Below are 72,089 nucleotides of genomic sequence, written 5' to 3' on the forward strand. Positions count from 1 at the left end.
CATCATGTGGTACCGGAGGAGTACCGTCACATGCGGGTCACCCAGGACTGGCACAGTGTGGAGGGGTACGTCACATAGTTCTATCGGGTGTCACATCCTCTGCTGACACCCGGCGCTCCCGGCGCTCCTAGGCCAGCAAGCGAGGAGATCCTGGAGAACCAGCAGGCCGAGGATGACCACGCCATTGATCTCATGCCGATCTGCCAGCGGATAGAGATGCTTGGGCGGGATGCGTTGGATCGAGGTGTAGTTTATCAGGGTGGTCCAGAGGAAGTCGCCGTGATGGAGATGATCGTCACTGATGCGGGCCGTGCAGCGGCATACAGGCGGCAGAGGAGGGCCTAGGGTGAGAGGGTTAGGCATACCCAGTAGTGGTCAGGTTTATTTTTTTTTTTGTTTTCGGATTGTATCTTTCGTACACTATTATTATTTGGATTTGGATCGGATCGGTTTGTATATATCACTTTTCTTATCATATTAGTATATTAGTATTTTCTGTTTATATATCGATTATTTTATTTGCCGTCTATCTTTAATTCCAAAATCATAAAAAAAAAACACAGTTTCTGCATAATTTGGAAGTTCATTTCCGAAACCCCCCAAAATCTGAAAAAAGGTGTTTTCGGAAGTTCATCTCCGAAAACACCCTCCATTTGGTGTTTTCGGAGATGAACTTCCGAAGTCTGAGAAATTTTTTTTAAAAAATTACTTCGAAAGTTCATTTCCGAAGCAGGGGGTAAACTGAGTTTTTCGCAGGGGGTGACCCCCATCGAGAGGTGGGTAAAGAAAAATTCTTAATTTATATCATCGTATAAAATTGATGTCTAATTATTTAAAAAAAATACACCACAATTAAACCATTAAACATATTAGTTTCATTCATAATTCAATAATAGTAAAATCTTTGATTTTTTTTTTAATTTTGTTGAAAATTTAAAATATATGATATTTATCAATTGATGTATTTATTTTTATTAAAATTAAAGATAACAAGAACATGTCAAATTACGGATATGAGGACGTATACTATAATATTTCACAAAAATCCTCTATAAAAATATAATAATAAAAGAAAAATACATAGTCAATAAACATACTTTTTAAAAGAAAGCTTAAAGCATTCAAAATATCCCGTTTAAAAAAATGGACAAATTAAGGTTATAAAAAATTAAAAAATATTAAATTATTAATTATTTCAAAATTATTAATAAATTTTTTATACTATCTAAAATAATATAATTACTCTTATGCATTATTACTTTTATATATAAATAAAAAATATATTTCTCTATAACCGATTTGAATAGAGTTAAGCCCCGGTATAATCTTAAGATCTTAACCAGCTTCTAGGTACCCGGTATGAAGTCCAATTCAATTTTGATTAGTTTATTGAAAAGTATTAAGATTATACTTATTAAATTTGACAGTTTATTGAAATTCTGATGCATTTTTTTAGTATATAATACTTCTTCGATTTATTTTTAGAGTTAAAAGTTAGTGCACTGGCAGTGTAAAATAATTTTACACTGTCATCCAATAGAAAATCATAAATGTGTCATGTCATTAAGATTTTTTAAAATAAAAAAATGGTTTAATTGGATACATGGGTGGTGATTGGTTGACAGTGTAAAAATATTTTACACTGTCAGTGCATCACCCCTTTTCTCTTATTTTTAAGTGTCATTTTTTTTCTAAAAAATAAATAAATGTGGTTACATTTTAAATGTAGTATTTTAACTTTTTATTAATGATTTGATTTTTACTTAATAATTAAGAATAATTTAAAAATAAATTACATTCAATGCTACTTTTTGAACTTTGAATTCATATTAAAAAGAAATCATCTTTTTAAAAAGTAACATTTAAAAAAGGAATAAATTTGACAACAATACCGAATGAAATCAACGTGTGTTTAGTTTTGTTAGAAATGCAAATATTTTCTCACTATAAAAACAAAACATAAGACCAATTTATGGCTGAACTATAACTATATCCACCTATATTCTTTTTCTTAGTTTGAATAATGACGCAGTTTGAAGAATTGCCAGAAGAATGCTTATCCACTATACTCTCTCGTACTACTCCGGTTGACGTTGGCCGACTCTCCCTTGTTTCCAATACTTTCCGTTCTGCTGCCGATTCCGACGCTGTCTGGAATCAATTTCTCCCTTCCGATTCTCAATTTATGGACTCTATCATCTCAAATTCTCCTTCACTTGCCAACTTTCATTCCAAAAAGGCTCTCTACTTAGCACTATCGGATCATCCTATCATCATCGACAATGGTCTAAAGGTATTGTTCTCCACCAAATTTATGTATGTTAGGGTTTATGAAGTTGAGTGTGTAGTAAGTAAGCTGAATTGATATGCAGAGCTTTCAATTGGATAGAAAGAGTGGGAAAATATGTTACATGCTCGCGGCCAGATCTTTATCAATTTCTTGGGGTGATGAAGAGCGCTATTGGAAGTGGATTACTATGCCTAACTCCAGGTTAGCTTAATTCTTAAGTTTTGTATTTTTTTTTTTTCATTTTTCTTGTGTTAATACCAAATGTATTTCTTTTGTTACTTGGTGCTATTCATTAGACATGTATTATTGTGGTTATATTGGTTTAATATTATTGGAATTAACGTGAACTATATAATTTATTAGCTATTCTATGTTAATTAATCTTTTATCTTTGGTCAATTTTTCGTGATTTGCTATAAAAAATACCCAATATATATATATATATATATATATATATATATATATATATATATATATATATATATATATATATATATATATATATAACATAGAAAGAGAAACCAATCAAGTCCATTAAAATCAACAAAATCAAAATTTAATGGTCGTGATTCATTGTTCTCATTTCTCATAATAACCAAGTGTTCTCACTTGAGTCGTCCCTATATATATATATATATATATATATATATATATATATATAAAGATTCCTTGGCATTTGTCTATGTGGACAGAATCTTCTTGGTGATGTGGCATGAGTGACACGCTGGCTTGGCTGGCTTAGAAAATCTTGAAAAATAAATTGCCAAAACTAGGATTCAAACCCCTTCACTATGAGTTACTGAGCACACATGTAACCACTCCATCCATTATGCTTGTTTGTTTAAATAACAAAGAATACTTAATATATATTACATACTGTGTGTTTGTTTAAATTATAAAGGATACACATGCAACCACTACATACTGTTTGTTTATTTATTTTGCTTTTACTATTACATTATTTATTACATTATTTATTTATTTATTTTAATTTACATTATAAATTTATTTATTTATTTTAAAATAAATTACTTACACTAATTAATTTTATTTATTTATTTTAATTTATGTTATAAATTTATTTATTTATTTCAAAATACATTATTTACACTATTTAATTTAATTTATTTATTTATTTTATTTTAATTTACATTATTTAACTTATTTAATTTTTATTTACATTATTTAATTTATTTAATTTATTTAATTTTTATTTACATTATTTAATTTAATTTATTTATTAATATGTATGTATGTAATTTAAGTTATTTATTTACATTATAAATAACTGATATCAATAATAAATAATAAATAAATAACTAATATTAATAATAAATAAATAAATAAATAAATAAATAAATAAAATAATATTAATAATAAATAAATAAAGTAAATAAATAAATAAATAAACATATATATAAACGTTAATAATAAATAAATAAATAAACATATATATAATTACGTATTTAGTTACGTATTTTAAATAAATAATATGAATAATAAATAAATAAAATAATATATAAACATTAATAATAAATAAATAAATAAATAAGTAAATAAAAATATAAATTAAATAATATATAAATATTAATAAATATATTAATAATATTAATAACAAATAAATAAAGTAAATAAATAAAATAATATATAAACATTATTAATTACATTTGTAATAAATTTATTTATATATAATATTTAAATAATAATGTAAATATTAATAATAATTATTATATATTAATAACGTAAATAATTATTATTATTATTAATTTTTTTTAATATTATAATAATAATATTAATAATAAATAAATACTAATAATAAATAAATATTAATAGAAACGTACCATTAAATAAATATATTTAATTTAGTTATTAATAAATAAAACTATATAATAAATAGATAAATAAAACAAATAAATAAAGTAATATAATAATATAAAAAACTATATAATATATACAATCATTGATAAAATAAAGTATATAATCAATAAATTAAATGATAAATAAGTAAAACAATATATTAAGAATATAAACTATAACATATACAAGGAAACGCAATGATTGTACAATAAAATGTGAATGGTTCAATGGTTGGAGGTTCCCCCACATATGCATTAAGACCTGGGTTTGAATCCCAGGTTTTATCTCGCTAATTTGGCAGGGGGTGAACACTATTTAACCCATATATATATATATATATATATATATATATATATATATATATATATATATATATATATATATATATATATATATATATATATATATATATATATATATATATATATATATATATATATATATATATATATAAATAAAATAAATTATAAAATAATTTTGTTACTAGTATATTTATTATAAAATACCTATATAACACATATTCAAAAATCTACAAAAATAATTAACATGTTATTATTATTCCTAAAAAGAAGTCAATATTTTTTTGATGATTAATATAATTATATGTTGTTATGTCCAAAAACAATTAGTAATATATTTCTTCCTTCTAATTATAAAATTATATTAATAGTATTGATTAATAAAAAGTTATATTAATTTTTAATTTTATAATACGTCAATATAATATACATAAGTAAATATTTTTTGGATTAATATTTAATTATATTAAAAGTTTTAAGTAATATATTAATTTCTATTTTTTTGGATAAATATATAATTATATCAACTAACATGCTAATTTCTATTTTTTTGGTTAAATGTTATTTTATGTTCAAAAATATATATAACACTTTTTAATTGGGTAGTGTTATCCTTAAAAGGCAATAAATATTATTTTTTCTTAAAATATTACTTAAAATAAGTTTCGGTATAAATTATATATGTTACAATAAAATAGGTCTATGGAAACAAAAATCAATCTAGTTTATTAATTTGAATAAATTGATATTTAATGAATGTGATGGTATGAATCACTTTCATCTTTTTTATCAGCTGTATTATTATCTTTACTATCTGTTCAAATTTTGGACAGGTTCCCTGAAATTGCTAAGCTTTGTTTTGTCTGGTGGTTTGAAATTCGTGGAATAATAAACACTCTTGCCTTGTCCCCAAATACTCAGTATGCAGCTTATCTTGTGTTCAAGATGATTGATGCCTATGGATTTGAGAACGAAACTGTGGACTTAACTGTTGGCGTCAAAGGGGCCGATAGCAACACTAAAATAGTCTGTTTGGATCCAAACATAGAACCTGGACCACTCATAGATAGGTGGTATAATGAGAGGAGGCCGAGGCCACACAACATAGTAGGATTGCAATGTCCTAGTGTGAGAAGCGATGGATGGCTGGAGATTAAGATGGGAGAATTCTTCAATTCAAACCTCGAAGATGAAATCGAGATGAGTGTTATGGAAATAAAGGGTAATGGATACAAGGGGAATTTCTTTCTCGAAGGAATAGAAGTTAGGCATAAAGAAGATAATTAAGCAACATCGCTGAACTATGCAGTTTTTTGTGTCTTGTTTCATTTTGTCTCTTGATTTTCAGTCTCTTAATAACATTGATTAAATTTGAACCAATAACTTGATAGACTATAATTTAAGTGATCACAATTGTCAAGGTAAGTTAACAATAAACTACTCCTTCTGTTTCATAAAAAAATTGTCTCATTTGCTTTTTTTTTTTTTTTATTTCAAAATTATTGTCCGATACAAATGCAAAATTTATTATTTTTTCTATTATAACCAAAATAATTTTTCAATTTTTTAATTTTTCTCATGGTGGAATTTGAAAGAACCGAGGTTAATAGAATTCTGCTAGTGTGTGTGCTATCGAGTTTTTATTCACTCTATTTTTTTTACGAATTTATTTATCGTTTCTTTTGCTCTAAAAGGAAACCTCAAGAATTCTAACATATGTAGGGATGGAAGTTGTAACCATACCCAATAGGTACCCGCAAAAAGTACCTGCTACGTGTAGGATAAAAACTAGTAAAATGAGCATAGACGCGAGCACAAATGATTACCCATTAAAATAAGCATCTAAGAGGGCGGGTACGAGTATTTGTACTCACTTTACCCCATAAGATCCATACAATGTATATTTATATATTTTAATTTATATCATCATTTAAAATTTTATGTCTATTTCTTTTAAAAAAATACATCACAATTAAACTATTAAACATGTTAGTTTCATTCATAATTCAATAATAGTAAAATCTTTGGTTTTTTTTAATTTTGTTGAAAATTTAAAATATATATTATTTATCGATTGATATATATATTTATTTTTATTAAAATTAAAGATAACAAGTACATGTCAAATTACAGATATGAGGACGTATACTATAGTATTCTACAAAAACCACATATAAAATATAATAAGAAAAGAAAAATTCATAGTTACTAAATTGACTTCCTCGGCTTTATTCCCCAATGCATCGTATCTAACGGCAAAAGTGTAGTTTACAAAGCAAGGAGTCATAATTTTCACTTTGGATATTCCCCTTTGAATTCCTCACCATTCCAAAAGCAATGTGCCACTACTTTGCCGAGGTTGACATTTCTTCATTTCCAAGGATTTACTGATACTCCTAAAGATATAACTCGCATCAAGTTAACCCAAGATATACTCCATCTATTTTAACACTATTCACCAATGTTAAAGAATGGCCACACAAAGCGTTGGTCAAGATATGGTGATTACAACACATCCCATCTCGGACATTATGCATAAAAGGTTCAATAACTCCAACGGAACAAGAAGCGTCTACGATGTAGAATCTAAAATTCTTAAGCAGTTCTGACCACCCATGGTCACCTCATAAGCGTAGCATTAGAATATAATCCACCTCATTATCGCCCACTCACATAATCCTCAATCATTGAGTGCAACATGTGGATTCTTATCCCACCCACCTTATGAGAATTTGGATTTACGTCTCACGAGTACCAATCTCAACCTATCTTGAGTTTCAGATCAACATTATCCCACATCTGTCAGAAAGGACGACTCACGTGTCTCGTACATGATAGCGATATTGCAGTGTTATACATGTCTGGTAGTACTAACATAGCGGTCCAACTCCGAGGCCATGCACCCAAGTAACCTTTCCCTCTCCGCCTTCTCCTCCTTCCACTTCTCCCTTTCTTTGCCCAATTCAACATAAATAATCTCTTCAACCTTTCTCTTACTAATTTTCTCTCTAGATGATTGAGAGCGTCGAGAATGTACCTTGAAGCCAACATATCTACCAAGGCCACATACACGCCCAGTATGCTCATCTATTCTAATCGCTTCTACCAAGATTTTATGAAGACCTTGTGAAGTAAAGAGGTCGGCCTTGGTTTGTTCAACAAGACCATCCTACAATACATGAAATTTTATCTTTACCAAATTGATATAACTAAAATAAATATTGTTGAAAAAAGTATTTACTTACAATCCTTTGAATCACTTCGCGCATAACATCTGATGAGTACTTTCCATCTTTTCTTTGGCGTGCCCTCTTCCATTTCTCATTTCGTGATGGTGGAGATGGAGTGCAATCAAGACTTATAGAACCTCCCATATCTTCCTCCAATTATTTTCTTTTTTCTTTAATAATTTTTTTCCAAGTCTTTGATATCCTCCACGAGACAACCTATGTGGATAGATATTTCTAGCTTGATTTTCCTTTCCTTTTTGGCTCTTTTTCAAGAACTTGGGAGTGTTTCGAGACGCTAAAAATATCTCCCAAGTAGCTTTATCAATAAATGAATATACCTCGTATGAAGGTTGTTCTTTATTTTCTCCATTTGTAATATAATCATGGGTGAGTTTTGTATTAAACCCCCTCCAACGGTCCCCACAATAAGCAAGCATTTTCTTTTTCACGTACTTATCATTTTTTGTAACAATGAACACATCCTATGTTTACACAATATAGATGTTATTAGTATTGCACAAAAAATATACTTGTAAAACAAATGATAGAATACAAAAATAAATACTGTGACATCGGTGCATAAGTCGTCTTTCAATTCTTCATCAACAACATGCCAACTATCTATCAAAATACCCACTTTACTTCTATCTTGTAAGACAATGTAACCCAAAAAATCATCAGCATGTTCACCAAAAGCCTTGCCGGTTTGGACATAAACTCTAATAGGGTATTGACTACCAGTTTCGTTAGCTTTGTTCACCTTTCTATACATCATGGCACCTCTAGTTTTTATTTTACGTGTAATAACAAAGTTTGCGACAGATGTTGTATGGGAGGTGCTAGTCGAATCGACAATGACTATCAAAATGATCAATAGACAAACTAACAAAGAAACCCTAAACAAAATGATCAAGAGACTATTTCATCGAAAAACTAACGTTGATGAATATACAAAATAACGATTTAGTGAAGAATAAACCTACTTGCAAAAATGACATTTGATGAATATCTTTTGGAAGAGTTTTAATGAATATCAGCATGAAAATCGCCTAGGGTTTTTTTGTGAAATGACGAACTGACGTTTGAGTGTTTATAGGTAAATGAAAAGTCAGAAACTAGATAGTACTTTGAAGTATTTCATGCAAAAGAGTATCATGTCGATTTTACATAAAAACTGATTATTAAAAATATGAAATATAAAAAAACTTCCTAGCGCCATATAGTGGGAATTCATTTAAAAGATTTACCATGTCGGTTATTTAACAAAACTGAGGGATTAAAGTATATCAAATAAAGTATTAAAATAAGATTTTGAAATTAGTATTATGAAATTGTTAATGCAAATTATTTTACCTCTGAGTTGGAACGAATAAAAAAGATTAAAAACTTCATTGGAAAGGCGCCAAGTGAGAAATACCTATTAAACAATTGAAAAAAACATAAAATGTAGCAACTGGGCGTCGAAGCGAGAGGCTAAAGTTTTTTATTAAAAAACATAAAATTTAGCAACTTCAGTTTTATTAAATTTCCGAGGGCTAAAGTTTTTTATTAAAAAAATAGTAAAACATGGCGCTCCTATGACCTATATCCTCGTTTTTTTCATTGTTTAAGGTGTAAGTTTTTTCATAAAAGCTTTATTTATTATAGTGTATCGTTGCTAGCAATCAAAGAGACACCATTAATAAAACACTTCCACACTTGAAACCTCTCAAAGAAGCAGAAATTCCCCCCACTTGTTTCATTCCCACTTGCGGCCTTTTGCTGGAACTTCTATTTTCACTTAGCAATTAGAGTCATATTCGAGTCACTACGATTCTAATTCCCAAAGCATAAAGTTATCGTTTAGTATCGTTTATGCGCTTTAAGTATCATTTTTGTGTTTTGATGTTTTTGTCAATTTGATTATTGATTGAGTGTGTAATTGTATTTTGTATATCATTTTGTTTGTGTGCTTGTAAGCTTTTATCATTTCAATATGATTGTAATCGCTTCGGCTACTATTAGTTTGTACCACTAAGAACCCTCTACATTTCATGAATTGTATTCCCTCGATCCTTATTGGTATTTTAATTTTTTGAGCCCATGAAATTGCTAGTTTGTCATTTCCACAGGCGTAACTTGAATCACAAGTTAGAACATTTAAATTTGGATATTTTGGTATTTGATTCAAATCATGTGTTATATCTAATTCAAATCACGCACTTGTGAAAATTGGAATTTACCTCTGGACAAAATTATTTAATCATAAACTCATTTGCTTCGAATCATAAGCTCATTTGATTTGATCATAACCTCATTTGATTCGAATCAAGTGCTTATCATGATTTGAATCATGCAATTTGCAAATTACCCCTTTTGGGCCTATCTAGATTGATTGGAATCAGAAATCCTTCTTGATTCGAATTACGTATTTTAAATTCTAATTTTCCATCTTTCATTTAAATTTTTGTTTCTTTTGGTGAAAGTAACAAGAGTGTGAAACCTATGTGAAACGCATAGAGACAAAAATATGATATGAAATTCGTGGAACAATCAACACCCTTGCCTTGTCCCCAAATACTAAGTATGCAACATATCTTGTGTTTAAGATGATTGGTGCATATGGATTTGAGAACGAAATTGTGGACTTAACCATTGGCATCAAAGGTGGCCATAACAACACTAAAATAGTTTCTTTGGATTCAAACATAGAACCTGGGCCACCCATAGGTAGGTGGTATAATGGAGGAGGCTGAGGCCTTACAACATAACAGGATTGCAATGTCTTAGTGTGAGAAGCATGGATGGCTGGAGATTAAGATGGGAGAATTATTCAATTCAAGCCTCGAAGATGAAGTCGATAAAAGTGTTATGGAGATAAAGGGTAATGGGGTGAAGGGGAATTTCTTTATGGAAGGAATAGAAGTTAGGCCTAAAATGCTTTTCTGGTTAAATGTTGTTTTATGTTCAAAAATATATAAAATACTTTTTAACTGGGTAATGTTATTCTTTAAAGGCAATAAATATTATTTTTTCTTAAAATATAACTTGAATTAAATTTCAATATAAATTAGTAATGTCATAATAAAAGAGGTCTAGGAAAACAAAAATCAATCTAGTTTATTAATTTGAATGAATTGATATTATGGGACATGATCAATTGACACCAAGGTGTCAAATTTAGTAACATGACACCCCCGATAACTCTTTACCACATATTCGTATAACAAAATTCACCATTAGATTGATAGCTAACATCATATAGATCATGTCCATAAAATTTAACATAAATCATAAATCATTTGTAATGTCAACGAGATGCATACAAATCAACGACTTACAAAACTTTAACAAAAACATTAATTTTGATCATTCTCTTTAACATATCAAATGATTTTCGATTGATGTTAAATTTTATGGACATGATCTATATGATGTTAGCTTTCAATCCAACGATAAATTTTATTATACAGATATGCAGTATATAGTTATCTGAGGTATCATATTAGTAAATTTGACACCTTGGTGTCATTTGATCCCCTCTCTCTCTCTCTCATATATATATATATATATATATATATATATATATATATTGAGAATGAGTAAGTTATATGATAATGTGAGAATGAATCAAACTATTACTAATGGCTTTATAAAATCTGAGCATGTCACCTAAGTTATGAGCTTGAACGATTATATTTCTTATATAAGTGGTCAACTACTGTTAATTGATCCTATTTATCTAATCATTGAAACTGATGAAAAACAATGAGGTTGAATCTTCTCTTACCTCTTGTACCAAGAACCAACAGGCTTTGCTGTCATTTTTTCAACATTTGTCGGTGAAACTTCCAAGTCATAGATAATGCATATGTGTTGTTCTACTTCTATAACATGCCATTAGATAAATGTTTCAAAATCCATAGCTTCTCTCAAAATGAGTAAGTTATATTAAATTTTTTTTCTTTTCAAAGTGTTGTGAAAATGATGCCAAGAACAAAGTATAATAGGGAACACAATGGGAAGCAAGAAGAACAAGAAGGACTGGTTATAACGGCTATTGTTTACTTTCTCTTTGAAACAAGATTACAAGTATTACACGAATAAAAAATAATTCTCTCCCTAAATTAGGATTTGCAGCATGCAATGATGAGAGACTAGTATGCTATTTATAATAAACCTAACATAAAAAATTAATGGTTTTTTTTTCACAAATACCCATTTACTAGCTAACTTAGGGTACAAGCTAACTTAAACAATTAGACATAACAAACATGCCCAGTTCAAAATACTAATAACCCTAGCATTTCGTCACCCAAATACTAGAACATACTTAGACTACAGTATATAGGTCTTTAACATCAGCATGTGAACATACTTTGACGACATGCATATATCCTGTCAAACCAGAAGCTACTCTTCGACCCAATAGAGTTTGATCCAATATCTCACACAAAGGATATAAAATTTTATGAAAATATTTTCCATATTCAACTTTTCTCACTTTCTCTTCGTTTTTTCTTCCAAATGAATACTTATTCTTAGACCTATTCATTCAGAAACGATCTGAACCTAATTATTAGTGATGGTGATCCACTGTTAGATAATTCTCTTGATAGATAACAAACTATATCAAAAGTCTGTCATAGTCAGTTATGCTTTGTTTACGGCTACTAAATTTTAATTGAAGAACATGCATTGTTAATGTATCTACATCCCTGTATAATTGTGACTGCGATGGTATGAATCACTTTCATATTTTTTTATCAGTTGTACTCTTATCTTTACTATCTGCTCAAAATTTGGACAGGTTCCCTGAAATTGCTAAGCTTTGTTATGTGCGATGGTTTGAAATTCGTCTAATAATCAACACTCTTGCCTTGTCCCCAAATACTCAGTATGCAGCTTATCTTGTGTTCAAGATGATTGATGCCTATGGATTTGAGAACGAAACCGTGGACTTAACCATTGGCGCTAAATGTAACGACCGTTTTTCTTTAATTATTTATTTATGTGAATTAATTGTGAAATATGTGTTAATTATATGCTTAATTGATTTTATGTTGTTTTATTTGGGAATTATTAGTAAATAATATAAGATAGTAAGTGTTGTTGATTATTGGGCCTAAGTTGGTATTAGTAAGTGAGGGGTGTTAGTTAGAGCCCATTAGTAATTTATGATAGTAAGGGTTTAACTAAAAACAAGGGTTTTAGAGGAAATAGAAATTAGAAGTTCATTTGGGGTTTTTGGTGAAAGAAGAGAAAAGAGGAGAGAAGAGGAGAATCTCAAGGTTGAAGATAGAGTTGGCTTCAATCCAAAACCTAAGGTAAGGGTGGGATTCTTTCATGCTAAAGGGATGTATGATGATGTTTTGGGTGGGGTTTTGATTGTATGTTGCTATCCATGATTGTGTGAGAAATTGAATAGAAATTGTTAGGGTTCATGCTATATTTCTATGAAATTGTGAATTTAAGTATGATTGATGATGTTTGTATGAAAACCCATGAGTAGAAATAAGTTTAGGAACCTTACATGTGTAGTGAATTGCTTTCATTGATGTATAAATGATGTGTGGGTTAATGGGTGTTGTATGAGGGGATTAGGGAAGAAAAATGGTGATTTCCTGAGTTTTGCGCAGCATAGGTCGACCTACACAGAGGTATGAGTCGACCTGAGCAGCCTAAAATAGCAGAAAATCCACTTTTTTTCAGCATGCGTCGACCTATAGATTCTATGAGTCGACCTAAAGCATCCCTTGCGTCGACTCATGGGTCGGCGAGCGCATACCCGAGGGGGACAACAACATATTTGCGTCGACCTGAAGATCCTTTTGCGTCGACCTGCTGATTTCTATTTTTGGCAGATTTTTGTAAAGGCCGTATCTTTTGATCCGTAACTCGTTTTTGAGTGTCGTTCGAACCTATGTGAAGCTATAATTGAGACCTTTCTAATGAATATGATTTAAGAATCCTTATAAACCTTTTTGAAGTTTTCCTTAAATATATTTGTTTGATGTTATGATTTGTGTGGGGAAGTGGTGGGTTGTTGTATGAGGATGCAACGTAGCGACGTGATTGTGAAGTGGCGAATTACTATAAAAGTAATGATGTTTAGTCGGTATTTGTGATGTATTGTGAATGTCGTGTTTGTATGGATGTTGCATTTATTGAGTCACATCCATTGCATAAAGAGACGGTGGCCTTAATGGTAAAAAGCGACGGTGGCCTTAATGGAAAATAGCGACGGTGTGCCCAATGGCAAATCTTGAGACGTGGGAGTTTCACTCCAAATGGTACCACATGCATTTGCATAAGTCGAGTCACATGTGAATTGCATTGAGTCTTATTTGATTATGGCATTGTGACTTAATGAAGATATGTTTGTTGAGACGTGGTGACTTGATGATGAGATGTTTGTTGTGATTGTGCTGGGATCTTACTTATGAATTGTATATATTGTCATGGTTGAATTGATGACATTGTTACCGTTTCTTAAGATGATTATGTGATGTGAAATCGTTGTTTTGAGTATTGTGATGAGAAGTGGTGACCAATGTATGATCTTTTCTCTTGCTTTGAATATTATCATACATTTCTTTATAATGAATGATATCTCACCCCTTATGTTTGAATGTTTCCCTCTGTTGGTAACGTGTAACACCCCAAATCTACCCAATAAATTATACGGAAAATCAGAGTATAAATTCCAAACAAGTTCATTTGAGGTATCACATATTCGTCATCTCAAAAACATTTACGGCTTACTTGCCTTCATATAGATACATAGCACAAGAATTTAAAACGATAATCAAATCATTACAAAAAAATCACTTTGTTTAAATTCAATAATTAACTCGCAGCGGAATCAACAAACTTCATAAATATTCAATTCAAGTCGTAGCATCATTGCCCGGTAACTTTAAGTTACAATTTAAACCAAAACCATATAAAAATTCAGCAACAAAAATAATATTTAAAACAATCGTTTTATCCCCCGAGTGCTACGTATCAGAGCAAGACACCAACTCGACTAACAGCAACTAAAGACTTCATAAAATCACTTCAAAACTTCCACCGTTATCTTGAGTACCTGTCAATTTCCCATGATAGGGAAACATCATTCAGAAAGGGTGAGATATCTACCAATATAAACAAACGCATGATAAACAATATATTAGAATTTAATCATACGAAATTATCACGTTACAGCTTTCAGACTACATTTATAATAACAATTAACCTGAACAGTTATAATTAACAAAAATCAATAACGACAACATATTAATAGTTATAACAACTGTTTCTCATCTTCCAGACAATACTTGTCACAACACGTCATTAGTATAACAATTTATAATTACAACTCCACATTATCACAATTTAACAACAACTCAAGTCACATCACAATTAAATCACACTCATGCCACATACAATGAGACTTTACAACTGCACATGCATGTGGTACCCAGGGCTTCAGCCCCCATCGCCAATTGCCAGTTAAACAGAGGCATCAAGGCATAAGCCTTCGTCACTAATTTGTCAATCTAGGCCGTCGCCAAAAATGCATATGTATATGAATGCAACAAACACACACAACAAACAAAATCATCGTCACAAGGCATAAGCCTATATCGTCGCTATACTAATAAATAGAGGTATACATCGTCACTGAAACATTCTGCAACTTCGCATAAAACCACGACAGTATACACATCGCTTAGAAATCACAAAGAAATAACAACACAACGTACTCATCATAATTCACAAAACAAGTCAAACACAGTCACCTACTAACATATACGAACTACCTATACAATTTTCAATTAATTCCAATTAATTAATTATACCGCTTAAATAGGCTAACTCGGCAAATCGATATTAATTTTATCTAAATTCAACGTACCACTTATACTGAATTATTGTTTTGCAACATAAATCACACACAAATAAACTGGAATTATTTCCTACGAATTTAACCCCCACATATCATTCATCATGAGTCCGGTTATAGAGTTAGAACCCCACCCCTTACCTTGTATTCGGAGTCTGCTCTACAATTCTACCGATCGAAGCCATCTAGCCTTAGCTCCCAAACATTGCCTCTTTTCATCCGAATAAAAAGCTGAAAATTTTCCTTAATTTGCAGCTACAGTGCGATAATGATATCTCACAACTCAGACCTTATTTTGAAGATCCCAACGGTCAAAAGTTAGATATAGGTGTTGCGAACCTACCCACAAAATTTGGTGACGATCCAACAGTTAACGAATCGGGGATCTTCGATTTAGTGAGACTGCTGCAAGAAAAACGGGAATGAATTTCTCTCCTATTTTCTCTCTTCTCTACAACTTCCCATAACAAATTCCCCAAGACTTTTTCTCTTCTAATTAGCCTAATCCTTATCTTAACCTAATTTCATTAAACCTATTGGGCCTAACCTTCACACCCCACCTTTTACTACCACCATCACTTAATTAAGTCCATATAGTAAATTTAGTATTTCTTCAATACTATTTCTACAACTTAATCAATTAATTAATCGACTAATTAATCATAAAAACCCATGTCAACAATTCTCAACACTCCACAAATTCAATAATTAAATTCGAAATAATTTGAATGTATATAATTAAATAATTAACTAAATACCGGGTGTTACAACTCTCCCCCACTTAGAATATTTTCGTCCTCGGAAATTTATCCGATACAACCATCATCAACTTCACCTCCACGTCCAACCATCCAACATAACAAACCATTAACACATCTCAAATCGATTACACATATGTCGACCATTCCGGTACTTCTTCAACATAACCGTTACTAACTTGTAAACTATTCCAACGCTATTCGAAAGTGCGAACATCGACGCCATGCAGCGACACTCTTTACGGTATCTCCAAAACTTCTCAAATGAGACACTTAATTCTTAAAATTTCTTCTAAACAAACCCTTTAATTACTCCTTCAATTCACTCAACTCTGACACTAACGTCCAGCGCAACACCAACGCACAAGTCTGGTCCCAAGGACAAGCGTAACCGCAAACTTCATCTCTTTCCAACATCATCTTGTTACAAATAATTCTATTAAAGCTGATGGAACCATTTTTTAAATAAATTTCTTCTCATTAGCTTTCCAACGCTTCAAACGGGACTCGAATCGGATACCCAGAACTCCAGTTATGAATTTTTGAAGTTTCACAAAACATTCAGCAATTTCCTGCGTTTTGCTTACGGAAATTTCACTCAAAAACTCATTTTTCTTCAACTTAAACATATTCCAAAAAAACTCTTAACATATCTCCTCACTCCCAAACTTTTTATAACTCGAGAGACACCTTCTTTCGTCGAAATTCAGTTTTCGAAACACCAAGACAACAATCATCTTTGCGAACTTGCAACTGAACCACATCCGAGAAGCAAAGCTTCTCCCCCACTTCGCTGAAACTAATTCCTGCAACAACCAGAAAGCAACAAGTATCGACAGTGTTTCACACACTTGTCGCGTACAGAGGAATAAATAACATTAGACAACTTGGCCGGACGGACCGACCTGCTCTGATACCACTTGTGTAACACCCCAAATCTACCCAATAAATTATACGGAAAATCAGAGTATAAATTCCAAACAAGTTCATTTGAGGTATCACATATTCGTCATCTCAAAAACATTTACGGCTTACTTGCCTTCATATAGATACATAGCACAAGAATTTAAAACGATAATCAAATCATTACAAAAAAATCACTTTGTTTAAATTCAATAATTAACTCGCAGCGGAATCAACAAACTTCATAAATATTCAATTCAAGTCGTAGCATCATTGCCCGGTAACTTTAAGTTACAATTTAAACCAAAACCATATAAAAATTCAGCAACAAAAATAATATTTAAAACAATCGTTTTATCCCCCGAGTGCTACGTATCAGAGCAAGACACCAACTCGACTAACAGCAACTAAAGACTTCATAAAATCACTTCAAAACTTCCACCGTTATCTTGAGTACCTGTCAATTTCCCATGATAGGGAAACATCATTCAGAAAGGGTGAGATATCTACCAATATAAACAAACGCATGATAAACAATATATTAGAATTTAATCATACGAAATTATCACGTTACAGCTTTCAGACTACATTTATAATAACAATTAACCTGAACAGTTATAATTAACAAAAATCAATAACGACAACATATTAATAGTTATAACAACTATTTCTCATCTTCCAGACAATACTTGTCACAACACGTCATTAGTATAACAATTTATAATTACAACTCCACATTATCACAATTTAACAACAACTCAAGTCACATCACAATTAAATCACACTCATGCCACATACAATGAGACTTTACAACTGCACATGCATGTGGTACCCAGGGCTTCAGCCCCCATCGCCAATTGCCAGTTAAACAGAGGCATCAAGGTATAAGCCTTCGTCACTAATTTGCCAATCTAGGCCGTCGCCAAAAATGCATATGTATATGAATGCAACAAACACACACAACAAACAAAATCATCGTCACAAGGCATAAGCCTATATCGTCGCTATGCTAATAAATAGAGGTATACATCGTCACTGAAACATTCTGCAACTTCGCATAAAACCACGACAGTATACACATCGCTTAGAAATCACAAAGAAATAACAACACAACGTACTCATCATAATTCACAAAACAAGTCAAACACAGTCACCTACTAACATATACGAACTACCTATACAATTTTCAATTAATTCCAATTAATTAATTATACCGCTTAAATAGGCTAACTCGGCAAATCGATATTAATTTTATCTAAATTCAACGTACCACTTATACTGAATTATTGTTTTGCAACATAAATCACACACAAATAAACTGGAATTATTTCCTACGAATTTAACCCCCACATATCATTCATCATGAGTCCGGTTATAGAGTTAGAACCCCACCCCTTACCTTGTATTCGGAGTCTGCTCTACAATTCTACCGATCGAAGCCATCTAGCCTTAGCTCCCAAACATTGCCTCTTTTCATCCGAATAAAAAGCTGAAAATTTTCCTTAATTTGCAGCTACAGTGCGATGATGATATCTCACAACTCAGACCTTATTTTGAAGATCCCAACGGTCAAAAGTTAGATATAGGTGTTGCGAACCTACCCACAAAATTTGGTGACGATCCAACAGTTAACGAATCGGGGATCTTCGATTTAGTGAGACTGCTGCAAGAAAAACGGGAATGAATTTCTCTCCTATTTTCTCTCTTCTCTACAACTTCCCATAACAAATTCCCCAAGACTTTTTCTCTTCTAATTAGCCTAATCCTTATCTTAACCTAATTTCATTAAACCTATTGGGCCTAACCTTCACACCCCACCTTTTACTACCACCATCACTTAATTAAGTCCATATAGTAAATTTAGTATTTCTTCAATACTATTTCTACAACTTAATCAATTAATTAATCGACTAATTAATCATAAAAACCCATGTCAACAATTCTCAACACTCCACAAATTCAATAATTAAATTCGAAATAATTTGAATGTATATAATTAAATAATTAACTAAATACCGGGTGTTACAACTCTCCCCCACTTAGAATATTTTCGTCCTCGGAAATTTATCCGATACAACCATCATCAACTTCACCTCCACGTCCAACCATCCAACATAACAAACCATTAACACATCTCAAATCGATTACACATATGTCGACCATTCCGGTACTTCTTCAACATAACCGTTACTAACTTGTAAACTATTCCAACGCTATTCGAAAGTGCGAACATCGACGCCATGCAGCGACACTCTTTACGGTATCTCCAAAACTTCTCAAATGAGACACTTAATTCTTAAAATTTCTTCTAAACAAACCCTTTAATTACTCCTTCAATTCACTCAACTCTGACACTAACGTCCAGCGCAACACCAACGCACAAGTCTGGTCCCAAGGACAAGCGTAACCGCAAACTTCATCTCTTTCCAACATCATCTTGTTACAAATAATTCTATTAAAGCTGATGGAACCATTTTTTAAATAAATTTCTTCTCATTAGCTTTCCAACGCTTCAAACGGGACTCGAATCGGATACCCAGAACTCCAGTTATGAATTTTTGAAGTTTCACAAAACATTCAGCAATTTCCTGCGTTTTGCTTACGGAAATTTCACTCAAAAACTCATTTTTCTTCAACTTAAACATATTCCAAAAAAACTCTTAACATATCTCCTCACTCCCAAACTTTTTATAACTCGAGAGACACCTTCTTTCGTCGAAATTCAGTTTTCGAAACACCAAGACAACAATCATCTTTGCGAACTTGCAACTGAACCACATCCGAGAAGCAAAGCTTCTCCCCCACTTCGCTGAAACTAATTCCTGCAACAACCAGAAAGCAACAAGTATCGACAGTGTTTCACACACTTGTCGCGTACAGAGGAATAAATAACATTAGACAACTTGGCCGGACGGACCGACCTGCTCTGATACCACTTGTGTAACACCCCAAATCTACCCAATAAATTATACGGAAAATCAGAGTATAAATTCCAAACAAGTTCATTTGAGGTATCACATATTCGTCATCTCAAAAACATTTACGGCTTACTTGCCTTCATATAGATACATAGCACAAGAATTTAAAACGATAATCAAATCATTACAAAAAAATCACTTTGTTTAAATTCAATAATTAACTCGCAGCGGAATCAACAAACTTCATAAATATTCAATTCAAGTCGTAGCATCATTGCCCGGTAACTTTAAGTTACAATTTAAACCAAAACCATATAAAAATTCAGCAACAAAAATAATATTTAAAACAATCGTTTTATCCCCCGAGTGCTACGTATCAGAGCAAGACACCAACTCGACTAACAACAACTAAAGACTTCATAAAATCACTTCAAAACTTCCACCGTTATCTTGAGTACCTGTCAATTTCCCATGATAGGGAAACATCGTTCAGAAAGGGTGAGATATCTACCAATATAAACAAACGCATGATAAACAATATATTAGAATTTAATCATACGAAATTATCACGTTACAGCTTTCAGACTACATTTATAATAACAATTAACCTGAACAGTTATAATTAACAAAAATCAATAACGACAACATATTAATAGTTATAACAACTATTTCTCATCTTTCAGACAATACTTGTCACAACACGTCATTAGTATAACAATTTATAATTACAACTCCACATTATCACAATTTAACAACAACTCAAGTCACATCACAATTAAATCACACTCATGCCACATACAATGAGACTTTACAACTGCACATGCATGTGGTACCCAGGGCTTCAGCCCCCATCGCCAATTGCCAGTTAAACAGAGGCATCAAGGCCTAAGCCTTCGTCACTAATTTGCCAATCTAGGCCGTCGCCAAAAATGCATATGTATATGAATGCAACAAACACACACAACAAACAAAATCATCGTCACAAGGCATAAGCCTATATCGTCGCTATACTAATAAATAGAGGTATACATCGTCACTGAAACATTCTGCAACTTCGCATAAAACCACGACAGTATACACATCGCTTAGAAATCACAAAGAAATAACAACACAACGTACTCATCATAATTCACAAAACAAGTCAAACACAGTCACCTACTAACATATACGAACTACCTATACAATTTTCAATTAATTCCAATTAATTAATTATACCGCTTAAATAGGCTAACTCGGCAAATCGATATTAATTTTATCTAAATTCAACGTACCACTTATACTGAATTATTGTTTTGCAACATAAATCACACACAAATAAACTGGAATTATTTCCTACGAATTTAACCCCCACATATCATTCATCATGAGTCCGGTTATAGAGTTAGAACCCCACCCCTTACCTTGTATTCGGAGTCTGCTCTACAATTCTACCGATCGAAGCCATCTAGCCTTAGCTCCCAAACATTGCCTCTTTTCATCCGAATAAAAAGCTGAAAATTTTCCTTAATTTGCAGCTACAGTGCGATGATGATATCTCACAACTCAGACCTTATTTTGAAGATCCCAACGGTCAAAAGTTAGATATAGGTGTTGCGAACCTACCCACAAAATTTGGTGACGATCCAACGGTTAACGAATCGGGGATCTTCGATTTAGTGAGACTGCTGCAAGAAAAACGGGAATGAATTTCTCTCCTATTTTCTCTCTTCTCTACAACTTCCCATAACAAATTCCCCAAGACTTTTTCTCTTCTAATTAGCCTAATCCTTATCTTAACCTAATTTCATTAAACCTATTGGGCCTAACCTTCACACCCCACCTTTTACTACCACCATCACTTAATTAAGTCCATATAGTAAATTTAGTATTTCTTCAATACTATTTCTACAACTTAATCAATTAATTAATCGACTAATTAATCATAAAAACCCATGTCAACAATTCTCAACACTCCACAAATTCAATAATTAAATTCGAAATAATTTGAATGTATATAATTAAATAATTAACTAAATACCGGGTGTTACATAACGTGCAGGTAACGACGTGGCGTAGCCGTGTACCTTATAGCTCGAGTCGGTGTGTCAATGCTCTGATACGTAGCACTCGGGGGGAATGTTTGCGATACCGGCTTGTGTCTTGTCTTATGTTGATTATCTTTCTTGAATTATGATGTTATGTCTTGTGGAGACGCTTTGGACACATTGTGCCATGTTGGCAAGAATATATGTTGATTTAGATATGTGTTGTTATCTGGATTCCGCTGCAATATTATGAAGTTGTTTGGATTTTTAAGTTTGATGAATTATGAGTTTCCTCTAATATAAGTGTTATGTATCCATGTACTTTGAGCATGAATTGTGGTTTCGTTTAAGTCGAATATGTGATGCCTCAAATTAGTGCTTGTTTCGATGTTTTATACTCTGATTTCTCTTATTAATTGAGGGGTAGATTTGGGGTGTTACATTAAAGGTTGCCATTGCAACACTAAAATAGTCTGTTTGGATTCAATCATAAAACCTGGACCATCCATAGGTAGTTTGTATAATGAGAGGAGGTCGAGGCCACTCAACATAGTAAGATTGCAACATCCTAGTATGAGAAGCGATGGATGGATGGAGATTAATATGGGAGAATTATTCAATTCAAATCTAAATGATGAAGTCGAGATGAGTGTAATGTAGTTAAAGGGTAATAGGGTGAAAGGGAATTTATTTCTCGAAGGAATAGAAGTTAGGCCTAAAGAATACAATTAAGCAACATCACTGAACTATGTAGTGTTTTGTGTCTTGTTTCATATTGTCTCTTAATAACATTGATTAAAGTTGAACCAATGCCTTGATAGACTAGAATTTAAGTGATCACAATAAACTACTCCTTCTGTTTCATAAAAAAAATGTCTCATTTGCTTCTTCTTTTTTTTTTTCAAAATAATTGTTCGATACAAATGCAACATTTTTTTCTATTATAACCAAAATAATTTTTCAATTTTTAATTTTTCTCATGGTGGAATTTGAAAGAACTGGGGTTGATAGAATTCCGCTAGTGTGTGTGCTATCGATTTTTATTCACTCTATTTTTATTTACGAATTTATTTACCGTTTCTTTTGCTCTAAAAGGAAACCTCAAGAATACAAACATATATAGGGATGGAAGTTGTAACCATACCCAATGGGTACCTGCAAAAAATACCTACTACGTGTAGGATAAAAACCAGTAAAATGAGCATAGACGCAAACACAAGTGATTATCCATTAAAATAAACAGCTAAGAGGGCAAATACGAGTATCTTAGTACTCACCTTACCCATATCCATACAATGTATATTTATATATTTTAATTTATATCATCATATAAAATTGTATGTCTAGTTCTTTAAAAAAATGCATCACAATTAAACCATTAAACATATTAGTTTCATTCATAAGTCAATATAGTAAAATCTTTGATTTTTTTTAATTTTGTTGAAAATTTAAGTATATGATATTTATCAGTTGATGTATTTATTTTTATTAAAATTAAAGATAACAAGTACATGTCAAATTACAGATATGAGGACATATACTATAGTATTTTACAAAAATCCTGTATAAAAATATAATAATAAAAGAAAAATTCATAGTCAATAAACATACTTTTTAAAAGAAAGCTTAAAGCATTCAAAATATCCCTTTTAAAAAAATGGACAAAATTAAGGTTATTAAAGAAATTAAAAACTATTAAATTATTAATTATTTTGAAATTATTAATAAATTTTTTTATACCATTTAAAAAAATATAATTACTCTTATGCATTATTATTTTTAGATATAAATAAAAAATATATTTCTTTATAACCGATTCAAATAGAGTTAAGTCCCTGTCTAATCTTAAGGTCTTAACCCCGTAGGTACTTCGGTTTGAAGTCCAATTCAATTTTGATTAGTTTGTTAAAAACTACCTTATTAATTAAAGTTGTTAAGTCATTGAAGAAAATTTTGAGTCAAAACTAGAGTTATTTCAGTAATTTCATTTATCCATATTTATTTATTATTTAATTAATATTTTATTATTTAATTTAATATTTATTATTAATAATAAAATTAGAAATAAAACTTGGCTAACCCAAATTAAAAACTAAACGTGGCTAACCCACTACATGAATGAATAATTTAATATTTTTTATTAATAACAAAATTATAATTAAAACTTGAATGAATTAATAATAGAATTTATAATCCACTACATGAATGAATTTAGGTTAGTTATCAATATACATATATTATTCTTTAATATATGTATTTTTTTATGTGTCTTTTGTGATTGTACCTTCTATCTCATTATAAATTTTTGTTTTTCGTTTCAAAGTTTTTGTTTCTGTTTCAAGAATCCACGAATAATGGATTCTTAGTTTTTGATATTATTAATCTAATTGATATATTCGTTTAACTTTTATTGTCATCTTTGGTTTTATATTTGCTTCAGCATCTACAATAATAGTCATGGATGGTCATTCAAGAAAAATGAGAACGGTGTAAGTTTGTTGTCTCCATTTTTATTTTTTAATTATATGAGTTTAATTTTCTCTTCATATCTTTATTATTGTTTTTTAACTCTTTGTTATATTTATTTTAGGTATACTTTGAAGCTTCATAAAATATTGGTGAAGAAGTTGAGTTGAAGAATATGACAATTTAAAAGAAGTAACTTACTCTGCAAACATATGATTTTTGTTTTCTTTAATATATGTATTTATGTGAATTTCTCTCCATTATTCTATGATTTTTACTTCTTATATAATTATTTAAAGAAAACAATAACTCTAAACTTATAGCTTTTATTTTTTCTACTCAATTTTAATTATGTTTTCTTTTGTAGATGCATAATTTGAAGCATCACAAAAATAATATCAATGAGCAAGTTAGAAGAAGTGTGTTTTTCTTTAAATATATTGTTTTTGTATTTTTTTCTAACTTTAGTGTTTATTTTTAATTTTAGGAGGCTTCAGCATGCTCGGTTATGTCTTGCGTTTGCCCGGAGCAGGCCAGGGAAGGCTGTCGCGCGTTTGGGCCAGGATGTATTGGGCCAAAGAGTGGATTAGGCCAATTGGAATAATTGGGCCAGTCCGAAACAGGATCCCCCCAAGTCGTTGCTTCCGGTCGCGGAAGTAAGGACTTAAGGAAGTCGGGCAGAGGAGCTCTGCCGGGGCGAAAGGGCCTGGTGTCCAATTTGGAGTGGGGTGGCATGGATGGATCAGGCGATTCGACGGGGAGAGGAACAGTTGGACCGGATCTTGGATAAGTGGCGTGTGGGTGTCAGTTATGGAGCTTCGTGTCGCGTTTAATGTGCAATGATGGCTAGGCTAGTCATAGGCCCCTTAGGGTTAATGATGGGTCATCACTGACAGAGGGGGGGGTGCGGGGCACGTGAGGCCCCTTTTTGAGCGCCTATATATACTTTTCAAACTGATCCATTTGAACTTTTCATCCATTCCACTCATCTTCCACGTGAGTGCTCCGGTCATCTTCTCCACCTTAGCTCCGCCGTGACGTTTCCATTCCCAGCTTCAAAGCCCCTGCTACACTCAAAATCGTAAGTCTTGTCCTTTGATTCCTCGTATTCTCTGTATTTTGAATCTTTTCACAGTAGATGACATGTGGTTAGGATACGATTTAGGGTGATTTTAGTATAGGCTGTGGAGTGTATGTTGGTGGTTGACAGTGGTGAAGATTGATTTCTCCACCGTTGACGGTTGTAGACTAATTCCGTTTAGGGATTTTGTGCTCTGCACCCTTTTGTTTAATTGTTTTTCTGTTACGAATCTGCAATGGACTCTGGGGTTTGTCCTCGGGGTGGCGCGCACGTTTGCCCCTAGGAGACCGAGCAAATACCTTGTTGGCGACCGGTTCTCCGAGGAGGGGCATGGTTGGGGGCTCTAGACCCTCGGATCATTCATACGCCCTTTCACTTGAATAGCGGTGGAAGGGTGGATTTGATTGTGCTGTCGAATTCACTTTTCTCCTATGCTTTTCAGGTGATTATGGCAGAACAAGGGTTACCCTCTACTTAGGGCTTGTCGTAGATGACTCCGCTGATTCGATAGAAGGTGTCCCCGGACTCGTGGGTGCTCGATGAGGTGCTCGAGTCAGAGAGCCATTTTGTCGATGACATCTCGGATATTTACTTGGATATTGGGGGATATGTGGACTCGGAAGGAGATGTGAATAAGAACAGTTGGACCGTTGATGTCTACACCCCCGATCACATACCCATGTACAAGATAGTCTTTTGGGAGATGGGGTTCCCGGTGCCCTTTTCTGACTTCCAAGTCTCGGTGTTCAATCATTTGGAATTGGCGCCCAGTAAACTCCATCCGAACTCAATCGCCTTCGTCCGGGCATTCGAGTTGACTTGCAAGTTTTTGAAGATTGCGGCCACCATCCCTCTGTTCTTCTACTGCTTCTCCGTGCAGCACAAGATCGTTAATGGTCGGTTCGGCTGGGTTTCATTGATGCAGTCGAATATATTTTTCAAATCGTTCTCTGACTCCTTGAAGCATTTCAAGACACGCTTCTTCCTCATTCGTCCCCAGTCGAGGGAAGCTCGGGACACCATTTTCTATAGGGTGCCGACGTTGGACTTTAATGGCCGCCCGGTTTGCAACGATATGGGGGAGCCGGTGACCACGAGGAAGCCGAGGTTTAGGTTTTTCTAGTCGAAGGACCATTTTGATTACGGTACCGAGTAGTTCATCACCAGGGTTGGTGGTCTGGATGGGGACGGGCGAGATGACTTCGCTGTCCTCCAGGAGTTTGTACGGGGTATTCCTTAAGCCGTGAATCTGGACTGGTCGGGGAAATATGTGGTTGACAAGAAGGGGGAGCCTGTGTTGGAACCCCGCTATATTAGTATTAAGGAATTGTTGGTGAGCGGCACGGACAAGGGTGCCTTTGCTTACCTCGGTATCCATTTGTTTTTCATCTTGCTTTGTTTTTATTCACAAGTTTCTGCCCGTCTTAGTGAACTAACATTTATTTGTTTGTTTGTCAAGATCGATGGATCGTGCACGCCATGACAGGATCCTCAAGCATGCGGGCAAGTTGAAGGTGGTGTTCAAGAAAAGTGATGGCACTCAATTGGCTGCTCTGCAGGCTGCCCCAGCGATGGGCTCGGGTACTTCATCCTCATCTCCGGTTGCTGCTGGCTCTCCTCACGATGCTGCTGATCAGGGGGATTATCTGAGACTGGCTATCGTCCACCCCTCACCTCTTCGCCAATAACCTGATCCAGATGCTCTGGTTCGGCACAAGCGACAAAGGGTTGAAGTTATGGACTTGACTCAAGAGGAAACTGGTGATTTCTTTACCTTGCCCTCGTGTTTCATGCAGCCCAGGATCTTCAAAGGTGGCCCTTCTCTGGCCATCCCCCGGGCTGAGTCTCTTCATGTTGAAGGTATGGATCCCTCCGTCCCTCAAAAGTTCCTGGTCCAGGATGCTTCCGCTGTGGTGAGGGTCCTTGAGCTGGCCATTCTTTATGCCTGTTCGGCACCCTATTCTGTGGAGGCAGTGCATAGGATAGAAGAAGAGTGCAAGAGTAGGGTAGCTGCTCTGAAGAAGGTGCAGGAGGAGCTGAAAGCCAGGGACAAGGACTTGCTGGATCTGAAGGTTAGTCTGGCTGCTAAGGAGGATGCCCTGCTCGATGCGAAGGAGCATCTCACATTGCTTTCCCAGACTCTTTATGGTGTGATGTTGTCTTCCTCGGTTAAGGAATCCACTCTATGTCGGTCTTTGGCACCTGCCGAGGATGAGACGGACGAGGAAAATGCTCTCCTGTCCCGGGAGGACCTCATAGACTATATACGGGTTCTGAGTGACGACTGCGTGGCTACCGCCCATGACACCTATAAATCTACTATAGCCTAGCTTAAGTTAAAGAATTCGGGGGTAAAGTTGGTGACCGAGGGTACTGGCCCTTTGCATCGAGTGGAGGATGGCCATATTGTCTCCCCAGGGTTCACGGTCGGTGGGGAGGAGTCCGCAACTCAGGGGACCGAGGAGACCCATATGGAAGAAGGTGTTTGATTTTTATGTTTTTCTGCTCAGAGTTTGGCCTGCGTGCCGTTTTGAAATACTTGTATGTTCCCGGGGGTATGCCTCCCTTTTCATTATGTAAGGATATATATCGGCTTGGCCTGCATGGTTGTTAGCCGGGCACATTTTGCGGGTTTATTGCCCATCTTTTAATTCATGCCCATTTTATTCTGTATTTATTGCTTCCATTTGCCTCGTTTTATGAAGCTTGTTTGCGTGCATTTGACTTATGGGGCGGCGTGCACGCTGTTCCCCATGTCTTTAAGTGCATTTAATGCTTTCTATATTACCTATGCTCTTCTTTCTCTATAAAAGAGGTTATTAGGGGGTTCTTCCTCCTTAAGTTCCTTTCTTATTTTCGCAGAGAAATGGGTGGCGTTGAAGGGGAAGAAATTTTCCAAGGTTTCTCACTCTCGCGGTTCCAAGTAGGAGGAGAAGAAGAAGGCTTCTGCTGAGTCTGCCTCCCGTTCTCAGGGGGTTCATGAGGCAGGTGCTCGGACTCAGTCTTCGGGAGCGCTGGGCATGTCTAGGGAGAGTGAGTATGACTCAGAGTGGGATGAAGACTGGTTCCAATTTATTCACTCTGAAGAATTTAAGCGCCGAGGCGAAGAATTTAAGCGCCGAGGCGAATGATGTATTTTCGTTTGTTTTGTTCGGATTTTGTACTCTATCCAATAAGTAAATGAAGTATTTTTATCGTAGTCTCGTTAGTTTATCTGTTTGTAAGAGATTTGCTCGGTTTCAATGTGTAGTCGCCAAGTGTGTGGAACTCTGGTCGACAGCTGGGACACGTGCCTGGCAGAGGTGAGTCTCAAACCTCGTTGTGTTGGGGTCTGAGTCTCATGGCGTGAATGGTCCCTTCGCGAGCAGGGCGTTCTACCATCATGGTACCACTACTACGGGGTGCTCGACATTCGTGCCCCCTCCGAAGGATAAGGAGTCCACTTGATTACGGGAGCGGGCTTCTGTCGTTTTGTTTCATCATGAGGTGTTAGGCGTGTACCCGGGCCGCACTTGTTTTTCGAGCGCTTCTGGCTCCTAGCTGTAATACTGCTTGAGTTTTTGAGCGTTCCAAGGTCGAGCAAGTTCTTCTCCTTGTAGATTTTCTAAGTAGTACGCTCTATTTTTGGTCTTTGACCGGACGCGATAGGGGCCTTCCCAGTTTGCGGCCAGCTTGCCTTCGCGAGAATCCTTGTGGTTTCTCTTAAGCACTAAACTGTCCACTTCAAATTCTCGTTTGATGACTTTCGTGTCATATCTCAGAGCGATATTATGTTTGAGCGATGCTTTGCGTAAAGCTGTGCCCAACCAGACCTCTTCGATCAGGTCAAGTTCCTCTCTGACAGCTTCCCAGTTCATTTCCTCGTTGAGGGGCTCCTCGGTTCGCCTGGTGGGCACATATACCTTGATGGGAATTACGGCCTCTGTCCCGTACGTGAACCAAAATGGGGTCTCCCCGGTGGTGGAATGGGGCGTAGCGTTGTTACGGGCATCTTCTGAGGAGGGAGACGCCGTGAGACCGTCATGAGGATGAGAAGCAGTGTTGCTGGGGGAAGGAACGACGAGAGTGATGTTGTTTTTGTTGGTCATTGTCGCGTCCAAAGAAGGGAAGTCTTCGTTATTGCCGACCATGAATGATTGTTGGATGAGAGCTTTGGTTTCTAAGTTCTTCCAGATGCAATAAAGGATCAAGAAGTGCAAGAAAATGAATCGGGGAAGCAAATATTTCCCACAGACGGTGCCACTGATCTTTACGAGCAGAACAGGTGGCCAGCAACGGTCAGGCTTGAACTTCGGGACGATTGGGAGAAAAAATGGGTTGTTCCTGCAAGGCACTCCGATGCCAAAGTAAGTGTTTGAACAACGAGGTACAACAGAAAAGTAAGAGATTTTTGGGTAGAATTGTGATTACCTTGCCCTCTAGGGTTAGAGAGCTATTTATATGGCAACTCTATGAAAATGGACTCCATCTTTTGAGGACCCACGCGTGGTTTACGGCCAGGAAACACGGATAACTAGTCGTTGTCGAGCACGAGGCTTCATCGTGCTCGGTTATGTCTTGCGTTTTCTCGGAGCAGGCCGGGGAAGGATGTCGCGCGTTTGGGCCAGGATGCATTGGGGCAAAGAGTGGATTGGATCAATTGGGATAATTGGGCCAGTCCGGAACAGGTTATATTTTATTTTTTAGGTATTCTCCTCCTAACTTTGTTTTTGTTTTTTAATTCTTAATTATGTTTTTTTAGATGTATTCTTTATTTTTTTAGGTATTCTCCTCCTAAAAATAGGAGATGAAATATTAGAGAAGATGAAAAATAAAGAGCAAAAGAGATGTGATTAGATAAGAAGAGGAACATTAAAAATATAATTGGAAGAGAGTACAGTAGAATAAAAATAATAAGATGAAAAAGAAAGAACTTAAGAGATGAAAGACTAGAAAAAAATATGTGATATGTATTTGGAAAAGAAGATGAGAAGAAGGTGCAATACCGCTATGAGAGAATAGAGAAGACTTAAACTGAAATCTCAAGTGTGACAAAGAGAAAATCATTCGTAATCGTAAGGCTAAGGTATAATAGGTTTGAGTTTGGATTGAATATAAGATAATTGAAGTTTGGGGGGTTGTAACATAATGCGGTTTGATTTAGCTTGGTTTGGTTTGTAAAATACAAACCGCAAACCGAACCGAACCGTGCGGTTTGTTAAAACAATGCTCAAACACATCCAAACCTAATGTGGTTTTTTACGATTTCGGTTTGGTTTGGTTCAATTTTGCGGTTTTATATCGGGCCGGTTTGGTTTTGAACACCCCTATTACAAACTTCAAAACAATTAGTTTATATTATTAATTCAAAATGAATTAATGTATAAAAGTCCTAATAAAAATATTTAGATTTTTTCTTTAAAAAATAATTATTGTAAATAATAACTTTATATTAATTTTTTATTAACATTATTTATTTACTTTTCGTGCATCGTACAATTATTATGATTATACTTATTAAATTTGACAACTATGTTTAATGAAATTCAGATGATTTTTTAGTATATAATACTTCTTCGGTTTATTTTTAAGTGTCATTTTTTTTATAAAAAAAATAAATGTAATTACTTTTTTAATGATGATTATATTCTTGTCTAGAATATTTTAACTTTTTATTAGTGAATTTGATTTTTTTTTTCTTAATAGTTAAGAATAATTGAAAAACAAATTACATTCAATGCTACTTTTTGAACTTTGAATTCATATTAAAAAGAAATCATCTTTTTAAAAAGTAAACATTTTAAAAAGAAGGATTAAATTTGACAACAATACCGAATGAAATCCACGTGTGTTTAGTTTTGTTTGTCTCCCTGACTAAACGGGTGCCACCCATTGTTTTGTTAGAAATGCAAATATTTTCTCACTATAAAAACAAAACATAAGACCAGTTATGGTTGAATTATAACTATATCCACCTCCATTCTTCTTCTCAGTTTGAATAATGACGCAGTTTCAAGAATTGCCAGAAGAATGTCTATCCACTATACTCTCTCGTACTACTCCCGTTGACGCCGGCAGACTCTCCCTCGTTTCCAATACTTTTCATTCTGCTGCCGATTCCGACGTTGTCTGGAATCAATTTCTCCCTTCCAATTCTCATTTCATGGATTCTATCATCTCAAATTCTCCTTCACTTTCCAACATTGATTCCAAAAAGGCTCTCTACTTAGCACTATCGGATCGTCCTATCATCATCGACAATGGTCTAAAGGTATTGTTCTCCCCAATTTCTTGTATGTTAGGGTTTATGATATTGAGTGTGTAGTAAAAGTAAACTGAATTGATAACGCAGAGCTTTCAATTGGATAGAAAGAGTGGGAAAATATTTTACATGCTCGCGGCCAGATCTTTATCCATCTCTTGGGGTGATGATGAGCGTTATTGGAATTGGATTACTATGCCTAACTCCAGGTTAGCTTAACTCTTAAGTTTTGTATTTCTTTTCATTTTTCTTGTGTTAATACCAAATGTATTTCTTTTGTTACCTTGTGCGGTTCATTAGACTGGTTTTATTGTGGTTTTATTATTGGAATTACATATATAATGTATTAGGTATGCTATATATATATATATATATATATATATATATATATATATATATATATATATATATATATATATATATATATATATATATGTATATATGTATATGTATATATGTATATGTATATATGTATATGTATATATGTATATGTATATATGTATATATATATATGTATATATATATATATATATATATATATATATATATATATATATATATATATATATATATATATATATATATATATATATATATATATATATATATATATATATATATATATATATATATATATATATATATATATATATATATATATATATATATATATATATATATATATATATATATATATATATATATATATATATATATATATATATATATATTACAATTTGCTCTATAAAATTTGAGCATGTCACCTAAGTTATGAGCTTGAATTCTATTTCCTCTGTAAGTGGCCAGCTACTGTTAATTGATCCTATTTCTCTCATTATTGAAACTGATGAAAAACAATGAGGTTGAATTTGCTCTTACCTCTTGTACCAAAAATCAAGAGGCTTTGCCGCCATATTTTTAACATTTGTCGGTGAAACCTCCAAATCATAGATAGTGCATGAGTAGTGTTTGTCCAGTTGGTGCTCAATGTGGTGTTCTACTTCTAGACCATGAGTTGGTGCTCAATGTGGTGTTCTACTTCTAGACCATGCCATTAGATAAAGAAAAATGCTATTTGTACACCTACACCGTATGTACGGACGACACTGTTCATGTACGGACGATAATATTCACCGTCCGTACATGAACAATGTAATATAATACATTAATATTTTTTTTATTTTTTTTAAATATTATTTTTTTAAAAAATATTTTTTTATGTTTTTTAAAAAAATATTTGACAATACGTGTGGATTTACCTACGGATTTGACAATACCTGCGGATTTACTTGCGAATTTACCTACGAATTTAGGTAAATCCGCAGGTAATGTCAAATGCAGGTAAATCCGGAAGTAAATCTGCAGGTATTGTCAAATATTTTTTTTAAAAACATATAAAAAATATTTTTTAAAAAAATAAAAAAACGTAAAAAAAGAAAAATTAATATAATATTACACTGTTCATGTACAAACGGTGAATAGTATCGTCCATACATACGGTGTAAATACTTGGGAGTGTAAGAATAGCATTGTTGTTTGATAAATGTTTCAAAATCCATAGCTTCTCTCAAAATGAGTAAATATATGAGAATGTTTTTCATTTCAAAGGATATAAAATATTATGAAAACATTTTCCATATTCAGCTTTTCTCACTTTCTCTTCGTTTTATATTCCAAATGAATAATTATTTTTAGACCTATTTAATCAGAAACGATCTGAACCTCAATATTAGTGATGGTGATCTACTTTTAGATAATTCTCTTGATAGATAACAAACGATATCAAAAGTCTGTCATAGTCAGGTATGCTTTGTTTACATCTACCAAATTTTAATCGAAGAATCTGCATTGTTAGTGTATCTACATCTCTGTATAACTGTGACTGTGATGGTATGAATCACTTTCATCTTTTTTCTCAGCTCTATTCTTATCTTTACTATCTGCTCAAATTTTGGACAGGTTCCCTGAAGTTGCTAAGCTTTGTTATGTGTGGTGGTTTGAAATTCGTGGAATAATCAACACTCTTGCCTTGTCCCCAAATACTCAGTATGCAGCTTATCTTGTGTTCAAGATGATTGATGCCTATGGATTTGAGAACAAAACTGTAGACTTAACCGTTGGCGTCAAAGGTGGCCATAACAACACTAAAATAGTCTGTTTTGATCCACACATAGAACCTGTCATAGGTAGGTGGTATAGTGGGAGGAGGCCCAGGCCACACAACATAGTAGGATTGCAACGTCCTAGTGTGAGAAGCGATGGATGGTGGGAGATTAAGATGGGAGAATTCTTCAATTCAAATCTCGAAGATGAAATCGAGATGAGTGTTATGGAAATAAAGAGTAATGGGTGCAAGGGGAATTTCTTTCTTGAAGGAATAGAAGTTAGGCCTAAAGAAGACAATTAAGCAACATCACTGAACTATGCAGTATTTTGTGTCTTGTTTCATATTATCTCTTGATTTGCAGTCTCTTAATAACGATTAAAAGTTGAACCAATTCCTTGATAGACTAGAATTTAAGTCATCACAATTGTCAATGAAAGTTAACAATAAACTACTCCTTCTGTTTCGTAAAAAAATTATCTCATTTGCTTTCTTTTTTTCTTTCTATTATAACCAAAATAATTTTTCAGTTTTTCTTATGGTGGAATTTGAAAGAACCGAGGTTAATAAAATTCTATTAGTGTGTGCTATCTATTTTTTATCCACTCTATTTTTATTTATGAATTTATTTACCGTTTCTTCTGCTCTAAAAGGAAACCTAAAGAATACTAAAATATGTAGGGATGGAAGTTGTAACCACACCCAATAGGTATCCGTAAAAAATACCTACTATGTGTAGGATAAAAACTAGTAAAATGAGTATAGACGCGAGCGCAAGTGATTACCCATTAAAATAGATAGTTAAGAGGGCGAATGTGAGTACCTTAGTATTCATCTTACCCCATATCCATATAATGTATATTTATACATTTTAATTTATATCATCATATAAAATTGTATGTCTATTTCTTTTAAAAAAATACATCACAATTAAATAAGTACATGTCAAATTACGAATATGATGATGTATGCTATAAAATTCTACAACATCCACGTATAAAAATATAAGGGTTAAATAAGTTTTTGGTCCCTATAAATATTTTAGTTTTCATTTTTAGTCCCTCCCTGCCTTTAGGCAACGGTTTTTACAAAAAACCGTTGCCAAAACCAGCTAAACCCGGTGCCAAAACAAGCTAAAACCGTTGCCAAAATACAAGAGGGACTAAAAATGAAACTTAAATATTTATAGGGACCAAAAACTTATTTAACCCAAAATATAATAATAAAAGAAAAATTCATAGTTAATAAATATACTTTTGGCTTAATTGCAACTTTGGTCCCCCTATTTAGTCATTTTCTTGATTTTGATCCCCCTACTTTAAAAACCACTATTTTAGTCCCTTTTTAAAGTTTTCTCTTCAATTTTGGTCCCCCTTCAAATTTGGAGGTATTTTTTAATGAGGTGGCGTTATTTTTGCTTATGTGTCAATGCCAGTCATTTTATTTTAAATTTTTTAATTCGTTATTTTATATTCTTAAAATTTTGTTGTTAATAATCAAATTATTTTAGTTATTATATTTTATACATATTTATTTATTTAGAAATTAAATATTACATATTCTAAAATATTTGTTTGGGCTTAAACTTCAGTTTTTGTATATGTGCAGCCCAATCTCTAACATTACGACATCTCAAATGTAAAAGTATATTATAAACACTAGTTTTTAGAGGAAAGCTTTAATTTGATTCAAAATATCTAGTTTTTGTATACTATTATAAACACTAGTTTTTGTATACTTTTTAAAGGAAAGCTTAAAGCATTCAAAATATCTTTTTTTTAAAAATGGACAAAATTAAAGTCATAAAAAAATTAAATACTATTATATTATTAATTATTTTAAAATTATTAATAAATATTTTATTCCATTTAAAAAATATAATTACTCTCATGCATTATTACTTTTATATATAAATAAAAAATATAATATATATATATATATATATATATATATATATATATATATATATATATATATATATATATATATATATATATATATATATATATATATATATATATATAACCGATTCAAATAGAGTTAAGTCCGTTTTAATCTTAAGATCTTAACCTGTAGGTATTAGGGGTGGCAAAATGGGTCGTCGCTCGCCGAGTCTGCCCGCGCACCCGCCAAAAAATAGCGTGTTGGATTGGGATTTTGGGCCCGTCAAAGCCCGCCCCGCCCAAACTTGCCGCCCATTTTAGCCCACCCGGTCAATTTCCGCCGCCCGTCAAATTCCGCCGCTCCTCCCAAACCCTCTTTTTTATTTAATTAAATTAATTTTAATTCTTGATGGTTTTATTTGTGAATATATGCCATATGTTTTAAGTAAAATTTGTTAAAAATATGCTTTAAAAAATTATTCTAAAAAATATCTGAAAAATCTAATTAAAATGTGCTCTGGACTGGCCCATATGTTCCAACTGGCTCATATGTTCCAACTGGTGAAATTCTGGTATGACAAACTCATGATGTCACTCACGAAGTCAAGACATCTGATCTGCTATCAGCTTAGCAAAGGCAGGACAGAATGATCCCCAATTTTTGATTACCCACAAGAGAAGGAGTCCATGAATACTGAGACCATGTTAGTTCAGTCAACATAACCAGATTGTAAACTTCATTGGTTCTGTAACAAGACAAGCTATCAAACCTGAACCTGATGTTACACACGATGTAACAACATCCAAGACTGAACAGACAATACAATGCAGAAGATAAATAACAGAGTGAATTGTTAACCCATTTCGGTTTAACTATCTACTCTGGGGGCTACCAAGCCAGGAAGAAGATTTCACTATCAGTAGTACTATTTTATGTAAACAACCTCTAGTTTACAGATAAACAACATCTGGTTTACCTAGTCACTACTCAATGCAACCTTTATCTTAGAACTCCATCTAAGACAAGAGAACCTCTGCTCACTCCCTAGTGATACCTAACTGTTACAACCCTGCAACAACAATTTAAACAATTAACAATAGACAAATAACTTGATCTTGCTTCATAGCTTCAATCAAGAACATAATACTCAACTCTCACTTACATGTTTCGAGTGAGAACAATGACTTCTCTTACCTACAAGTTTCGAGAAGGACACGGTAGTCATCCCACAGCCTGGGTGGTCTACCTATACAAACCCTAATGACTACATCTTTTCTATATACAGTTTGCTCTGTTAAACTAGATTACAAAGGTTTCTTTTTATAACATATTCCTAATTGGACTTGGGCTTACAAATTGCAGCACTACTAGCTGTTACAAATCAGCATATATCTTCTGCTAAAAGAAAGGTCTTCAATTACAAGTTTCCTAATTTATCTCCTAAATTAGAAACTACTGAATCTTCAATATTTTTATTTGATTCTCCAATATTTTGACTAGATTCTATTGACCTTTAAATCTGCGCCACATAGGATTACATAATATTCCCTAGAATCTCCTGTATCTATCGAGTATCAGACTGAATCTTCATGTTCCAGTTCTGCAGGCGCGATGCATGAGTTGATGTCATGACATTCCATATAACATCTTGCTTGTACCTATTTTGTTCTTTTATATTTGTAATACTTATACATTCTATTACATTTTGCTGCTATTATATTTTAGCCAAACATAAATGTCAATCAGCCAATAAAAACAACAACAATCTCCCCCTTTGGCTTATTTTGGCTAAAACTATACATTCATTAAAATGCATCAAAACATAACAACTTCAACTTTCAAGACAACAAAGAAGAACATATTTTTTTACATTCTCAAAATTGGGCTCTTGCGCTTCTGTTCTTCAAGGCTTCACATTCTACTCTGTTTGCAAATATTCCTTTGTTTCTGTTGACAGTAGAAGAATCAGATACTCTCCCCTTTTTTTTCCACAATATGACAAAGGTAGAACCGATGTCATAATATGCAGTGGAACATCTTCATGCAACACTAGTGTGCATGAGGAAGACGATGGGAGAAGGCCTTTGTCTCTGAGGACCAATGGTGGCATAAGAGAACCCTTACTCGTTCTTCAACTAGAAACCAAATCCTAGCTTAAGGCCTAAGAGAGAACATGAATGAATTCTTACCACCACTCCTTGTAACTCAGAACACAAATCACAATTGTGTTCATAACTCAGATCACAAATCACAACAAAAGATCCTTTACAGAAGGCTGTATATGATGGAACACTTTTGTTGAACTGACAGAAAAACTCATGACAGAAGCAAATAACTTCCCCAGCCCGTGTTTTTCTTTGTCTTGCCAACTTTTGGCAAAGGAACCCTTCACAGTACCAGACCCAGACACGACTTATATGAACACACACGAAGGACATTTTGAGAGAATTTGATTTCTGCAATCTGTGGAGACGCCAATTTATAGCCATTTGAGATCATAGGAAATAACGATTTTCTTGGTCTTGTTCAACGGGCAAACAGTTGATTAGGAAACAGTTCCAAAAACAATTTTTCTTTCCAAAGCAGTTTTTAACTATTTTTCTGATAGGAGTTATCTTTAAAACCAGTGCATGCATAGTCACTGATTGAACTTTACACCGTCCACTGATGTGTAGAGATAAACTCAAGACAGATTTCCTTTTTTGACTCAGTAGATTCAATGTCTTTAAACATGTCATGACATCCTGTCATTCATTGTCACTTTATCACCCCTTAAGCACATAGCTCAAGATTCTTCCATAGACTTTGACAAAGCATCCTATGGACCAAGTAACAGACCTCCCACTCACTCTACTGACTCACTAGTCATAGACATAGACCTCTGTTGTTCTAAACACCTTTAGACTGGTTAATGCAATCGTGAAGAGCCTTCCAACACTTGTTGACACACAGCCACCTCATCACTCCAGAGAAAGAATTGTGGATTCTAGTTGCACATGGTTAGATTCAACCATTCACAGATAACTGACAATAATGTTACACCCTGTTATATCAAACTTTTTCACAAGCGCATGCATGTGCTTCTTCTGAATTAGTACACCTTCTCTATAATGTTATAACATTTCTGTCCAAGATAACTTTCTTGAGAAAAATATCTTGACCTAGGAAGTCATTCCCCCTATCTGAGATAGTCTGAGCTTCTTCAAGGAAAAACTTGTAATGATGAATGGAAAACATAAGACGCATCTTCATATCTTCAAGAGCTCACTCTCTGTTCAACTATCCTGCTGAACACATTCACTATAGCAATGTTTCTCATTTACATTATATACTCACACCATAAATTAAATGTTATAACATTGTGTTTGACAATAAAATACAGTTGTGTTGTTCAGTATATTCCACAAACTCCATATCTCTTCCTGCAATAGATCCTAGTCTACCAACTTGTCTCCACCTGAAATGATGAACTGATGATCTCTTGACACTAGATGCACACACAGAGAGATTGCCACAATCTAAACTTAAAAAACTGCCACTTCTTGTACTTTGCTGAGCATAACCTTACCATGTTTATATCAGATCATGGTCTGCCAAGAACATTTGAAATCCTTCTTGATATGGTGTTTCTCAATGTCACACACACTGATTAACACCCTTTATTACTTGCACTAGAAGGATCCTTCTTATCTTCAGCTATGTTGATCAGATCACCAAACTTCTGTCTTCCTAATCACACTTACTTAGTGAAGTCTTCATCAAGAGAGTAATCATGTATTGCCGAAACATATTACTGACATCAATATCAGAACCTGTCCATTCTAACCTGCATTATGTCAGAACTGCCACTTTAGACGATAATGTCGCCTTTTCAAAATTCACATGTACAATCCTAGACATTCTTCCAAGATAACAACATATTGTGATGTTGACATCACCAAAGACATAAGTTTGTCAGACATCAAAACTCAAAAACTCTGGCTATCCATAGAGATAACATACCTCTATAGAATGACTTAGAGCACAAGAGACAATTTGTGTTCATGACTCGAAACAAGACTCTACTCTCTACAAAACAATTGTAAAGAATGACCTCAGACTTAACAATGTTTGAACACTACCCTTATACCCTATGCTTGTCACAATTTGAAAAACATAACCTAAACTCTAGGCTTTACTCATATCCGAAAGAAGAACATGAGAGACTCAAAAAAATGAAACGAAAAAAGACTCTAGAAACCTGAGCAATTTAAACAACATACCTAGATTTTAACAAATGTCTAGATCAAGAGATGTTATTTGAAGAAGAACTGCATCAGGAGAATTTGTGCATAGGTTGGAACATGCACTAAGTCAAAGCAAGTGATACACACCATCACTACATGTTTTAAGATGATAATACAAAGAATGATCCTTGCTGGTTTCCAAGGATAAAACATGTCTTGAGTTATGTTCTGACATCTTGTATGACATTGTTCTTATGGCTTAAAGATTAGTCTTTGAGAGACTTTCCATTTGATTAGAAGCAGAATAACATTGTCCTTGTTATCTCTATACTCTCTTACTCCCCCTGAGATGTACAAATTTAGGTCATCTTTGATGTTCGTCCTTGAAGCATCCTCTATTTGGAATTTGTCACCGATTCCAAATTTAGAATCTTCAGTTTGCTTGCTACACAAGATTTAGATTGCCACACTCTGCAACTTGAAGTAGAAGAAACTATAATTGTATAACCATAAATCAATCTTCAATAGATAAGTCAGAACCTTATCTTTCTGGTGTCTTCAACAGTAGTGATGATATATTTTCATGTAGAGCTTTTTCTTCATCACATACTTCTTCTCCTCATACAGTTATTGCAAATATCCAGCTCACATCAAGATATTTAATGGTAATAGTATGCTTCACTAGATACCATTGCCAACCTTCCGTAATTTGTGAAGATAACAGTGAACATTAACATTTAGTTCACACTAGTCCATAAATTTTTCATACAAATACTCAGCTCCCGACGGAGTATAAGAATCTTGCATTCAGGATGCACATCTCATAAGTACTAAGTCTCCCGTCAAAGTACCTATCAGTTAGTTAGTTAGAATTGACTACTCACACTAGATCATTCTGACTGATTATCTCTTCACACTTATATACTTTCCTCTTGGCAATACAATACGTTCAAATAACTGGAGATCTTGAGATGATGTTGTAACATCTGATATGACATCATCCTTCATGGTTCTTGGTTAACATCTCTAACATCTAATTCATAGCACTTAGGGTGGAACCAATAGAGTGTAATAATCAACAACATCTAGACATATCAAGGAATAGAATAGCCAACATCTCAATAAGCTTTTCTTCAGACTTTTATTCTGATTTTGAGATGTTGGATGCCATAGTCTGTACCTATAGAGGAGATTCCCTCATTTAGGTTTTTGGAACAGAATCAGTTATGGCATAACACTGAATTAGTCAGATTCTTCAGAGCCATCTGACTTCCTTGATTCTAAATAACACTACCCTTTTTGGATAACAACTAGGGCAGTCAGCATTCGTGACCATATTTCACTGTGGTTGAGACACAATATTCAGCTCCAACAACTGCTCTATGGTTATGAATGAAAATCCACATATTTGGTTCCTTTGATCAGAAGAAGATACCAAATATAAGCTCATCTTGATTTAAAACAAAGAAGGATCGGAAAGGAATGCCTTCACAAGTCTTCTTTAGCACTGAGCTTTTACTTCTAAACTCCCATAAATTAAGAGTTGGAGTAGCTAAAAGATCACAGGCTTGTTAGCGATGTGGAGTCAGATTCCTACTGACCCCTTGCTTGAACATGTTGATCGTGTTCTGATCAACTTATAATCAGATGTCTCCTCTTCCAGACCAGGAGTAGGTTCCAAACCAATGTTCTCACACTACATTAGTTTAGAACCAGAACATATGTTCTTCAGCTGGTAGCTGTATACCAGTACTAATGTCCCAACATCCGGTAGGACATCTGTTCCTCCTTCTAGGAACACTCCAACCTTGAAACTCTTCAAGGTTCACACTTGCAGATGATTATGAATATCATTGATCAGTTGACATTCATCAGCTCTAATAAACCATGCCATTATGAGTGGACTTGAGAGATTACTCAAGTATCTTTGACACTTTAATTATAGCTGTAAGGTTCTGCCATATATTTTGTTGAATATAAATAACCCTAGAGTCTTTCTTTTACAATACGGGTTGTACCAGAGGCTATGCAGCGGAAAATAGCCATATATCAACAGAACTTACATAATGCTTACTCCATGAACCAATTATAAGCATGACATCCAAGGATTGAATGTAACTCAACCCTGCAAAATGCTTGCTTCTGCACCAAGCAACAGACTAGATCTAACCAAATTCCTGAGTTGATAAAACCACATAGGCACAGAGGCCACCTTATCAACATCTTCACTTCGCATGAAGGTTTTGATAAGATTCTTCTCTGTACATAGATGCAGACTAATTCGTTTAATTCAAATTCTTCACTCCCACATAAGTCTTTGGATTTAGCTCTCTTTGTTCCAGCATCAACAGCTCTGGTCAGGTTGGTCTAATCCTCCACATATAGGTTCATCCTCCACTTCAAGGGACCATACAATATGAACACTCCTTGTTCAAACAATCTTCTACCTTCAGCACAACCAGAAAGTATCCCCCATGGATCTCATCCAGAAACAGACATGATGCCTGCTCTAGTACCAATTGAAATTTTGGTATGACAGACTCAGGATGTCACTCACGATGTCAAGACATCTGATCTGCTATCAGCTTAGCAAAGGCATGACAAAATGATCCCCAATTTTTGATTACCCACAAGAGAAAGAATCCATGAGTACTGGGACCATGTTAGTTCAGTCAACATAACCAGATCGTAAACTTCCTTGGTTCTGTAACAGGACAAGCTATCAAACCTAATCCTGATATTACACACGATGTTACAACATCCAAGACTGAACAGACAATACAATGCAAAAGATAAATAACACTGTGAATTGTTAACTCAGTTCGGATTAACTACTTACTTTGGGAGCTACCAAGCCAGGAAGAAGATTTCACTATCAGTAGTACTATTTTATGTAAACAACCTCTGGTTTACATATAAACAACCTCTAGTTTAACTAGTTACTACTCAATGCAACCTTTATCTTAGAACTCCATCTAAGACAAGAGAACCTCTGCTCACTCCCTAGTGATGCATAACTGTTACAACCCTGCAACAACTATTTAAACAATTAACAATAGACAAATTACTTGATCTTGATTCATAGCTTCAATCAAGAACATAATACTCAACTCTTACCAACTGGTTTCGAGTGAGAACAATGACTTCTCTTACCTACAGGTTTCAAGAAGGACATGTCAGCCATCCCACAACATGGGTGGTCTACCTATGCAAACCCTAATGACTACATCTTTTCTATATACGGTTTGCTCTGTTAAAATAGGTTACAAAGGTTTTTTTTATAACCTATTCCCAATTGGACTTGGGCTTACAAATCGCAGCACTACTAGCTGTTACAAATCAGTAGATATCTTCTTCTAAAAGAAAGGTCTTTAATCACAAGTTTCCAAATTTATCTCCTAAATTAGAAACTGATGAATCTTCAATATTCTGATTTGATTCTCCCATATTCTGACTTGATTCTATTTACCTTTAAATCTGCGCCACATAGGAATACATAATATTCCATATAATATCCTGTATCTATTGAGTATCAGACTGAATCTTCATGTTCCAGTTCTACAGGCGCGTTGTCATGAGTTTATGTCATGATGTTATACCCCAAAATTTGCCCACATCTTTTTTCAAGAAAACTCCAATCTGAAAATTAAGAGTCTCATATAATCATGGATTTTTATTTCAACAAATATCCTGACATATGAAATACTTAGTTTTTAGAATTTTTCTTATACAGTAATTTGGCTTGCAGTTGAATTTATTCTTACGCAAACGCCGAATACTGTTTATTACTTCACACATGCTATTTATTTATTTACAGATAAATAGTACTGACACAATTGGTACAGAGTTAAATCTTTTGCAGGCGCAGAATCAGGAAACTCAGACTGTACTGGTAACAGTATATATTAGTTATTTATTATGTCTGTGTTTTTTTAACAAGTCATGTAAATAAACTTTCATTTTTCACATAAAACAAAAACAACAAAAAAAGAAAATTAACTTTGACTGTTGATTTTTTCACTCTAACTGCTGCTTCAGTACCTGAACAGTCAGTTGACAGCCAAACTGCTGGCAGTACAATCCTCAGTGTTTTGTACCATCAATCAAATCAATCTTTCACAATTCAAAATTCCAAGATTTTTGTTCTAGAAGTCTTCTGAATATCACGCGATTAGCAGAGACTCAACACTGCACAAAAATCAGGTACGCTTAACTGTCTCCTACATAAACAGTCCCTAATCAGGGTTTTTCTTGTTTTTACAGGAGCAACAAGTTTTTGAGTGCTCAAATGGATTTCATACACATCCATATATCTCAAAGTACCATCATACAAGTTTTCAAACTTCAATTCACTCAGACGCACCGTCAGCAACTCAAACAGTCAACAGACGACCCGTTTGACCAAAAAGTCAACAGACAGTCAAAAATGAAATTTTTTGTCAAAGTCCATATTTTGTCAAAGGATTCATCATTTGATCATTGGATGATCATAATTCATCAAGGAAAGATCAAAAATCAACAAAACCCTAAGATTCAAAATTAGGGTTTTTGCCTGAAAAGTCAACTCAACTTTGACTGATCATAACTCTCTCATCCTTCATCCAAAAAATTCAAACCAAAGCTTGTTTTGAAGGAAATTAAATTATCTTTCAAATGCCATTGATCCCATGGTCATTGGATTCACCATTTGAAAAATATGATCAAAGACATTACAGGTCATTTTCAAAGTCAACAAAAAGACACTTTTTTCAAAAGGGCACACAAGGAGCTTCAAAAATCATTTTGACATGAGACCAAAGGCATTGGTTAGAGGACTCTTTGAGGTTTCCAAAAAGTGCAAGATCTCCTTCATATGACAAAAATTGAAGGATTTACACCTTGTTGAAGTTGGCTAAATTTTGGGAAAATGCATGAAATCAACATTGCTCAAAAATGTATTTTTTCCAAATGGGGCCAAGTTTTCAGCATTCAAACATCTTTGACATGTTATTATGGGCCTCCCACGACCAAGACAAGGCCCACACCTTTTTTATCCATTTTTGGCATGATTTTATCTTATTTTAAGATTAAAATTAAAAGGAAAATGGATGGATAAATGGTAGCTTAACTTCCAAGCATGACTCACCCAAGGAATCTTCATCTTTCTGCAGAGAATTGAAGAGCAAGGCAGATGCATTGAAGACAAGAGGACTTGGTCAATAATTCAAAGCTTTTTTAATATAAAAAATGCAAGAATTCCACAAAGGCAACTAGTTGCTTCTTAGCTTCAATTCTAAGCACTCAATGCTTATAAATAGGCTAGCATGCTTCAGTAACAAGAGAGACACGAATCAGAAACAAAGCCTTGCTCATATACACTTGTAACCACTTGAAAAAATTCAAAGAAAATTCAAATTCGAGTTTTTAATTTCAGTCCATTTCAATACAAACTAAGCATTCAAACATCATCTCTGAGCTTCACTGAAACTATTCCAATCAATTGCAAGTCTTAAACATCACTGAATCGAGCTATATAGGCCACGGTTTGTTCAAACTAAAACCAACTTATATCTCATAACACACGCATATTTAACAAGATGTAGATGCATAATTGTGTTTGGTTTGAAGCTCTGGTCGTTTCTGGAGCTTCAATTGGATTTTAATGGCTGTTTGTAGCATATACCATTTTAGGGTTTTCTTAGCTCAAAATAAGGGTTCTTCAATAGGGCCAAAATTAAAACAAATTAAGGGCAGGGTTACATTCAGTGGAACAAGACGAATCCAATGGTACCATCGCGCCTGATTTCTATGCTTGTTTACCCCTATTCGTTATTTTGCAGATTTAGGGTTCACTTACTATAGCGCTTTTTTACAAAAGCGCTGTTAAAGGCCTTGTCTGAAGGTTGAAGACGAAGACGTGTCTTCCTCCCATTGGTTCAGAAGCGCGCGCGTGTTTTTTAAATTTATCTCTGATTCTGTGCTTTGCAGGTGTGACGTGTACCATGTGCCTCAAAGTCTGGACCATCTGATCTTGCTTAACAGCTCATCCAACGCCTCAGAACACGCATGTGCATCATACTCCCTCAATCCAACCACACATGATCAGTATCCTTTTTATTTTCTATTTTATTTTAATTTCTTTGTTAAATTAATTAAAAATAGTTTTAAAAATCCAAAAAATATACAAAAAATATTTTTAGACTTCTAAAATAATATATTATTTTCTAAAATAAAAATATTTTATTTTTCTTCAAAATTTCAATATTTTGCACAATTAATTAGTATATATTTATATATTTGCTTTTTAATTATTCTAACCAATCAAAAAATCATAAAAAAAATTGTTCTTTATATAAAATATTGTTTATATATTATAAACTAATTTTGTACATATTTTGAATAATTTTATCCTTAAGTTTTAATTATTTGTATAATTATTTGCATAATTATGTTTTAATTAACTTAAATCAATTTCAAATCAATTTCAAAAATTCCAAAAAAATTAGTTTTGTTTTAAAATTAATTGACACATATTTTTGTACATATTTTAAACTTAATTTCTAGGTTTAAATATATTTTCATCTTTTTTCTTCATTTTAATTTAATTAATTATGCATTAATTATAATTAAAATAAATCATAAAAAATCCAAAAACATGCCTTTTATTTTTCTTGCAATTTAAATTCCTAGATAAATGTATAGGATGTCAAATTCATGTAAATAGGCTAGTTTACATTTCCTGCACAATCGATGTAATAGCGTAGATTTACTTTCCGCACTTTACATTTCCGCATTTTAATTTCCAGCAAATATAAACTGCGTGTATGTCAAAGATAAAATTGAACCGTTAGATCACTAACTTCAAAGATAAAATATCTGAATCCAATCACAATCACACTTGCACCTTTTAAGGTAATCCCTTCTCATTCTTTTCAAAATCAAAGTCAAAATTCTACTGTTTCGAGTACAAAATCGAACCTTTTGTTTATATCCGGTGAAAGGATAGATTTTTAAAGGAAATAAGGATAAAGACCTTACAACTCAAGGTAGACCTCCTAGTTTGCTTGCTCAAATCAAAACAAACAAAATTCTCATACACTGTTGTTTTTCAAAACAAAACTTTCCAAAAAGACAATACTTTGTATACATCCAAACACGGATCATTACAAAGTTAACGTTCTTTCAAAACATCTTTCAAAAGATAAGCAAACATTTTGTATACATCCAAACACGGATCATTACAAAATTCAATTTACAAAAGTATTTGAAACCACATATGAGCATTCTAAAACAATTGAAAAGTGATCGAAAAACAAGTGAGCTAAGCAAACTTAAGAGCCCATGGATAACCATGGATACAAAGGGTGCTAACACCTTCCCTTTGTATAACCTACCCCCTTACCCAGAATTTCTTAAAGGTCTTTTTTCTGTTTCTTTTATAAACCTTTCCTTAATTGGATAAAATAAAAGGTCGGTGGCGACTCTGTGAATTTTCAAAAAAATGCGAAAGCATTAAGCGATAAAAAAGAGTCAGTTCACGTATCTCTACAGAACAGAGGTATGGCCCGGGATTAAAAAATCGGAGGTCCACAGAACTGGCGACTCTTCTGGGGAGTCACTTTCAAAAAACAAAATGTTTTCAAAAGGGGTTACCTTAAGAGAATAAGTCACTTCGATGTTTTCAATTGTTTGACTTGATTGCTCTATTTTTCAAAGGTTTGTTTGGGTATTTTGCTTGTGTGAAAGATTCTAACCCGAATCTCGAGATACCTTAAGTATATGACAATAGACCAAGGAAACTGTACGGCATGTACCGATACGGTTGATCTGGTAGTCATCGTTAGTGCGATACTTTGGTTTATACTGATGTCCCTTGAAAACGATCAAGGAGTATATTAGGCTTCCGAAATGTCATTAAACACTAATTTGTCTTAGAACCTTTTTAGTTGAACTTGACTTGTGGCCTATTAAGTGGCTAGCTTTGAAATTGATCGAAGTTAGTTATCCTCGAGGAATATTTTGATCGGCCGCTCGAGCGCCGTATTGAGATGTTACTTCCAAGGATCATAGAACCCGAATACTATTCTAGGACAAGTTTTAACCAACTCAACTTCAGTGGGGAGGGTATCACCTATCAGCTCCATGCAAGCCTTTAAACCTAAGGCTATTGTTTGATTTGTTTTTGTGTGCCACATGTTTGCATCATAAGCATATCATTTTTGCACCAAACACTTCAAGGATCAAAGAGTTTAACTTTGTTTTTGCAGGTAATGGCTCCCGCCACCAAAGATTACATCCGAATCAACATCTCAACGGTACCATCTGAACTAAAAGACTTAGTGTCAGAATTCCCCAGGAATGTTCAATTCACCGAAAGGCATGGTCACCTACTCCATTTGGTTACCTCAAAAATTGAAGAAGATATGATACGGGTCCTGTTCCAGTTCTTTGACCCTGAACATCATTGCTTTACCTTTCCTGATTACCAGTTGGTACCCACTTTGGAAGAATTCTCTGAACTAATTGGATTGCCTGTTCAAAATCAATTACCTTTCACTGGTTTAGAAAGGATTCCAAAACCTGAAGTCATTGCTGCTGCTTTACATCTGCGGAAATCAGAAATCGAGTCCAATTGGGAAACAAAGAGTGGAGTTAAGGGTTTGCTTGCCAAGTTCTTGTTGGAAAAGGCTCGACTACTTCTAGAAAACAAAAGTTATCCAGCTTTTGAGGAAGTTATGGCACTTTTGATCTATGGGTTGGTTTTATTCCCTAATCCCGATCAGTTCATAAGTGTACACATCATCAACCTTTTCCTAATCCGTAACCCGGTACCAACCTTGCTGGGAGACATTCTACATTCTCTACACACTCGTACCCTGAAGAAACGAGGAACTCTCATGTGCTGTATACCACTACTGGCTAGGTGGTTTACATTTCATCTTCCCCGATCAGTGTTGAGAAATGAACAAAGAATGCAATGGTCTCGCAGGATTATGTCTTTGTCTCATTCAGATATCCGGTGGAACAACTTCTTTCAAAGGGACATTACTATCATTGATCATTGTGGAGAGTACCCTAATGTGCCACTCCTTGGCATCAAAGGAGGCATCACTTACAATCCCTCTTTAGCTCTACGCCAATTCGGATATGCAAGGAGCAACGGTCCTCATGACATGATTATCCATGGCATTGTGTTTGATTACGAGAATGATTCTCATAGACACCGACGAAGGTTCATACATGCATGGGGCAGTGTCTATAGAATAGAAAGCAAAACTCTGGGGCAATGGAATTCTATCCCTATGGAACCCTACCTCAGATGGGTCCGCACTCATGCTCAGAAACTCCTTATGCCATATCCTGCTGTTCTACCTGTGACTATTGAACCAGAGGTCGAAGGATATGAACCTCAAGTTATTCTACACCCGGACATGCCAACTGACCTAGAAGAGTTGCAAAAATCTTGGGTTCAACTCAAAGAGGAAAGAGACACCTTCAAATCATACTGTCAAGACTATGAGAGAAGGATATTGGAGCTCACCGGACAGCTTCAAGAAGAACAGCAGATCAACACATTCCTGGGGGCAAAGAGAAAGCGTCCACGGAAGACCTGAAGGATCATTTATTTCTGTCTTGTAAGCCCAAATGAGGCAAAGAAAAAAAAAAGAGCAAAAAAAAAAGAAATAAATTGATTAACTAACGTTTGTTTCTTCTTTAACAAATCTAAACTCTAAGATCCTTGAAACATTGCACACACATTTCACTTCATGCATTGCATATACATTTCATACATTGCACATACATTTCATACATTGCATACACATGGCATCCAGTCATACACATTGCATAACAGGTTCACATGATGGATTTCTCATCTTCTCGCTGTTTATTTCAGTCAGAAGAGATGGAATCTGAAATGAGTATCAAGAATCTCGAAGCACAGAATGCCCAAGTTCAAGTGGCAATTCTGGAACTGGCAAAGGGGCAACAAGAACTGAAAGCCCTGATAATCAAGAAGAAAAAGAAGCCCAAAGGATCTGTAGGCGTGAGTCACCTGAAAAGGAAGATCAAAATCCCAGTCAAAAAGTTCAAAAAGCCACCGATCCCTAAAACAGACCGTGATGATGAACAAGAAGACAATCAAAGCAACCAGGGTTATGCTAAACCCTCTCTCTCTTCAAATGAAGAAAATGATCATTCTGGGGACGAACCGGATGATGACAAATACCAACAGCTGGAAGACCGTATGAAAGCTATGGAGATACAAAAATTACCTGGCTTAGATTTCAATGATCTAGGGCTCATCTCGGATGTTGTTATCCCTCCAAAATTCAAAGTTCCTGTCTTTGCAAAATATGATGGAGTTTCTTGCCCGAAACTACATCTGAGATCCTATGTAAGGAAGATACAACCTCATACAACGGATAACAAGTTGTGGATTCACTTCTTCCAAGAAAGTCTGTCGGGTACACAACTCGAGTGGTACTACCAGCTGGAAAATACCAAGGTTCATACTTGGGAAGAATTAGCTGCTGCTTTTTACAAACAGTACCAATATAATGCTGATCTTGCGCCAACCCGTACTCAACTAAGGGGCATGTCTATGGGACCAAAAGAAAGTTTCAAAGGATATGCACAAAAGTGGAGAGATATGGCTGGAAGGGTTCAACCACCCTTATCTGATCGCGAACTAGTTGACATGTTCATGGGCACTTTAACTGGCCCTTTCTATAGCCATTTGTTGGGAAGCTCATCATCAGGTTTCACTGACCTGATACTGACCGGAGAACGTGTCGAAAGTGGCATTCAAAATGGAAAAATTCAAATAGGTTCCTCCTCTGGTACTACAAAAGGCCCATCAGCGGGAGAAATGAGGTCAATGCAACACAAATTCAGAAAAGTCGCAAAAGTGAACAGCATCAATCTGTAGGGGCAGTTCTGATCTCCGCATCTGCACCTCAAAAAGATCAACAGCCAAAATATACGCATCGACCAGATGCACCAAGAAGAAATTTCACCAGAATCAACATGCCAATCTCTCAAGCATTGCAGCACTTGCTAAAAGCAGATCTGATCACATTAAAAGGTCCTCCAAAGAATGTCAACACTTCCTCTCCGAATTATCGCCCTGATGCGACATGTGCCTATCACTCAAACTGTCCAGGACATGACGCAGATCACTGCTGGGCCCTGAAAAATAAAATACAAGATATGATAGATGCTGGGGAAATTGAGTTCGATCCTCCAGAAACTCTAAATGTCATCACTGCACCTATGCCAAAGCATGACAAAACTGTCAACGCTATCCTGGACACTGTTTACATCTATGATGTGAACGAATTATCAACTCCACTCTGCGAAGTCAAAGGAAAGCTAATCCGAGCTGGTTACTTTCCAGGGTGTGACCCCGACTGCTTTTACTGCTCCTGCCTGCCCAATGGTTGTGAAAATCTGAGGATGGGAATTCAAAAATGGATGGATCGCCGTATCATTATGTTTGAGAGGCTCCCTTCTATGGACGTGCTGTGCAAAGTCTTTGCAAACGGGATGAGAATGGAGGATGCCTCAATGATCTCCAGCTTACCATTCAAAATCTCTGCCAATGCTCCATTCAAAATTTCTGCTACACTCAAAGTGGCATCAGTAGTCATTGCTAGTCCAACTCCATACTCCTCAGACAAAGCTGTCCCATGGGGATATGACACTAATGTTTACGTTCATGGAGTTAAGCAGGGTACCTCGACTGAAGAGACCGCAAAGTTATCTACTCCAACTGTGGGTAATATTGTGGGAACCAGCAAGATCACGAGAAGTGGAAGAATCTTTTCACCAGAAATTTCTCCAAATGTTGCTGCTGGTCCGGTCCAGGTCCCAGTTCCTAATCAAGATAACGGCGCTCGAGGCAAAGAGCCACAAGTTGAACAAGTTCAAACCCCGGTGGAGATCACTGCTGAGGACCCATCAAAGCAAGAAATGGAGGAAATATTGAAAATCATCTGCAAAAGTGATTACAATATTGTTGAGCAACTGGGGCACACTGCTTCAAAAATCTCAATGCTATCTCTGCTAAAATATTCAGAAGCTCATGCCAAAGCTCTGATGAAGTTCCTCAAAGCTGCGCATGTGCCTCAAGAGATCTTAGTCGACCAATTTGAGAATTGTGTTGCCAATCTAACCGTGAGCAATGGTCTCGGTTTCTCCGATGTGGATCTAACCCCTGCTGGAAAAAATCACAACAAAGCCTTACATATCTCCATTGAATGTAATGGCACCACTCTATCTCATGTGCTAGTAGATAACGGTTCTTCTTTGAACGTGTTACCGAAAACAGTACTAGAAAAGCTTGACTTCGAAGGAATTGTGTTACAACCAAGTGATGTTGTGGTAAGAGCCTTTGACGGGTCAACCAGAACGGTATACGGAAAAGTGAATCTCCCAATCAGAGTGGGTTCTCAGATCTTTGATTCTATCTTTTACGTAATGGAAATTCACCCAGCCTACTCCTGTTTACTTGGACGCCCTTGGATACATGGGGCAAACGCTGTAACTTCTACCCTGCATCAGAAGTTAAAATATCCAGTAAAAGGAAAGATTGTCACAGTCTATGGCGAAGAGGAATATGTGGTTAGTCACCTAAGCAATTCCAAATATGTTGAGTTGGAGGACGAATTCATCGAAACTCCATGCCAATCATTTGAGGTGGTCTCCCCAGATGTCTCTACCACCAAGCATATTCCTGCTACTCCAACTACAACTATGGCTTCTCTCAAAGATGCCAAAGCCATGATTGAACAGGGTGATTGCACAGTATGGGGACAACTTCCCGATATACCCTACAAGTCTGACAAGCTAGGCCTGGGTTATGATAGTGAAAATCAAAAGAATGATCAAGGTGCTCGTTCTGGAGGATTAATGTCACACTTCGTCATCCAAGAAGTAAACGCTATTGAAGATGAAGGAGTGTTCATGAACCATATCATTCAGCCATATCCAGATGAGATTCCACCCATTTCCATGGGAATGTGGGATGCTGTGGGAGAACCAAATGGCGGGTATAATTATCAGTATACCACACCTCAGAATTCTTATATTGCTATGAAAGACCTTACCCCGACTGGATGGGGTGATCAAATTGGAAATGACGAAAGTTTCACAAGTCCCGTCACTGAGCAATATCAAAATCCACCCAAAGAAGTATGGGACACGCTAGGAGAACCCAGCGGCAAATATGACTATATGGTGAAATACTCCGCTCCTCCAAGCTCACAAATCGCCATGGAGGACATTGTCCCAACTGGATGGGATGAACATTACGATGACAATTTCGCTTTCGAAGAAGCCAGGGAAATACCAAATAACGAGGGTTGCTTTTTGTCAGCATACACTCCTCATCAAGATGCACAAGTCTCTATTCAAAACATCATCCCGACTGCATGGGACGGCCTTATCGAGCATCTCGCTCAGCCAACAGAGATATCTCAGCCTGGGCTCTCGTATCCAGCAGAGTATATCCCTTATCCCGAAGGATCACCGGCTCATTTTCCCACTAATGAAATCAATGCTGTGGAAGATGAAAAAGACAACTGCAACTGGAACAGCTGGGTACCCCCTGCTCACAACAGTGGATTGAACAACTGGAAAGCTGAGGATGTGATCTCCTTTGACCAGGAGTAAATGCCATTTCCTGTTTTCTTTGTGTATATTGTGCAAAGATAAAAATGGTTCCTGAACAATCGAACCATGAGCTTGAAAGCCGTGTGCCTTAGCACACCGGTCCTTCTATAAGGGCTTATCATATCATGATCACGTGCATTCAATAAAATCATGGGACGCTTGCATATTTAAATTTTGTGATCCTTTTTCCTTCTTTCTTCGCTTTCTAATAGCTATGTTTTTTCTTCACACATACTCACATAATTAACATGCAGATTCACATACACTCTGGATCCAGTCAACAACGATTCTGCTATTGCCCGTCATGACTTTGAAAATCCGATCTACCAAACTGAGGACGAAAGTGAGGAAGATTGTGAAGTGCCAAGAGAACTTGCAAGGCTGCTAGAACAAGAAGACAAGGCCATACAGCCTCACGAGGAGCCAATTGAGGTCATCAACTTGGGCAGCAACGAAGAAAAGAAAGAAGTCAAAATAGGGGCTGATTTAGAACACAGCATCAAGCAAAGGCTGATTCAAATGCTGCGAGACTACGTCGAGATATTCGCCTGGTCCTATGAGGATATGCCAGGCCTTGACACGGACATTGTAGTTCATCGCCTGCCAATCAAAGAAGGTAGCACTCCAGTCAAACAGAAACTATGAAGGAGTAGGCCTGATATGTCAAAAAAGATCAAAGACGAGGTTGAAAAAAAGTTCAATGCCGGATTCCTAAAAGTTGTAAGTTATCCTCCTTGGATAGCTAACATCGTGCCTGTACCTAAAAAAGACGGGAAAGTCAGAATGTGCGTGGACTACAGAGATCTGAACCGGGAAAGCCCCAAAGATGATTTCCCTTTACCACACATCGATGTACTGGTTGACAATACCGCACAATGCAAGGTATTCTCCTTTATGGACGGATTCTCAGGGTACAATCAAATCAAGATGGCACCCGAAGACATGGAAAAAACAACCTTCACAACACCCTGGGGAACCTTTTGTTACAAAGTAATGCCCTTTGGTCTGAAAAACGCAGGAGCAACCTATCAACGTGCAATGGTAGCGCTATTTCATGATATGATTCATCAAGAAATAGAGGTATATGTCGATGACATGATTGCAAAATCCAACACCGAGGAAGAACATTTGGGTCATTTACACAAGTTGTTTGACAGACTCAAGAAATACAAGTTGCGACTGAACCCAAATAAGTGTACCTTTGGAGTAAGATCCGGCAAACTCTTAGGTTTCATCGTCAGCAGCAAAGGTATTGAGGTTGATCCCGCCAAGGTTAAAGCCATTCAAGAAATGCCTATACCTCGTACCGAGAAACAAGTCAGAGGATTCTTGGGACGTCTAAATTACATCGCCCGATTCATTGCCCACATGACTACTACTTGTGTGCCGATCTTCAAACTGTTGAAGAAAGATCAAGTGGAAAGGTGGAATGACAAATGCCAGTTAGCCTTTGACAAAATCAAAGAATATCTCCAAAAACCTCCAATCTTGTTGCCACCTGTGGAAGGCAGACCTCTGATAATGTACCTAACTGTGTTAGAAGACTCAATGGGGTGTGTACTAGGACAACATGACGAATCCGGCCGAAAGGAGCACGCAATCTACTATCTCAGCAAAAAGTTTACCGATTGTGAAACAAGATACTCACTACTCGAAAAAACTTGTTGTGCCTTAGCTTGGGCAGCTCGCCGGCTAAGACAGTACATGCTAAATCACACCACTTTCCTAATCTCCAAGATGGATCCCATCAAATACGTGTTCGAAAAACCTGCTCTCTTTGGAAGAATAGCGAGATGGCAAATGATCTTAACAGAATATGACATTCAATACACTTCACAAAAAGCAATCAAAGGAAGTGTGGTAGCTGATCATCTGGCTCATCAAGCAGTGGATGATTATCAAGCATTGAACTTTGACTTCCCAGACGAAGACATTATGCTAGTCAATGACTACAAACAACCAGGACCAGAAGAAGGACCCGAGCCAGGATCCCGGTGGACTATGGTTTTTGACGGAGCTTCTAATGCACTTGGCAATGGCATCGGAGCTGTGATCATTTCCCCCGCAGGAGGTTATACACCATTCACTGCCAGATTATGCGTCAATTGCATTAACAATATAGCCGAATACGAAGCATGTATTCTGGGTCTCAAAGCTGCAATCGATCTAAGAATCAAATTCCTGGAAGTCTACGGAGACTCGGCCTTGGTAATCTACCAAGTCAAAGGGGAATGGGACACGAAGCACCCGAATCTAATTCCTTACAAAGAATATGTGCTGAGTTTGATTCCTTACTTCGAAGAAATCACTTTCGAACACATCCCACGCGAGGAAAACCAACTAGCTGATGCTTTAGCTACCATGTCTTCCATGTTCAAAGTCAGGTGGGACAACGAGGCGCCTATGATCACCATTTACAGGCAAGATGAACCATCCTATTGCAATGAGATCAATACCGAAGGAACCGAGGAGAAACCATGGTTCCATGAAGTAAAAAGATATCTCGAAGCTCAGGAGTACCCTGAAAGGGCATCCATTAATGACAGAAAGTTTCTAAGGAGATTTGCTGCCAAATTCTTTCTAAGCAATGGAACCCTATACAAACGCAACCATGACTCGACTTTACTTCGCTGTGTAAACAAGAAGGAAGCAGAACAGATCATGAAAGAAATACACAATGGTGCCTTCGGTACTCATTCCAGTGGACATACAATGGCTAAAAAAATCCTTAGAGCAGGTTATTACTGGTCTACCATGGAAACAGACTGCCATCATCACTCTCGAACATGTCACAAATGCCAGATATACGCTGACAAAGTACATGTACCTCCAGTTCCGTTAAGCGTCCTGACGGCTCCTTGGCCTTTTGCAATGTGGGGTATTGATATGATTGGAGAAATCAAACCTACTGCCTCCAACGGACATCGCTTTATCCTGGTCGCTATTGACTACTTCACAAAGTGGGTAGAAGCAGCTTCATTTGCTTCTGTTACCAAGAATGTGGTGGCCCGGTTCATCAAATACAATCTCATTTGTCGGTACGGCATCCCTGAACGGATTATCACGGACAATGGCACAAATCTAAACAACAGAATGATTACTGAACTTTGCACACAGTTCAAGATCAAGCATCATAATTCCTCTCCATATCGACCAAAGATGAACGGCGTGGTGGAAGCTGCCAACAAGAACATCAAGAAAATCATACAAAAAATGACAGTAACCTACAAAGACTGGCATGAGATGTTGCCTTTTGCTCTTCATGGTTATCGCACATCTGCGCGTACTTCAACAGGGGCAACTCCATTCTCCTTAGTCTATGGTATGGAGGCAGTTCTTCCAATTGAAATTCAGATTCCTTCCCTAAGGATTATGAAAGAAGCCAATCTAGACGAAGACGATTGGATTCAAACACGGTTGGACCAGATAAACTTGATTGATGAGAAAAGGCTCGCAGCTATTTGTCATGGTCAGCTATACCAAAAGCGTATGATCAAAGCCTTCAACAAAAAAGTCAAAAGTCAAGCATACCAAACTGGTGGCGTGGTTGTCAAACGCATCATCTTACCACAAGGTGATCCCTTAGGCAAATGGACTCCCACCTACGAGGGACCATTCATAATCAAGAAAATATTCTCCGGCGGCGCCATGTTGCTTACCACCATGGATGGTGAGGATTTCCCACACCCTGTGAATGCTGACATAGTCAAAAAATACTTCTCTTAAAAAGAAAAAAAAACAGCTCGCTAAGTTGAAAACCCGAAAGGGCAACTTAGGCAAAAAAATGAGCGTCTCGGTGGATTGAAAACCCGAAAGGGCGGTCCAGGCAAAAATTAGAGACTAAACAAATACTATCCCGGTAGGCTGAAAACCTGAAAGGGCAGCCTAGGCAAAAGTTAGGGAATGAAGCATACAACTGTGTTCCGTTCAGCTGCCTACTCACCATCAAGATTCAACACCTCAAAGACACCGATCAGTCCAATCACTTTCTTCCAACAAGCGAGGGATGAGATGCTCGAAGACAGATTGGCAATAGCAGAGTTGAAACTTGACTGGATCATTTTCACATAGCTATTTATCTTTATAAATATTTTCCAAAACTTTCTGACAATTTCCTACTTCTAGGATTGTTGTCTCCCTGTGCTAACCAGCCTATCATGGCTCTTTTTCAAAAATCAATGCAGCTTAGGCTCAAAAATCACTATTTTCACTTTTTCTGTTTTAGATACGTAAGCGTCCCAATGATAATTTTGAATGAACATGTGCATTTGAATATGATTGATGTTTACCAGGAAAGACAGGAATAGCATTCAGGAAATGTCCTAATTATCTGGACATCATTCCATCAGAAGAAAATCCCCAAGAGAAACATTTCTCAGCAAATTCCTCAAAAAGATTTTCTCTTCAAAAGAAGTCTTATCCCCCAGCAGGATTGTTCCAGATTACTATCTTCAGAAGGTGTGATCCCCGCACCCGGACTTGGTCAGATAGTGCATCGGAGGATTATGCATCTTCCTCATTCTCATTTGAAAGGGCATCAGAACTTCCAGCTACCTTTCATTCCCAAGTGATATTCAAAGATCCTTCAACAGAGTATCATGATTCTCAAAGAATTTCCCCCAGCCGAGGGTACTCAAACAAGACAAAAGATCATCAATGATCACAATATAGTCATATCCAGATGACTGGCGGAAATTTATTTTCCCAAATAAAAGCTCGACATCTCACATTCATACATCACATATTCACATTCATACATCACATATTCACATTCATACATCACATATTCATACATCATATTCATACATCATGCATCATGCGCATATTCATACGCATATTCATACACAACATCACATGCATATTTCTCCGGGAATATCTCACATTTACATGCATCATAAACATTGCATATCACTAACTTGATTTTTCAGGTAGACGGATATCTTCAACAAAGATGTTCCCAATCACATGCAGTGTTCACCTGAATTCCATGAATAGTTCTCTCAGATATAATCAAGCCGAAGATTCATTCTGATCACTTACCAACTCAAAAACAGACATCACAGATCTAAAGTTGATACCTCAGACGGTTCCAGAACGATCTAGCATCACAGATCTAAAGCGATACCTCAGACGGTTCCAAAACGATCTAACATTGCAGATCTAAAGCGATACCTCAGACGGTTCCAGAACGATCTAATATCAAAGATCTAAAGCGATACCTCAGACGGTTCCAAAACGATCTAACATTGCAGATCTAAAGTTGATACCTCAGACGGGTCCAGAACGATCTAACATCACAGATCTAAAGCGATACCTCAGACGGTTCCAGAACGATCTAACATTGCAGATCTAAGGCGATACCTCAGACGGTTCCAGAACGATCTAACATTGCAGATCTAAAGCGATACCTCAGACGGTTCCACAATGATCAACTTCCAAAATCTAAATCGGAAAAAAAAACTTTTGACAAGTTCCGAAACGATTATCTTCCAAGACTTAAAGCGGTAACCTTGGACGGTTCCGAAACAGTCAACACAAAGACTTTCAAATCCTTCATCAAGATATAATCAATGGATTCATTCTGATGAACAGACCATTAACCCATTCACCAGGTGGCATCTGAAAGCCCATCTCAGGTAATGTTCCAATCTGCCAACAACATTTCGCAGACGACATTCAAATGCAACTTCCAACATCTCTTCTGATCAAGGTAAGTGCAAATTTTCAGGGCATCTAAATATTCAATCATCTTCTACCTTCAGATTTCAGACAATCTCTTCAGGTTTAAGAAGATTGAATAGGGGCAACTGTTATACCCCAAAATTTGCCCACATCTTTTTTCAAGAAAACTCCAATCTGAAAATTAAGAGTCTCATATAATCATGGATTTTTATTTCAACAAATATCCTGACATATGAAGGAAATTAAATTATCTTTCAAATGCCATTGATCCCATGGTCATTGGATTCACCATTTGAAAAATATGATCAAAGACATTACAGGTCATTTTCAAAGTCAACAAAAAGACACTTTTTTCAAAAGGGCACACAAGGAGCTTCAAAAATAATTTTGACATGAGACCAAAGGCATTGGTTAGAGGACTCTTTGAGGTTTCCAAAAAGTGCAAGATCTCCTTCATATGACAAAAATTGAAGGATTTACACCTTGTTGAAGTTGGCTAAATTTTGGGAAAATGCATGAAATCAACATTGCTCAAAAATGTATTTTTTCCAAATGGGGCCAAGTTTTCAGCATTCAAACATCTTTGCCATGTTATTATGGGCCTCCCACGACCAAGACAAGGCCCACACCTTTTTTATCCATTTTTGGCATGATTTTATCTTATTTTAAGATTAAAATTAAAAGGAAAATGGATGGATAAATGGTAGCTTAACTTCCAAGCATGACTCACCCAAGGAATCTTCATCTTTCTGCAGAGAATTGAAGAGCAAGGCAGATGCATTGAAGACAAGAGGACTTGGTCAATAATTCAAAGCTTTTTTAATATAAAAAATGCAAGAATTCCACAAAGGCAACTAGTTGCTTCTTAGCTTCAATTCTAAGCACTCAATGCTTATAAATAGGCTAGCATGCTTCAGTAACAAGAGAGACACGAATCAGAAACAAAGCCTTGCTCATATACACTTGTAACCACTTGAAAAAATTCAAAGAAAATTCAAATTCGAGTTTTTAATTTCAGTCCATTTCAATACAAACTAAGCATTCAAACATCATCTCTGAGCTTCACTGAAACTATTCCAATCAATTGCAAGTCTTAAACATCACTGAATCGAGCTATATAGGCCACGGTTTGTTCAAACTAAAACCAACTTATATCTCATAACACACGCATATTTAACAAGATGTAGATGCATAATTGTGTTTGGTTTGAAGCTCTGGTCGTTTCTGGAGCTTCAATTGGATTTTAATGGCTGTTTGTAGCATATACCATTTTAGGGTTTTCTTAGCTCAAAATTAGGGTTCTTCAATAGGGCCAAAATTAAAACAAATTAAGGGCAGGGTTACATTCAGTGGAACAAGACGAATCCAATGGTACCATCGCGCCTGATTTCTATGCTTGTTTACCCCTATTCGTTATTTTGCAGATTTAGGGTTCACTTACTATAGCGCTTTTTTACAAAAGCGCTGTTAAAGGCCTTGTCTGAAGGTTGAAGACGAAGACGTGTCTTCCTCCCATTGGTTCAGAAGCGCGCGCGTGTTTTTTAAATTTATCTCTGATTCTGTGCTTTGCAGGTGTGACGTGTACCATGTGCCTCAAAGTCTGGACCATCTGATCTTGCTTAACAGCTCATCCAACGCCTCAGAACACGCATGTGCATCATACTCCCTCAATCCAACCACACATGATCAGTATCCTTTTTATTTTCTATTTTATTTTAATTTCTTTGTTAAATTAATTAAAAATAGTTTTAAAAATCCAAAAAATATGCAAAAAATATTTTTAGACTTCTAAAATAATATATTATTTTCTGAAATAAAAATATTTTATTTTTCTTCAAAATTTCAATATTTTGCACAATTAATTAGTATATATTTATATATTTGCTTTTTAATTATTCTAACCAATCAAAAAATCATAAAAAAAATTGTTCTTTATATAAAATATTGTTTATATATTATAAACTAATTTTGTACATATTTTGAATAATTTTATCCTTAAGTTTTAATTATTTGTATAATTATTTGCATAATTATGTTTTAATTAACTTAAATCAATTTCAAATCAATTTCAAAAATTCCAAAAAAATTAGTTTTGTTTTAAAATTAATTGACACATATTTTTGTACATATTTTAAACTTAATTTCTAGGTTTAAATATATTTTCATCTTTTTTCTTCATTTTAATTTAATTAATTATGCATTAATTATAATTAAAATAAATCATAAAAAATCCAAAAACATGCCTTTTATTTTTCTTGCAATTTAAATCCCTAGATAAATGTATAGGATGTCAAATTCATGTAAATAGGCTAGTTTACATTTCCTGCACAATCGATGTAATAGCGTAGATTTACTTTCCGCACTTTACATTTCCGCATTTTAATTTCCAGCAAATATAAACTGCGTGTATGTCAAAGATAAAATTGAACCGTTAGATCACTAACTTCAAAGATAAAATATCTGAATCCAATCACAATCACACTTGCACCTTTTAAGGTAATCCCTTCTCATTCTTTTCAAAATCAAAGTCAAAATTCTACTGTTTCGAGTACAAAATCGAACCTTTTGTTTATATCCGGTGAAAGGATAGATTTTTAAAGGAAATAAGGATAAAGACCTTACAACTCAAGGTAGACCTCCTAGTTTGCTTGCTCAAATCAAAACAAACAAAATTCTCATACACTGTTGTTTTTCAAAACAACTTTCCAAAAAGACAATACTTTGTATACATCCAAACACGGATCATTACAAAGTTAACGTTCTTTCAAAACATCTTTCAAAAGATAAGCAAACATTTTGTATACATCCAAACACGGATCATTACAAAATTCAATTTACAAAAGTATTTGAAACCACATATGAGCATTCTAAAGCAATTGAAAAGTGATCGAAAAACAAGTGAGCTAAGCAAACTTAAGAGCCCATGGATAACCATGGATACAAAGGGTGCTAACACCTTCCCTTTGTATAACCTACCCCCTTACCCAGAATTTCTTAAAGGTCTTTTTTCTGTTTCTTTTATAAACCTTTCCTTAATTGGATAAAATAAAAGGTCGGTGGCGACTCTGTGAATTTTCAAAAAAATGCGAAAGCATTAAGCGATAAAAAAGAGTCAGTTCACGTATCTCTACAGAACAGAGGTATGGCCCGGGATTAAAAAATCGGAGGTCCACACATGACATTCCATATAACATCTTGCTTGTACATGTTTTGTTCTTTTATATTTGCAAGACTTATAAATTCTATTACATTTTGCTGCTGTTAAATTTTAGCCAAGCATAAATGCCAATCAGCCAATAAAAACAACAACAACTGACCCAATCCACTCTTTGGCGTAGACCAGCCCAACAAGCATTGACCCAACCCACGAAGGCCAAAAGGGTATAACGTTTATCCAACATTCTGAGCACGGCTGGGAATTAGCTGAGCACGCTGGGACCCCATACCCGGCAACGACTAGTATCCGGGGCACGACTAGTCAAGACCTAGTCAAAGGTCCCATATATTCTGGGCCATAAAACACGCCTAAGCCCAAAAGATAGGAGATCCATTCTGCCCCATGAGAACACTTATAAATAGCCCTCTATCCCGAGAGGGCAAGGTAATTCAATTCTCACCCAAAAATCTCATACTTTCTATTTTACCTTCATTGTCCCTTTACTTACTTTGACATCGGAGTGTCTTGCAAGTACAACCCCTTTTTTCTCAACCATCACCGAAGATCAAGCCTACCGTTGCTGGCCATTTGTTCTGCTCGTAGAGAACAGTGGCGCCGTCTGTGGGAAATTCTTGCTTCCCCGTTTCCTTTTCTTGCACATTCTTGTTCGCTTTACCTACGTTCCCAAGAACTCGGGGACCAAACCTATCACCTTTCATATTTTCATGGCTGGCAATGACGAGAATTTTTGCGTGTTGGATACCGCACTAATGGGAAAACGCAATGTCAAACTCATCGTACCTCCTCCCAACGACAACATTTCTCAACCTCGTGATTGTCTCACGGCTTCTCCTTCTTCGGAGGATCACATTCCTCCACGGAGATACCAGCGGAAAGAATCATCAAGAATTCCTTCTTGAAGACGCTCTTCTGGTCACAAATCCACCTCAGGTTGATCTCCCTATGGCTGCCATCATCGTATCCTTGAACCAGATCAACGCTTTGATCCGTCAGCAGAATGACCGGATTGGGGCCTTGGAACAGAAGCACCAAGCCAAGACTCCTCCTCGAAGACAACCAAGTCTAGAGCAAGACTCCTTGGCATCCAAGAAACGTCAAGATTATCCTCCTCGAGATAACGCGTGCTCCATTGCCAAGAAGAGCAAAAAAGATCACCGTTCTCATCGCCGATCACTTTCTCCTTGGCCAAAAAGGCAACCACGATCCCTTTCTCTCAATCCTATAGATCATCATCGGTGTCATAGGTGAGTTACAGCCACTCTCCTTCCCCCATTTGCAGCGAAGACGAAGAAGAGTGCCAAGGTTCTCTCTCTCTCAGGCTGTACAGGAAGCTCCACTACCCGTTGGTTTGGAAAATCCCCCTCCTTTGGGAACATATGATGGCACGACTGATCCTGACGAGCATATCGAAAACATCGATGCTTTGCTCGATTACCGGGGCATCCCCGGTGCGATAAAGTGTCGGTTGTTTCCCACCACCCTGCGTAAAAGCGCTATGAATCCCCCTCTTTTCCAAACATTTTACAGCCTCCCGCAGACATCCTAAATCAGAGGCCTCGATGGAAGCCATCGTCCAAGGAAAAGATTGAAGGATAGAAAATTACTTAGAAAGGGGGGGTTTGAATAAGTGTGACTTTAAAAACTCTTAAGATAAAAACAATTGCACAATGATTTTTATCCTGGTTCATTGTTAACGAAACTACTCCAGTCCACCCCCTTAGAGTGATTTACCTCACCTGAGGATTTAATCCACTAATCAACCTTGATTACAATGGTTTTCCACTTAGATACCTTCTAAGTCTTCTAGAGTATTCTGATCACACCTTGATCACTCTAGGAACCTTTTACAAATTATTGTAAAACAAATTCTTACAAGAGTATTACAATGCTTCTTAATAAGCTATACTCACAACTGTGATATTTCTCTTAAGTTCTAAGCTTAAATCTCACTAAGATATTACAAATGAAGTGAGGTTGAAGATGAAGTTTGAGAGCTTTTGAATTTGACAGCGTTTCTGTATTTTTGCGCAAGAGTTGTGTATTCAGCTTCTCATCAGAACTTCTATTTATAGGCGTTTTGAGAATATGACCATTGGGAGCATTTAATGCGTTGCGTGATCCGTACAGCATTGCATTTAATGTTTCACTCTTTTGTCAACTACCTCGAGCCTTGTTTTTCCTGCTTTAACTGACTTTGCCTTTAATAGCTTCTAACGTTTCTTTTGTCATTCAGCGTAGCCTGTCATCTTGTACTTGCTTCTGATCTGATCTTTGTAGATACAACGTTTGAATATCAGAGTCATTCAGCTTGGTGCAGAGCATCTTCTTGTCTTCTGACTTTGAAGTGCTTCTAGCGTGATACCATAAGAACTTCAGTGTTTCTGCTTCTGAACTCAAGTTCTTCTGATGCTTCAATAGACCATGTTCTGATTCTGCTTGACCATCTTCTGATGTCTTGCGAGAGCATGTTCTGATGTTGCATACTTGAACCTTCTGAGTCAGTGCTTCTTGCGCTGAATTGTGCATACTCTTTGTATATTTCCTGAAATGGAAGATGCATAGGATTAGAGTACCATATTGTCTTATACAAAATTCATATACATTGTTATCATCAAAACTAAGATTATTGATCAGAACAATTCTTGTTCTAACAAAGATGAGTTCATCCGGGCGAATATTGATAGGTATTGATAGGTTGAACAAGGAAGCTATCCAAGTATCCACCGCCGGCGACATGAAAAAGTAGCTCCTGGAACGGGGCCTCCGACCTCGTTCCGACTTTGCAAAAGTCATGGGCATTAAGACACCCGCCATGTTGGACGCTTTCTTCCTCAAAGCACAAGCATACATCCATTACAAAGAAAAAGAGGTCGCACACGCGGTTCAAAGTTCGCAGCATAAGGAAATACCAAGAGTGTCCGACAAGAAGAGGTTTCTCGCAAGGGAGCAGATAAAAAGAAAAAGAGGTCGCACACGCATGGGCATTGAGACATCTGCCATGTTGGACGCTTTCTTCCTCAAAGCACAAGCATACATCCATTACAAAGAAAAAGAGGTCGCACACGCGATTCAAAGTTCGCAGCATAAGGAAATACCAAGAGTGCCCGGCAAGAAGAGGTTTCCCGCAAGGGAGCAGATAAAAAGAAAGAAGACAATGGCCGGGACTCCCAGGATTACAAGGGACCGGCCAGAAAGTTCCAGGAGTATACCCCTCTGAATGCATCGCTGGAGCGTATATTGATAGAGTGCGCGAATGCCGAGTTCCAAACGGGAAAGGTTCGTTTCTCAAAGTCACTTCCCTCTCGACCTAACATGGACAAATTGAAGTATTGCCGCTTCCACAAAAGTCACAGACACAACACGGAGGACTTCATTCATTTGAAAGATGCGATCGAAATACTTATCAGAGAAGGGCACCTCAAATAATACACGAAGAAATAAGAGGCAACTAAAGAGACGAAGGCGGTAGCAGAAGAAAAGCCCCCGGTAGAGGAAACAACTGCTCTTCAGGTTGCCATGAGCGTCACCCGACCAAAGGACTTCTACTTTCGAGATTGGGCTTCAATTTCCACGACCTTCTCAGCTCATATCCCGTAGGAATTGTTCCCCTCCGCAATGGTCATTTCAAGGGGAGGATTCAATAAGGTCATAGTGGGCTCAATTAAACGGAAATTTGAGGAACTCATCCTAGCGAGTTTGGGAAAGACTGTCACACTCAACCGTTCCAAGGGAAACTCTGCTCCTATCACATTCTATAAGGAGGAGCTCCCCGGTGGAGCACCCAACGCCGCTAATCCGCTACTCATCCGTGCCCGGATGGCTAACTTTGATGTCCGGCGCATCTCGGTGGACCAGGGAAGTTCGGTTGACATCATATACTCTCAGTTGTTCTCCACTTTGTAGTTGGACGAGAGTCACCTCACCCCATATGTGGGATCGGACTTGCAAGGGTTTAACGACACCGTTACTAAGCCCTAAGGTTTCTTAAAGCTGATAGTATCGTTTGGAGCGGGAGAAACAGCTATGGCCATCAAGGTCCAATTTTTGGTCATCAACTGTCCGTCCATATACCATAGCATCTTCGGCCGACCCACCTTGGCTGAATTAGTCGCGGTACCTTCCATCGTTCACTTAAAGATGAAATACTATAATGCTAAAGGACAGGTAGCCACCCTACATGGAGACATCGAGGCAGCTCGGAGATGCTTCAAGGCATCTGCTAAAGGCCTGAATTCCATAAAGGTTGCTCCACGGCTAGAAGCCAAACTACCACTTCTCTTTAGTTCCGAAGCATCCAAGCCGCTGCCGCGCATCGACACTGTCGAACTAGACAGTCGTTTTTGCAGGGACGCCGAGAGGAACATGGAAGCCAAGAGATCTTCGACGGGCATGGCTGAGGACACTATACGTCCTATTCCAGATGGAGAATTTGAGCTCGTGCCACTTAGAGAAGACCCGAATAAAGGAGTTAAGATCGGAGCCAACCTGCCCGACTTAGCCAGAAAGCAGCTAAAAGCATGCCTCTGAGAGAATGCTGACTTATTCTCCTGGAGCGTTGCAAAGATTCCCGGCCTCGATCCAGAGATCGCTTGTCATCACCTGAAAATTGACCCATCATGCAAAGCCGTTAACCAGAGAAGGAGGAAGCAATCCCCGAAAAAGACGGTTGCGGCCGAATCAGCTGTTAAAGACCTCTTAGAGGCAAATTTCATTTCAGAAGCCAAGTATACTACTTGGCTATCCAATGTTGTACTTGTCAAAAAGAATAATGGAAAATGGCGCATGTTTACTGACTATACTGATCTCAATAGGGCTTTCCCTAAAGACGCATATCCGTTACCAAACATATATAAACTAGTAGATAATTCCGCCAGTTTTAAATTACTATCGTTTATGGACGCCTATTCGGGATACAATCAAATCCCTATGGCCAAATCCGACAAAAAATACACAGTATTCATGACTGAATCAGACAACTATTACTAAAATGTAATGCCCTTCAGTCCGAAGAATGTTAGGGCCACTTACCAATGAATGATGAACAAAGTATTCCGAGGAGAAATCAGAGACATGCTTGAAGTATATATGGACGACATGATCTTCAAATTCCAAGAGGAAGCCGATCATGCTGTCCATCTTAAAAAAGTCTTCGAACAGGCCAGAAAATGCAAGATGTGATTTAACCCTGAGAAATGCACGTTCGGCGTCCGGGATGGTAAATTCGTCGGTTTCTACTTGAGAGAACGAGGAATTGAAGCTAATTCGGACAAATATAGGGAATTCTCCGAGTTCCCTACGCCGAACTCGAAGAAGTCCATCCAATCGTTAAACGGGATGCTCATATCGTTATCACGTTTCGTGGCCAAATCTGCTCAGCATGCTCTTCCATTATTTAAACTTTTGCGGAAAGAAGCTACTTTTGAATGGACGGAGGAATGCGAACAGGCCAGAAGATGCAAGATGTGATTTAACCCTGAGAAATGTACGTTCGGCGTCCGGGATGGTAAATTCGTCGGTTTCTACTTGAGAGAACGAGGAATTGAAGCTAATTCGGACAAATGTAGAGATTTCTCCGAGTTCCCTACGCCGAACTCAAAGAAGTCCATCCAATCGTTAAGCGGGATGCTCACATCGTTATCACGTTTCGTGACCAAATCTGCTCAGCATGCTCTTCCATTATTTAAACTTTTGCAGAAAGAAGCTACTTTTGAATGGACGGAGGAATGCGAACAGGCCCTTGTACATCTCAAACAGGCCCTGTGCAAAACCAACTGTACTATCCAGGCCGGCTGTTGGGGAGGTCTTGTACCTATAATTGGTCTTTGCAGCAGAGGCCGTCAGCGCCGCCCTCATCAGAGAAACCCAAGAGGGGAAAAAGCCTGTATACTTTACCAGTAAAGCACTTCAAGGCCCCGAACTCAGATACCGACATATAGAGAAGGTTGCGTTGGACCTGATCAACGCAACAAGAAGGCTCCGACATTATTTCCTGGTGCATACCATAAATGTCCAGACCGAGCAGCCCATAATAAGCTGTTCGGGCGTCCGGATATGGCCGGACGGATGCTCCGCTGGTCGCTAGAGCTCTCCAAATTCGACATAAGGTACCAAGTCAGGAAGGCTTTAAAGGTGCATGCCTTAGCTGATTTTGTGGCTGAAATGATTTTTACCCTAAGATTTCATCTCATTTGCATAATTTTTATATTAACTTTTAATTTTAATTTCATTTTAATTCAAATTTAAAATACCTTTTATTTGAATTACTATTGAAATTAAAATTATTTTTTAATATAGAAATCTCTTTTATTTTTATTTTATGTTACTAACTATTTTATTGTCACTATTATTATTACTATTTGTAGTTGTTTGTTATATAGGTGCAATGTTGGTCCAAGTTCTATTAAAGTTTGCAAGGCCCGTCATCAAAGTTTTTGGTCCAAACCACAAGCCATTTTTTGAGCCACTTCTCTTTGACCCAAGTCTTTTGCAAGTCATAAAAAAAATTTGTTGGTCCCACACTAATATTTCACGTTTCGAAGCATACAATTGTCAACCAAATTCATTTCACAATTTCATCACATATCACTACAGACAAAAAATTTCAACAAACTTTACATTCTCACGGTTTTGTACTCCTCTCCACTATCCCACTACACCATTCCATTACTATGCAAACAATTCAAAATTCTGCTCCACTCCCACAAATTTGTACAATAACAGCTCAACAGTCCTTGATCTTATCACAATTCCTCTTAAAGAGCCGAGTCAATAGAATTTGTTTCCATTCACAGAAAAAGCCATAGCTCATATTGCCTTCCTCACTAACAAACCTTCATACTCAGAAACCTTATTCAACAAACTTCACCTACAACACAAACGCAACTCCATACAACCTTCGATCCTCACCAACAACAATATAACAACGTGCATCTACTACAACGCATCACTTGGCTCATATTGAGACAGTAACAGACAAGCAAAACGCACCATGCCTGAAGCATAAATCCAGTTCATAATCACATACTCAGATTACAGTTATCAACAAAGAAGAAGAATCGAGGAATCAGAAATGTCACTGAGGGTTTCGTCACTCCGATAACTTTAGGATCGGTAACTATTTCTTCTTTGCATTCATGTTGACTTAATCTGTATATTACCTTTCTATCTTACACTTGAATGTCCGTTGATTGTTGAGCACTTCCCCTTTGATTAGTTAATATTCATTATTGTTTTGTTATGCTTGAAATATCATGCCCTGTTTGTTGATTTTGCGTTGAAATGTTGTTCTTATGGTGTTTGTTGAGAGATAAATGTTGAACAAAAGGATTGAGAAAGGGCTTGGCCATGAGTGAAGATGGGAGATAGAGTATAAAATCGTGAGAAGGGGCGGTTAGTTTTTTGTTTTAGATCTCCTAGGATTTATTTTAGTTCGTTTAGGCTTGTTGGTATATGCAGCCCGATCCCGTTTCCATTTCACACTCCCAGCGGTCCCTAAAACCCCTCATGGCTGACAGCTTTATTTTTGTTTTGGCTTTGATGTTCGTGGCCCAACGCTTTTCCTTAATTATCACTATCTTTTCTACTTCTTTTTATGGTCCATCTTGTTTTATTTCATTTTATGTGTTTATATTTTAATTTTGTTTTACTATTTGTTTTATTTTCTAATACGCTTCAAAAATACCAAAAAAAAACATGTTTTTAGATTAGATTTTTATTTTTTATTATTAAATCTCAAAAATATTAGATAGAATTAACATAATAATAATGTTAGGACCTAGAATTTCCCTTTATCATTTCCATTTAATTTTAATTTTTCTATTCAATCTTTTAAAATACTTAATAAACATTAAGAAGTAGAGAAAGGTGAGCATCTTTGCATTGGGATCTAGTTCACAACTATCTACATTTTCCCCCTAAAAAATATCCAACAAAAACACATAAAACATCTAATAAATTTCAGACTCTTAAAAAGTAGAGATATGGGGATCTAGTTCACAACTATCTACATCAAAAAAAATACCAACCAATTCAATTTTCCTTTTTTCTTTAAGAACATGTTATTTCCTTTCCACGACAATTGTTTAAGTCTCCAAAGGTCGAGCAGCAGTGGAATGCGACGTTTAACATCGTTCATTTTTTAAAAAACATAAAACACATTAAAAACTTGTAAGCCGAACTACGATGACTCTGATTCCTTAAATGGGATACGTAGGCATTGGGTCGCGGGACCTGGACAAGCATAATCTTGTATATATTTCCTTTTTTCCCCGTGTTTCTTTTCTTCACCTTTTTTGTATGTTTCCCTTTAGCTTTAGGTTTTAGATTCTTAGATAACACCCATAGATTTAGACTAACAAGAGTGGATTCCGTCGAGTACGACGGACGTGAGGAGTGCTAATCCCTTCTCCTTGCGTAATCGACACCCTTACCCTTTTCTCTTGGTCGTAAGACCTTTGTTTATTTTACCCCATAGGTTTTACTCGGTGTTTTCCTTTCCCATATCTTGGATAAATAAAAAATCGATGGCGACTTCATTGATTTCAATTGATAATTTCGATCCAATTGTTTCAGATGTGAACGCGATCCGAGACGCCACCTGTTGGATGACGCCAGTATATAACTACTTGGCAAACGAACTCTTACGTCTTAGTCGAAGGCCAGTTATATCATCGTGGGTTCTCCATCCTTCTCCTCAAGTGTATTGACGAAAGCAAAATCCCTCACGTCTTGCGAGAGATATGTAACACCCCTTTTCTAACCCCAAATATATCATACAATCAACAGAGTAAGCATGCATAAAGGAAAAGGGCGTCACATGTTATTTTCATCACAATGAAAACCTAAAATAAAACATCCAACATTCTTAATATGCAAAGATCATATTTGTAACACAATGTAAATCTCATGCTTTCATACATTATGCATAAACGCTTGCGGAAAAACAATTGAATTTCTATTAAAATTTCAATGAATATATCCCATACTATATTCATCTACCAAATTCGAATTTACATTTAAATCCATAATCTTGGCCACATAGCCTCAAACAACATATCCGAGATCTCAAACAAATACATCCGAATATCCAACAAAACATAGAGAATAGCAATATCCAAACATAAGCATAAGTCTAAATAAAATTCCCCCCAAGTGTTACATGATCAGAGCATATGACTCGCTACCTAATCCAATAACAAACTCAGGAGCTCCTCGGCTAAATCCTCGGACAAGCTACTACTCGTCGGAACCTGCACGTTATCAACGAAGGATAACATTCAAACAGAAGGGTGGGAATTCAAATTCTAAATAGAAAATATAATAATGGGAAATGCAACATAATTAAGCATACATTTCAAGAATTCATCACTCTTCACAAAACATGTATTTATCTCCAATATAAAGTTAACATGTTCAACTCAATTAAT

General features: G+C 35.9%; 3 protein-coding genes across 3 annotated transcripts; 2 read left to right on the forward strand and 1 right to left on the reverse strand.

Annotated features, from left to right (window-relative positions):
* The first annotated feature begins 1,921 nt into the window (after positions 1-1,921).
* On the forward strand, positions 1,922-5,884 carry LOC131617050 (putative F-box protein PP2-B12). The gene is made up of 3 exons (XM_058888437.1): positions 1,922-2,293; positions 2,373-2,491; positions 5,280-5,884. The coding sequence occupies exons 1-3, from the start codon at positions 2,024-2,026 to the stop codon at positions 5,731-5,733; spliced, it is 843 nt and encodes a 280-aa protein (XP_058744420.1). The 5' UTR covers positions 1,922-2,023; the 3' UTR covers positions 5,734-5,884.
* Positions 5,885-29,232: 23,348 nt separating this feature from the next.
* On the reverse strand, positions 29,233-29,826 carry LOC131654433 (uncharacterized). Its single transcript, XM_058924641.1, has one exon. It carries the CDS (start codon positions 29,824-29,826, stop codon positions 29,233-29,235), a length of 594 nt encoding a protein of 197 aa, XP_058780624.1.
* Positions 29,827-31,559: 1,733 nt separating this feature from the next.
* LOC131617062 (F-box protein PP2-B10-like) lies at positions 31,560-34,522 on the forward strand. The gene is made up of 3 exons (XM_058888446.1): positions 31,560-31,946; positions 32,028-32,146; positions 33,897-34,522. Exons 1-3 carry the CDS (start codon positions 31,677-31,679, stop codon positions 34,342-34,344), a joined length of 837 nt encoding a protein of 278 aa, XP_058744429.1. The 5' UTR covers positions 31,560-31,676; the 3' UTR covers positions 34,345-34,522.
* The last annotated feature ends 37,567 nt before the right edge of the window (positions 34,523-72,089 follow it).

Source organism: Vicia villosa, linkage group LG1, assembly GCF_029867415.1.
Source record: "Vicia villosa cultivar HV-30 ecotype Madison, WI linkage group LG1, Vvil1.0, whole genome shotgun sequence".
Lineage (NCBI taxonomy): Eukaryota > Viridiplantae > Streptophyta > Magnoliopsida > Fabales > Fabaceae > Vicia > Vicia villosa.

Coding starts and splice junctions, on each gene's coding strand:
- LOC131617050 (XM_058888437.1), top strand. CDS start 2,024: ATGACGCAGTTTGAAGAATTGCCAGAAGAATGCTTATCCACTATACTC. Junction 2,294..2,372: donor TCATCGACAATGGTCTAAAG/GTATTGTTCTCC, acceptor ATTGATATGCAG/AGCTTTCAATTGGATAGAAA. Junction 2,492..5,279: donor ATTACTATGCCTAACTCCAG/GTTAGCTTAATT, acceptor AATTTTGGACAG/GTTCCCTGAAATTGCTAAGC.
- LOC131654433 (XM_058924641.1), bottom strand. CDS start 29,826: ATGGTCGGCAATAACGAAGACTTCCCTTCTTTGGACGCGACAATGACC.
- LOC131617062 (XM_058888446.1), top strand. CDS start 31,677: ATGACGCAGTTTCAAGAATTGCCAGAAGAATGTCTATCCACTATACTC. Junction 31,947..32,027: donor TCATCGACAATGGTCTAAAG/GTATTGTTCTCC, acceptor TTGATAACGCAG/AGCTTTCAATTGGATAGAAA. Junction 32,147..33,896: donor ATTACTATGCCTAACTCCAG/GTTAGCTTAACT, acceptor AATTTTGGACAG/GTTCCCTGAAGTTGCTAAGC.